The sequence below is a fragment of the Trichoplusia ni genome, chromosome 22, assembly GCF_003590095.1.
Source record: "Trichoplusia ni isolate ovarian cell line Hi5 chromosome 22, tn1, whole genome shotgun sequence".
Lineage (NCBI taxonomy): Eukaryota > Metazoa > Arthropoda > Insecta > Lepidoptera > Noctuidae > Trichoplusia > Trichoplusia ni.
This window is the reverse complement of record NC_039499.1, coordinates 6,207,530-6,270,597: the sequence shown is the minus strand read 5'-3', so window position 1 is coordinate 6,270,597 and position 63,068 is coordinate 6,207,530. Positions and strand designations below refer to the sequence as shown.

Sequence of the window (63,068 nt, the reverse complement as noted above, 5' to 3'; positions counted from 1 at the left end):
AATCACATCCTTAAGTTTCCAGACAAATTGCACCTGAAAAATCTGGATTTTCGAATCGAAATATCTCCGGAACCCTTGGGGCTACAAAGGCGAGCTTTGGCTTGTTGGAAAGGTCTCATCGGAGGCTATTTAACGGTGTCATAAAAACTCAAAATCTGACTGTTTAATTTTTTTTTGAAAAAATATTTTTTTTCTTTTTTTTTTTTGAAAAATTTTTTGTTTTTATTTTATTTGCGTGTTCGTTTTATTTGTACCTGTTATTCAACTGTCAGGATTAAATTGTTATTATAATAGAATTAAGACTTTGTGTTTTCGACACCAGTTAAGACAAACTATTTGGTTTATATGTGAGTGACCCAAAAAATTTATATGGACTTGTGTGACTGTTTACTTCTTTCCTTTTTTCTTTTATTTAAATTTATTGATATTATATTATATTTTACATACTCAGACTTGGTTTATTGACCATTTAGAAATTTATTGCGCCTTTGCAAATTTTAAATATACATTTTACCTTATTTTAATTACTATACAAATAGACACCATGTTCAGGACTCCGAAGAAGATCCTCGCCCCCAAAACCCCCTCACCAAAGGCGGAAACCACGAAGGCCGGACCTTCAAGCTCGGAAGAACTTCCTAAGACAGGAGTTAGGAAGAGCATCGGCGAATGGGAGAACGGAGCGACTAGAAAATCTATTAGCCCGGTAAAAAGACCCGCCGAAATTGACACCAAAAAGCTCAAACCTGTACTCTCTAAAGTAGCGGCAGCAAGGACCAGTACCTCCCCGAAAACAACTGAGGGATATAAAAGCAAAACCTCTGAAGCAAAGGCTTGTCTCCAGAGAGGAAACAACCTCCTAGAAGCCGCACGGAACTTGAAGACCGAGCTAAAAGAAGGGGTCAAAAAGGTGCTGGAGCGAATGTTCCAGCTGACCAAAGAGGCGGAAACCGAACATAGGAAGGAGGCAATAGTCGAGGATAAGGCAGAGACCGCAAAACCCTTTAGTCAACCTGGCGCTGACTGGATGAAAAAGGTCGAGGAAAACACTAAGCTTCTAATCCTTAACACTGAAAGGATGGAGAGGCTTAGCGAAACGCTTGTCACTGAGCTCAAGGAGAGGGCCACTTACGCGACAGTGGCGGCGACCAAAGAAAGACGGGTAGCCCCTAAGACGCTTCACTCTATTGTGGTCACCTCCCAAGATGACCAGGACACTGGCGAACAAGTCCTCGAGAAAATAAGAAAAGCAGTCAATGCTACAGACGGCGGTATTGAAATTGAGAAAATAAGGGAAGGGAAAAGACCGCCGTATTATCATGGGCTGCGGTAGCCTCGAGCAGAGGAAAAAAGCTATCCAGAGACTAGAGGAATCGCAAGCAAACCTCAAAGTGGAGTCCGTGGAAAATAAAAATCCGCTTGCAATCCTTAAAGACGTCATGGCCTATAACACCGACGCCGAAGTAGTGCAGGCGTTAAAAAACCAAAACGGCGAGCTCTTCAGGGGTCTGGAGCAGCCCGTCGTGGAGGTTAAGTACAGGAAGAGGACCAGAAATGCTCTAACTGCTCATATCGTGGTAAGAGTGTCCCCCCAACTGCATCACAGGCTACTGGCCGCCGGGAAGGTCCGTATCGACCTGCAGAGTGGAGTGCAGGTGGCGGACCAATCGCCGCTTGTACAATGCTCGCGGTGTCTTGCTTACGGACACAACCGGCGGTTCTGTAAGCAGAGTGTGGATAAATGCAGTCATTGTGGAGGGCCACACCTCAAACAGGAATGCCCGGATTGGCAAGCAGCCTTGCCCCCGTCATGCTGCAACTGCAGAGCTGCAAAGCTAGACAACACTGAGCACAACGCATTTAGCGATCAGTGTGCGGTTAGACGGAGGTGGGATGCATTAGCCAGGGCTAACATAGCGTACCACTAAGGGCAACAGAGGGCACACCAGAGGATACGCAGTAGCTCAAGCGAACCTCCAACGGAAGGAACTGGCGACCACCGAACTCTTACAAGAGGCCAGTGAGCGAGGAATCGCATGGGCACTGGTCCAGGAGCCGTATGTGGGTGGATCGAGAAGTATGAGGAGCTACCGAGGAGCGAGAGTCTACCAGTGCGAGACTGAAGGAAGTGGGAGGGTGAAGGCAGCGATCGTTGTCCTCGACGATAGCCTAGACGTTATCCCCTACCCAGAACTCACTACGAATAACATCTGCGTGGTGGGGATCCGAACCAAAGCCTGGGAAATCACAGTAGCCTCCTTCTACTTTGAGCCCGATCAACCCATCAGGCCATACTTGGACCAGATAGCCCGAATCAAGGAGGTAGTGAGCACAGGAAGACTGCTGATAGGCGGAGATTCAAACGCCAAGAGTACCTGGTGGGGCAGCACCATAGAGGATCTCAGGGGAGAAGAGATGTCCGGGACCCTGGAAGAATCCGAGCTTCAGGTACTGAATACTGGAAGCGTACCTACCTTCGACACCGTTAGGGGTGGTAGGGTGCTGAAGAGCCATGTTGATGTCACGGCCTGCTCCATAGATCTTTTCGACCTGGTCGACGAATGGCGAGTAGATACCGGGATGACCAGCTCTGACCACAACACCATTTTGTTCCAGATCCATGTAGTCAAACAAAAAGGTACTAACATAATCCGTACAACACGAAAGTACAATACTAAAAAAGCGGACTGGGACAAATTTGGTGAAGTGTTGAACGAAGAGAAGATAGTTAAAAATCTGAACGGCCAGAAAATAGCGCAAATCATAGATAAAACAGAGCTGGAAGAAACAATAAGAGAATATCAAAACTCAATCGCTAGGGCATGTGAAAGTTCAATGCCTAAACTTAAAACAAAAGTGAAACTTACCATCCATGGTGGACTGAAGAACTCGCATCCCTGAAGAAAGACGTCGCCAGGAAGAAGAACCGCATCCGTTGCGCAGCCCCCGTGCGAAGAGCAGCAGTCGTTGACAGGTACCTGAAAGCAAAAGAAGATTATGAGTGCAAAGCCAAGAAAGCCCAAACAACGAGCTGGAAGGAGTTCTGCAAGAAACAGGACCGCGAAGGAATGTGGGAGGGTATCTACAGGATCATCGGAAGAACCTCCAGGAGACAGGAAGACTTGACCCTCGTTAAGGACGGTGCATTCCTAAACCCAAGAGAGTCGGCAGCCCTGCTAGCGGATACATTCTACCCGAAGGACACGGAGGAAGGCGAGGACGCCTACCACGCACAAATAAGAGAAGCAGCAAGTCGGGTAAATGAGCGGAAGCATGATGAATATCATGACCCACCATTTACACCGACAGAGCTAAAGACCGCAGTGGCAGGTTTCAACCCTAAAAAGGCTCCCGGAGTGGATGGCTTCACGGCTGAAATCTGTAGTCGAGCAATCTCCCAGGACCCGGACGCATTCCTTGCCCTGTACAGAAAGTGCCTAGAACTGGCACACTTCCCGGACATATGGAAAGAGGCAATGGTGGTAGTCCTCAGAAAACCGGGCAAGGAAAACTACTTGAGCCCCAAGTCTTATAGACCGATAGGTCTACTGCCTGTCTTGGGCAAGGTCCTGGAGAGGATGGTAGTAGCACGGATCAAATGGCAGCTTGTGCCGCGGCTTAGTACTCGCCAATACGGATTCATGCCCCAGAGGAGCACGGAGGACGCTCTCTATACTCTAATCAGGCACGTACAGGACAAGTTAAGGCTGAAAAAGCTAATTGTCCTGGTGTCCTTAGATATAGAGGGTGCCTTCGATAGCGCTTGGTGGCCGGCCATAAGAATCAGATTGGCTGAGGAAAAGTGCCCGGTAAACACCAGGAGGCTACTAGACAGCTATCTCGATAACAGGAAGGTCAGGGTTAGATATGCCGGGGAGGAATGCACAAGAAACACCAATAAAGGATGCGTCCAAGGGTCAATCGGAGGACCAATCCTGTGGAACCTCCTACTGGATCCTCTCCTGCACGACATCGACAAACAGGACGTCTACATACAGGCGTTCGCAGACGATGTCGTCCTGATCGTCGATGGGGACACTAGCCTGGAAGTATCCATGAAAACCAATGCTATCCTGGGCCGTGTTCATAGCTGGGGTGTCAATAATAAGTTGAGGTTCGCACCGCACAAAACGAGCGCCATGTTAGTGACCAACAAACTAAAATATGACACTCCGGTTCTGAGCATGGCTGGGAGCAGCATAGAAATGGTTAGAAAAATAAAGCTCCTGGGGCTGACCATCGATGACAAGATGACTTTTAATGAGCATACTAAAAACGTCTGCATTAAAGCCGCTGAAATTTATAAACGGCTCTCAAGAGCGGCAAAGGTAGATTGGGGTCTAAACGAGGAAATAATTAGAACAATTTACACGGCAGCAGTAGAACCGGTAATCACATACGCAGCCGCGGCCTGGGCTCCCGCTACCGCTAAGCTCGGAATACGGAAGAAGCTGAACTCAATCCAAAGAGGTTTCGCGCAGAAGCTATGCAAGTCGTACCGTACGGTGTCGCTCAACTCTGCCCTGGTGCTGTCCGGGATACTACCTTTGGACCTGCGCATACAGGAAGCAGCCGCACTGTATGAAGCCAGGAAAGGGTCGTCCCGGCACATCCCCGGAGATAGGGAGATCGAGGCTGCGGCGCGATTTGCAGAAACTCCTCATCCGGCCCTGCAGATGACCTTGGAATTCGAATGCTTGGAAGACCAAGAGCAGGTAGACAGCAGGAATGTGCAGACGGTGCGAATCTTCACCGACGGCAGCAAGATTGAGGGGAAGGTTGGCGCCGCGTTATCCATTTGGGATAATGACGGCGAAACCCGCAACCTCAAGCTTAGCCTCGCCGCATACTGCACAGTCTACCAAGCGGAATTACTGGCCATATGCAGGGCCACGGATCTGATCCTCAAGCGCCCTGAGGGTAGCTTTGGTCTGTATAGTGATTCAATGTCGGCATTGATGACGCTTGCAAACCCTGGCTCTCTCCACCCCCTGGCAGTATCGGCGCGAAAAAACCTGGCTCAGGCTTCGCACCAGGGCAAAGCTATTGCTCTGTTCTGGGTGAAAGCCCACGCTGGACTGCCGGGGAATGAGCGCGCGGATGAGCTGGCGAAGGAGGCAGCACTTTCGTCGCGGAGGAAGCCGGACTACGATCGGTGTCCGATTTCATTCATCAGAAGCCAAATCCGCATGGGATCGCTCGATGAATGGAATCGGAGATATGTATCGGGCGAGACGGCCTCGGTGACGAAGATGTTCCTACCAGATGCCATAGCTGCCTTCCGTATTGTGAAACAGGTCCGGCCCGTAGGAATAGTGACACAGGTACTAACCGGGCATGGTGGGTTCTCATCATACTTGAATCGTTTCAAGTGTAAGGGGAACCCATCGTGCATATGCGATCCAGACAAAGACGAGGACATACCGCACCTGCTGCTGGATTGCCCAGTATATGCGGCGGTGCGTCAGGACCTCGAATTTGAGCTGGACGTAAGATTAACAAACACAACTATTGCCGAATTAATTGGCAGCAAAAAATATCGTGAGAGATTCCTACGGTACTGTGTGGAAGTGGCAAAACACGCAATAAATAGAAATAGAACAGCAACAATGGTTGCATAAATATTGGTACATATTTATTAGCAACCATAAGAAAGGAAAGTAAATAAATCATAGTTAATAGTACTGTAAGTAGTTATAATAAGTAAATAAAAATTAGTAAATAAGAAATATGTAATATTAAAGGGTCCTCAAATATCCCCAGTATACAATAAGTTATAGATTAAGAAAGAAATAAATAAAAACCCCGGTGTACTAATTATTACCTGAGTACTAGTAATATAGGAATAAAAATAAATAGGCCTAGCATATGGGAATCCCACCCATCAGAATGAATGAGGAAGGATGCAAGAAAGATACAGTATGAAGAATAAAAGTGCGAGAGGAATAATTGCGAGAACTTGTATGCAAGTGGATTGTAAAAAATGTCTCCAATCATGTTGGAGGACAAGCTGTACAAAAAAAAAAAAAAAAAAAAAAAAAAAAAAAAAAAAAAAAACCTAGCGTGACCTAACCTAGCGTGACCTAACCTAGCGTGACCTAACCTAGCGCGACCTAACCTAGCGTGACCTAACCTAGCGTGACCTAACCTAGCGTGACCTAACCTAGCGTGACCTAACCTAGCGTGACCTAACCTAGCGTGACCTAACCTAGCGTGACCTAACCTAGCGTGACCTAACCTAGCGTGACCTAACCTAGCGTGACCTAACCTAGCGTGACCTAACCTAGCGTGACCTAACCTAGCGTGACCTAACCTAGCGTGACCTAACCTAGCGTGACCTAACCTAGCGTGACCTAACCTAGCGTGACCTAACCTAGCGTGACCTAACCTAGCGTGACCTAACCTAGCGTGACCTAACCTAGCGTGACCTAACCTAGCGTGACCTAACCTAGCGTGACCTAACTACTAGCGTGACCTAACCTAGCGTGACCTAACCTAGCGTGACCTAACCTAGCGTGACCTAACCTAGCGTGACCTAACCTAGCGTGACCTAACCTAGCGTGACCTAACCTAGCGTGACCTAACCTAGCGTGACCTAACCTAGCGTGACCTAACCTAGCGTGACCTAACCTAGCGTGACCTAACCTAGCGTGACTAACTAGCGTGACCTAACCTAGCGTGACCTAACCTAGCGTGACCTAACCTAGCGTGACCCTAACCTAGCGTGACCTAACCTAGCGTGACCTAACCTAGCGTGACCTAACCTAGCGTGACCTAACCTAGCGTGACCTAACCTAGCGTGACCTAACCTAGCGTGACCTTAACTAGCGTTACCGAACCAAGCGTTGTCCGAGCTATGCTTTGCTAGAAACTACGAAAAACGTTAAAACAACGCGATTTCCGCGATATCGACTTTTTGAGTTTCACTGAGCTACGCCAACCTAAGTCGTGCTACGTGCCTAGGGAAACGAAAAATAACAAAACTCACGGAGCACCTTGATATCGACTATTCCGAGCTATGCTATGCTAGAAACTACGGAAAACGTTAAAACAACGCGATTTCCGCGATATCGACTTTTGGAGTTTTACCGAGCTACGCCGACCTTAGTCGTGCTACGTGCCTAGAGAAACGAAAAATAACAAAACTCACGGATCACCTTGATATTGACTATTCCGAGCTATGCTATGCTAGAAACTACGGAAAACGTTAAAATAACGCGGTTTCCGCGATATCGACTTTTGGAGTTTCACCGAGCTACGCCGACCTAAGTCTTGCTACGCGCCTCGAGAAACGAAAAATATCAAAACTCACGGATCACCTTGATATCGACTATTCCGAGCTATGCTATGCTAGAAACTACGGAAAACGTTAAAACAACGCGATTTCCACGATATCGACTTTTGGAGTTTCACCGAGCTACGCCGACCTAAGTCTTGCTACGCGCCTCGAGAAACGAAAAATAACAAAACTCACGGATCACCTTGATATCGACTATTCCGACCTATGCTATGCTAGAAACTACGGAAAACGTTAAAACAACGCGATTTCCGCGATATCGACTTTTGGAGTTTCACCGAGCTACGCCGACCTAAGTCTTGCTACGCGCCTCGAGAAACGAAAAATAACAAAACTCACGGATCACCTTGATATCGACTATTCCGAGCTATGCTATGCTAGAAACTACGGAAAACGTTAAAACAACGCGATTTCCGCGATATCGACTATTGGAGTTTCGCCGAGCAACGCCGACCTAAGTTTTGCTTAGCGCCTCGAGAAACGAAAAATAACAAAACTCACGGATCACCTTGATATCGACTATTCCGAGCTATGCTATGCTAGAAACTACGGAAAACGTTAAAACAACGCGATTTCCGCGATATCGACTTTTGGAGTTTCACCGAGCTACGCCGACCTAAGTCGTGCTACATACCACGAGAAACGAAAAATAACAAAACTCACGGATCACCTTGATATCGACTATTCCGAGCTATGCTATGCTAGAAACTACAGAAAACGTTAAAACAACGCGATTTCCACGATATCGACTTTTGGAGTTTCACCGAGCTACGCCGACCTAAGTCTTGCTACGCGCCTCGAGAAACGAAAAATAACAAAACTCACGGATCACCTTGATATCGACTATTCCGACCTATGCTATGCTAGAAACTACGGAAAACGTTAAAACAACGCGATTTCCGCGATATCGACTTTTGGAGTTTCACCGAGCTACGCCGACCTAAGTCTTGCTACGCGCCTCGAGAAACGAAAAATAACAAAACTCACGGATCACCTTGATATCGACTATTCCGACCTATGCTATGCTAGAAACTACGGAAAACGTTAAAACAACGCGATTTCCGCGATATCGACTTTTGGAGTTTCACCGAGCTACGCCGACCTAAGTTTTGCTTAGCGCCTCGAGAAACGAAAAATAACAAAACTCACGGATCACCTTGATATCGACTATTCCGAGCTATGCTATGCTAGAAACTACGGAAAACGTTAAAACAACGCGATTTCCACGATATCGACTTTTGGAGTTTCACCGAGCTACGCCGACCTAAGTAGTGCTACGCACCTCGAGAAACGAAAAATAACAAAACTCACGGATCACCTTGATATCGACTATGCCGCGCTATGCTATGCTAGAAACTACGGAAAACGTAAAAACAACGCGATTTCCGCGATATCGACTTTTGGAGTTTCACTGAGCTACGCCGACCTAAGTAGTGCTACGCACCTCAAGAAACGAAAAATAACAAAACTCACGGATCACCTTGATATTGACTATTCCGAGCTTTGCTATGCTAGAAACTACGGAAAACGTTAAAAGAACGCGATTTCCACGATATCGACTTTTGGAGTTTCGCCGAGCTACGCCGACCTAAGTCGTGCTACGCACCTCGAGAAACGAAAAATAACAAAACTCACAGATCACCGCGATATCGACTATTCCGAGCGATGCTTTGTTTGAAACTACGGAAAACGTTAAAAGAACGCGATTTCCGCGATATCCACTTTTTGAGCTACGGTTTGTTAGGCTCTTGGATAACGTGAAAAATATTTCAATTAGTTGTTAATTCAAGTTGTCTTTGTCACTGCCACTTTGACCGTTCAAAGTGTTTATCGGAACTAATAAATCTAGTAATATGTGCAGCGAACCTGATAATCTTAGTCGCTGCCGCAGCTCGTGGTGGTCGTGTCCACGTGGTACTGCGCATTGTGTTTGCAATGTGCATTGGAACCCCGTCATTATGGCTGCCTGTCCGGACCGTTGCATCAGGACTCCGCAGAAGTTCTAGAATGGGCAGTTGATTGATGAATAAACAGAGACATTAAAAAAGAAAAGATTTGTAAAATACCTATTTAATCATTCAAATTAACACATTGCGTTGCGTGGTTGAAGTGTTTGTTTAGCGGAAACTAGAACTTTAAACGTAAAATATAGTGTTTCGTAAAAACGTGTATATTTTGTCCGGGCGCGAAGCAACACGTGATTTTTCCACGGACCGTACTCTCTTAACGCAAATCTTCACCACCCATGGGCGTTGTTTAACCGTTAATGTAAGTTTATTGTGGTTACAGTAAATTGCAAGGTGTCGCGATTGACTTGCTTTATGGAGGTTTGTCTAGTACGCGCTGCAGACCAAGGTATTAGATGGGTAGGCTTTTTGACGACCTCCGAGGTCGAGTGGCGTACACACCGGTTTCAAGGTGTCGCTAGCTCTGAGGTCCCGGGTTCGATCCCCGGTCGGGTAAATGTAAACTTTTCACATTTTCTGCATTGTCTCGGGTCTGGGTGTTTGTGGTTCCTTGAAATTCCTTCGTTGTATATGAATTCCATAACACAACTGCTTTAGCAACTTACTTTGAGTTAAGAGCAATGTATGTGATGTTGTCCGCATTTATTTATTTATTTAAAAAAGGTATCGCACTCACAAAATAATTAAATACAAAACTACTTTACAGCTAAATAGGTACTAATACTATGTCAATAAATTGCCTAAAATAGTCAAATCAGTAAAACACATTTTCTCAACTTTTTCTGGCACCGTTTATTAAACTTAACTACTTTCGTGTTTTATCTTCGTATTTTCTACTGATTTGACTCCAAAAACAAACTTTGTGAAGTCGATGTAAATATCACCATTATAGTACCCAATATCTTGTTGCTAGTCTATCTAAAGAACTAATTAGACATTTAATATTATAAGATATATTATTATACATATGATAACTTAAGGTAGGACTCTAAATTAATAACAAAGACACCCTGTCTGAGAACAAACTAAGTACTCTTTTAAAAAGCCGACTATTTATCCTGCCTCACTTATTTCTACTAACGTAAACGCAATAAGTCTAGTAATATGTGCACCGAACCTGATAATCTTAGTCGCTGCTCCAGAACATCGTAATGTCTCCCACGGCGCGCGATGTCCGGGCGCATCGGGCGTGCCAGAACTCTGAAATAGTCAGCGAGCTTGCTGAATCAACATGAAAGGCTTGTTACTGGATTAAACTTGAATTAGTAGATTAGCGCCAAAATGAAACTAGAACAGTGCGAGCCAGTTTCGCGGCTCAGTGGTGTCAGTATCTACGAATATCATAAAAAAGCAAATAAGTTGGATGCCAAAAAAAATGTTTTTATGCAAGTGTTTTCTGGCACTGGCCGGCCGCTGCCGCGGCACATACGCAGGAGGTCGCAGTTCTAACCTAATCTAATATTAAAATGCGTGCCTACGCGATCAGTTTCACACCACTGCGTTCTGGCCTTGTATACAATGTAAATACACCCCCCGCGGCGCGGCCTCCACTTTGCTTCTATGCAACCAACTACATTCTTCATTCTACAAACAAAAATTATCATATCCCAATACTTAAAATTGGAACCCGTTTTAATTTTTATTTCTCTTGCAAATGACTACCTGAAAGTGTATTGGCAGCCGTTATTTAGTTTTGTTTTGTAGCTCATTATCTATACTCTATCTTCTAATATATTAATCTAATGTATAAAATTCCCTTGTCACGATGTTAGTTACCGTACTCCTCCGAAAAGGGTTAACAAATTGCGTATTGAGTAGGGCTGAGAATAAGTGACAAGGTTAGCTCACACTAAAATAATATTAATATTTTGGACGAAATTGTTTGTTTTTATTTTTTTATAATGTGGCATTAAAAATACATACAACTAGAAAAAAAAATATTTCAGGAACTACAGGTTCAAATTGAAAAATTCATTTTGAACACATTTTTGTGTTGAATAGACCATTCATCGAGGAAGGTTTTAGGCTATTAACCATCACGCTGCGACGAATAGGAGCGAAGATACAATGGAAAAATCAGGGAAAATTATTCATCTTCGAGGGCTTCCGTTCATAAATTCTTAACTTATTTCTTCTAACCACGCGGGCGAAGTAGCGGGCAACAGCTAGTAGGTAATATAATTGTCGCTATAATATTTAACCACCACCAAGTTATTTTTTTGGAACCATGTAGTTAATCGCCTAATAAGTTATTAGCAGCCTCATTATTTTCGTTTTATATTTATATAAAATCTGTAATAGCTGACCTGGAAATGAAAAAAAAAGACTGTTACTGTAGCTATCACGGATCTGTTTCGTCACTTTGCTCAAGGATCCCGAAGACGTGGGAGATAACAAAAACAAAACATTTTGTAACTCGGAACTAACGAGATGTTCAAGATATACAAATAATACAGATTTATGGATTTTTACGAGTTTCTTTGCTTCATCAATCAACTAAGACTGGTTGTTGGCGGTAGTTTCAATCCCAAAACCAAAATGTTAGAAAATTACACACAAATGTGAATACTTACTAATATTATAAATGTGAAAGTGTGTGTGTTTGCATGTTTGTTACTCAATCACGCAAAAACGACTAAACGGATTTGGATGAAAGGCATGACATGGAAAAGAACAAAGGCTACCTTTTGTACCGATGTTTGAAATATTTCCCGAGAAAAAATTGAAAAGGTGTGCAAAAGCTGTAAGATCACTAAGGGGATGTATTACCATGGAAACGGGGACCACCGAACGCCGTAAACTGAAGTCCACGCAGACGGAGCCGCGAGCAACAGCTAGTATCTAATAAAATCTAGTAATTTTAAATGTACTAGTAGTATGTAGCTACCTACTATTAAACACCACCTCTGCAAACACGTTAGGCACTCACAGTAGTCAGTTTAACTAATTGCACAATTCATTATGCCGAATAACTATCGGAACAATGATACTTCTTTACCTGGTGACTATCGCATACTGCCTCCGAACAAACTTACATTTTGTTTAAGTTAACTACCCTCCTCCAGCTATCTTAAATTAATCTGAGTTGCCAGAATATTTATAAAATTACCCGATTTTAATATTTTAGGATACAGCTTAACAATGGAAAAGATAAACTGGAGTGCCACAATAGTATTTTTCAAGTTATGTAGATTATTGAAAAAAATACAGTTACAAAATTACAGTTGGCTTAAGAAGATTTTAATGAATAATAAAAAAAAATAACTAAACTTGGTGCTTGTAATCTATACTCCGGGGCAGGTTATAGGCTACGTAGCCTCACGCTTAGACACATATGAGCTAAGCGGTGACGATGAATTTGAAGCAAGTCAAATAAAAATGCTTATTGCGAGGATAAGAGCTCGAAAGCGCATACAGTTGATGCGGCCTAAGATGACATGCGTGACAATTGCAGTAAAGTTGCCCAACAAAAATTAATCAATTCTTTAAAAATATCGAATAAGTTCGTAAAGGAAATGAAATTAGTTTTATCGATTTTAGATTTGTGAATTCAATTGCCTCGAAAAGAGCAATTTGTACATAAATAATGATGAAGTCGTTTTTGTGGTTTTTGGACATTGTAAGATGCGAAAAAAACAATAACAACAAACAACAGGTTGAACAAAAACGAAAAACTTAACAAAACCTTAACAAAATTTACAAACAACAAAAACTTGAAAACTAAAAACAAACACAAACCGCATGCAAGGCAGATGCACTCCTCCTGACCTTTGACGATTGCGATTTGCAATACGATCACAAGATGCACGCTCCGATTAATCGATTTTATGTCGATGCACTAGAGTCAATCTCTTTTGACAAAAGTTCCGTTACATGCATCTAACAACTTTATGACATCATGTCATCTTTATTTAAATTAACATTCATTAAAATATATTACAGTTAATAAAAGAACATAAATAATACCTGTATAGATCTGGAGCGAAATCATAGCGCGATCATCATTTCTACTTAATATTGTCACGAGTTGTTTCGGCGTTGGCGTCGATTTAGATCGCGCTATGGTTTCGTTACATGCATTTGGTTAGGTAGGATTTTATTTATTTTATCTGTGTGAGCAGCGCACCTATCGGAGTTACGTATAACTAATTATATTTAATAAACGGGTAGTGACGTAATCTCAGTGGTGTTATTTATATCCCTCGGAAGTCGACCTCGGGTTGTACAATACCTGTTGAATTTTTTTTTTTTTTTTTATAATTATTGAGAATATAATTTATTTATTTTGCTTCCTCTATTGTTTACTTAACGAGAAGAAATTTGCGAAGCAAGGAATATGAGATCTGTCACGCATATCATATTACGGCGCATCAACTATAAAATTAAGTATGTTCTACAAAGATGATGGTCCCCAAAAGATCTACAAAAAAGTCCTGATATATATCCCACCAGACGCTGTTTTGACATAAAAATTAGTCCTAGAGATTTTTTTATCTGCCTTGTATCATCGACTATTGGGCGATATTTAGTTTGCCGAGACAGCTAGATTTTAATAATAAGGTTTAGTGATTGCTATAAAAGAAACTGTTTGTTCATTCCAATGAATTGCTTCAATAAAAATAAACAAGTAGGTACACACAACGCAATCGCATTAAGAGGTAGATACCCACACACACACCAACTTGTAGATTTTTTGTCTGCTTCCATTGCCTTATATGGTCATTACACTTTGATCTTAGCCAAAAGGCCTTGGTAGCCTTTTCCCAACTATGTTGGGGTCGGCTACCAGTCTATCCGGTTTCAGCCACTCGCCAACCGCGTCAAGCAAAGCTTAACCTGTGATCGTTTCACTTATGCGGTTATAGCTTAGCCACGAGCTCCTCGCCGAGAAGCGATTATTATACGGTCATAACTTATAAGATTTGAATTCGAGACGTCCACAATCGACCCGCCCTCAGTTATTCGTTTATTCAGAACTCCGATTCAGGATGACCAGACCGGTCGTCACCGCCCACTCTCCCAGCACCTCGCCACGAGAGTCAGTGACCGGAGATCGCCACGCCAATGACTTGGCGTTGAGATCCCCGAGCACTAGAACGGGAGGAGGGTGGTAGCGGTTCACGACGGCGCCCAACTCGACAAAGAAGCCCTCGAAATCGGCGAGACTCTTGTTGGGAGAGAGCGCCCACAACGGCGATGCCGTCCGAGACCGCTCACCTTGCGTGACCTCACATTGCGTGACTTTGCCTTTGAGGTTTCTTATGTGATGTCCTTAATAATTACATTCTTTTACTAGCATCGCACCCGTGCGAATCCGAGGCGACGCACTAGTATTTGTTATAAACCCAATCATTCTATCAATCGCAGCACGTAGGAAGTCAAATGTAGTCTATATAGGTAGTGTTTGACTCCTTTCTCAAGATGACGTATTTTCTCTAATGGCGGTAACCCCAAAACCTCATTTTGTTTTTACTTTGCCCCCGTGGCTAAGAAAATATGAGGTACGATTTATACAAATCAGCACAATGATATGATAATATGAAATTAAATTCAGCTTTTTTTGCAATTTTCGCCTTGTGTCTGTATTTTACTTAAATAGTTCTGATTTGTCTGTCAACAAAGGCGACCAAAGAGGTCTAGTAGTTTTTTTAACTTTTGAAACTTGACATGTGATCTGATTTGATAGGATTCCGTCAAGTATTAGCATATATTAGTATAGTTTATAACATCTATTATAATTACAGCGCTAAAAGTATCGTATATAATGACATTATCTCCTAAAAAATACGTTTCGAATTTCACAACTTGCACGGTGCAAAGGGGAGTTGAGGCTAAAGATATTGAATTAGGAGCAACAAATCTTGGTAACTTGTTTTAAAACAACGTGTGTTCAGTGTTAACTATTTTGTTCCTGACAATGAATGTAACGCCTTCTAGAGAAACATTGCAATTACTTAATTTTAATAAGATTTTTTAGATGGTGGAGCTAGTCTAAAACAAAGACACCAAACACCCCTCTGACACCAGCGCTTTTGTAAGCTTGTAGTGTTGACGTGGCGACTGATACATGTTCCCGACGTGGCGACTACGGTCGCAGCTCTAGTATATAGCAATGCAATAGTCTCCTTGTGATGGCAGAGCTGGACATGTCGAACTCGACGCACTTCCCCGCGGAGAGCAGCGCCGGGTCGGCGGCGTGCGGGGCGGGGGCTGCGGGGAGTGCGGCCGTCGCAGGCGACGAGACCGGCTCCTACCTTCAGGTTCGCTTCATAATATAATTCATATAAATACCCCTACATCAAATATTAAAGTTCTTTGTACCCGTCACGTGTTTTGTTCCTTGCCAGTAAACTCAGAAACTGCATGAATATACATACATATTATGTTCCTTACGTTTGGGCTGACTTGCAATGCTTGTGCATTAGCACCATCACAATGCCCAAGGTAGAATATAGCGCAACTACACAATGTCGACGATGCTATTCCACTTAACTGTCCATAAAAGTGATACCTACCTCTTTTTTGGGCGCCTTCAAGTTTACCGGTAGTTTTTTCTCGTAGTTCGATACTTCGGGCCCGGTAAGACTAACATTGAGATTGATCATTGTGTAGACCAGTTACTTACTTGCCACAAGAATTTTAATTAAAGCAAACTATTTTCACCCCCGCAGCTTGTTGTTTCTCAATTGTCAGTGTTCATCCGCAAACATTGAGTACGGGTAAAGAGCAAATCATATTCTATGCGAATAGTCTGGCAGAACGGACTAAACTATTTTGTATCAGATGTATTTGTCAGTATTATGATCGAGTTTCGTACCTCGGAAATAAAGCTTTGGATGTAATACCCTTGTAAGATATATCCATACTTGCATTTCTTTGCCCGTCTGTCTGTTCGTAAAATCTCTTTTATAACAAGGGTTCATTTTCAGTTAATAAATAACGAGAAATATATTAACATAAAAGAATACGGGGATTAACGCGAATTTTACCTCGAGCCCGACGTTTCGACCAGGTTACACCGGCCATGGTCACGAGCAGACTGGAGCGGACGGTCGCTCTGTTGATGAGGCGGCTTGATCTTCTTCCACCTTCAGATTTTTACACTCACTGTATCCTTATATTTAACCGATTGCAAATAGCAAAGTTTTGTTTTCTTAATCACTGGATTCCAGTTCGTTGATAACTTGAAACCATCTTCCCGATTGAAAGTCTTATGTTTTGTATTTCAATTGCTTCAGGCAAAACTCTTGAATAAAAGTGTTGATCCGTGGAGAGGACTTGAGGACGGTGAGAGGTATGCAGGAACTATCACAGCTGCAGTTTATTACGTTTGCAATGGCAGGACATCCTTCGGTGTGCCTATGATATTGTTAACCTTTGCCCCCGGTGTATATACTGTATATATAGAGTACCTATTTCTTCAACACCGTACCGATCTTATCCGTCACTCCTTTGACGTAGGGTAAATAGGCAGGTTGCCTTTGTACTTGAGGATGTCGGCGTCTGTTGTTGTGATTTTTCAACCGTCATTTTACTTGGCATCCGTTCTCACAAAGTACCTCCTGAATATGTTTTAGCTCTTGCTCCAAATATTCAGGGTCACAGAGATCAAATGCTCTGTTTTTCAATGATGTTATCAGGGATAACAAGTGACATGATAGCATCTATCTGTGTGTGTAGGTTAGCGGTATACAGTGTGACCGCGTTCCATCCGGTTTTACCTTTACCTGGACCTATCCATCGATCCATCTCCATTTCGTATGTGCACCTGATATTCTGATTGATGGAGTTTAGGTGAGACTTCTATTGTTCTACTCCCTGTTTACCTCGTATCAGGATTCAAAAGACGTCATCGACATACCTTTTCCATAACTTGATGGTCTGTGGGCAAAAGCTAAATGCCTTCTCTTCAAAATACTCCATCCAAAGATTAGCCAGTACAGGCGCCACTGATCTGCCCGTTGCGACCTCTCAACCTGGAAGTAGTATTGACCTTGAATAAGGAAGTAATTACCGTCTAGAGATACTTTCAGTAGATAAACATAGTTAAACAGCATTTCATTGTCTGTCAGTTTGTCCTTCACGACATCCAAACACTCCTTAATTGGAACATTGATGAAATGCGATTCCACATCAAAACTCACCATTATGTCGGTAGATTCCTATTTCAGGCTCCTTGTGATTTGTAAGATCCAATTTGACTCACGATTGGCAAACAAAACCTCGCTATTCGCAACCGGTTAAATATAAGGATACAGTGAGTGTGAAAATCTGAAGGTGGAAGAAGATCAAGCCGCCTCATCAACAGAGCGACTCGCCGCTCCAGTCTGCTCGTGACCACGGCCGGTGTAACCTGGTCGAAACGTCGGGCTCGAGGTAAAATTCGCGTTAATCCCTGTATTCTTTTATGTTAATATATAATTACGCAACGCGAAAATTTTAATATAAGTTTAACGAGAAATGTCTTTCCGAGGTGGTCGTGGAAAAGCACCGTCGCAAGCGGTCGCCGGTTCGCACCGCCGCCGCTGCGCAGACCTCGCCGCGTCTTCCTACCGCCTCCAGCCCCCTTGCGCACAACCAGGTCAGGGAGCGTTAATATATTATCATCATCACTATACCATCAGTAAATCAGTTCCGTTATACCTGCGCAGTAGGGGAATCATTTTAAGACTTTTTTACTAAAATTTCAGTTTGTCTTGATAGAAACGAGAACGTGCCACGTAGTAACAACCACTTTGTTAGGTTTTCGAGTGATGGGTAGTCTGAAGAATCCAAAAAGTTGGATTGTTTTTATACATATGTTGAACAACAGCGAGCCGTTTCAAATGCCATTTTTATCGGAGGGGTAATAGTGTTAAAAACAGCGGTTAGGTGTGAAATTATCATATGTGTAATAGTGCGGACAGGGTCAAGTGGGCGGCGGCTCACGCGGCGTGTACGTGTTGCCGCACTCAGTGTTGCTGGCGTGCCCCTCCGGCTCGCCCATGTGCCCCGCACTGCAAGCGCATACATATTACGCGTAAGATTAATTAAAATTCTTATAGATATCTTATAGATGGTTACATCTTATACATGGATGGTCTGTGTCACGCAGCGCTACCCGCACTTTATCATGTAAGCTTAGTAACCCCGAACATTTTATAACAACCTTGATTAAATACAAATTAGTGCACATTACCTAATCGTGCCATCATGTTTACAAAAATAGCTAGTTGATGTTGAAATATTTTTTTTCTCGCAAAGAGAACTTTCCAGTAAGTATCTTCTCTTAGTAGTTACTGACCTAACTGAGATGAGTCGGCAGGCGCGGGGCAGCCGGCGGGCCCGCGCTTACGGACGCGGCCACGGCCGTGCGCAGCTACGCAACGCCGGACCAACGTGAACAGTGCGCCGGCGACGCAGCCTATGTGCCATCCAACCAATTACAGGTTAGCTCTATTTGTACAATTGTGTCCGTATAATATGAATAAATTAGGGTTTTTTATGGCCATTAGTTCCTACACAAATTTATCAAATTACATGCCTAACCTTACAGTTCACACCAAATCGTGGATAAAATAAAACAACCTAGGAATACACAATTACCTTTTCTTCTTCTACTCACAAAATCTCAAAGATTTTGAAGCAGCGATGTAGCAATAATAAATTAAAACTCAGTTATCAATTTAAAACAACCTAGGTCCACTTATTTCATTGCAAACCAGCATGCAACAGAGTGACGACAGGTGAGCTGAGAGTTAGTAGGTATGTGAGATAGTGGGTGTGAGACAATATCCTCTATAAGCCATAGAAGAATTTTTTAGAATTTTTTTTTAGAATTAATCTCTTATTTAATTTGTTTCCAGAAAGAAAATAAGACGTGGAGGATATTTAGAGACATTGGCACGGACAAACTATGTGAAAACGGTAGGACGAAGTTCATACGCGTGGTCTTTTTTATTTGAGAAACCAACGTCAGGGGCCCCCATTTCGATATTTACAAATACGGTCAAAGAATGGCAATTGCATTAATTTTGACACAATATTTTTTTTCGCGTAAGCATTTTGCAAACACAGTCACTTCATTGGACATTTTCAATCCATTCATTCATCGGCCATTGTAAATAGCGGAGTTGGCACCTGGGTCACACCGGGTTTTGCGATGAACTATGGTAATTATTTAGGGTCTCATACTTAATTTCTGAAAGTATGATCCTAGGGCGTATAGTATATGTGACTTTCACTTTTTTCCTGGTTATACTCAGACCGCTGTAACTGATGAACAAGATATAACTCGCACGAAAAACATCGCGAAAAGAAATGCTCCGCTAAATTGAAATTAAGCAAATCAGGTGAAAATAAGCACGAGATTCGAAAAATGCAAATAACATCAAAACAGGCGGGCCATTATGGCCGGACATTATAGGCCGACCTTTACTGAAGTGGTTTAATTCTTATCTCAGAGATAGGTTCTCGAGGGCGGCCGTTAATGGACACTTGTCCGACTCCTTCGAGGCAACATCTGGGGTGCCACAGGGTTCACACTTAGGACCGGTTCTTTTTAACATCTTCATAAACGACATTACCACTTGTTTTAAACACTGCGACTTCTATCTTTATGCGGACAATATAAAAATAATGAAGCCGATACTTACGGAACTCGACACAGAACTCTTGCAGAAGGACCTAGACAGAGTGGCACAGTGGTGTGAAGCAAACAAAATGTCCCTAAATATTTCAAAACGTTACCACATACAGTTTAGTCGTAATAAAAATAATAAAACTACTACCTATAATATAAATAAGCAACCCTTGTCAGAAGTAGAAGAGATTCGCGATTTAGGCGTCTTATTGGACAAGCAACTTAAGTACGACAAACACATCTTAAACTTGTCATCTAAAGGATTTGAAATGCTTGGATTTGTGTTACGTAATAGAAAAGATTTAAAAAAAGCATCCACGAAAATAAAATTGTTCACGACATTAGTCCGCCCCATTATCGAATATTGTAGTGTTGTGTAGAATCCCCATTACGAAGTCCACTCGAAACTCCTAGAGAGCGTCCGAAAACGATTTCTGTATCATCTTTGCTACAAAGACTTTTTAGTGAAAAAGCTAAGTAGCTACAAAGACTGACTGAACAATTATAAAATGAACCCTTTGGCAGATAGGAAAAAGCTGATGGACTTAATATTTCTACATAAAAATTATTTCAAATGTACACTATTTTTTTGTTTGCAAATGTGTTTTTGTGTATTCTTTGTTGGAGATCCAATATTAAATAAATAAATAAAAACTATTTTTTATAAAAGTTCCGTGCTCTTATGTCCAAAGACCAAAGCTACTCGTAGTTACTACCCATCGAATATAATAATTCGTTAACGAGAAATCAGACCTTAGGCTACAAGTAGTATGGGACTGACGATTAAACTTGGCTTCTACTTCACATTTATGTTAATATGGTGACCGGATAGAAGGTATCTGTATTCAATACGATATGCTGTCAATTATTACATTTATTTTAACCACTTGCTTTGGAAACTATAAAAAATGATCTAAGAGTCACCAGGCTTTTATCGTAAGTCCTCCGTCTTAAAGAGCCGGACCGGGTGGAGGTTTACTACTTCGAGCACGGGACGAGTGAGTTCCTGGCGACGTGTTCGGGCGGGCGGCCCACCGCCGTGGAGCGCGTGGCGGGGCGCGGCGCGCGGCTGGCGGGCGCGCTGCTGGGCGAGCTGCTGGCCGCGCCGCAGCTGCTGCTGGCCGCGCCCGTGGCGCTGCTGCTGCACGTGCAGCGCTGCGGGCTCGTGGCGCTGCGCGGCGCGGCCACGGGGCTGCTGCAGACGACGTCGGACTACGCGCTCAAGCCGGCGCTGGCGCTGACGTTCAACGCGCTCCTGCAGCCGCTGCTGGTGTTCTGCGCCAACGTGGGGCGCGGCGTGCGCGAGGCGCTGCGGCCGCTGGCGGCTGCGCTGGGCGACCTGCTGGAGCCGGCCGCGCGCCTGCTGGCCAGCGCGCGCCTGGTGGACGTGCGCCTCGCCTGTCCGCTGCACGCCGCGCACGCGCATCACGCGCAAGTCTAACGCCACACTACTATCCCATTATTAGCAAAGATGTTGATGATGGCCAATTTGCTATAAGTTTACTTCGTTTCTACAAACATTGATATAATTTTATAACTAAAAAAAAATGTAATTAAATGTATTTAATTTCAATGTAGGTTCTTAAAAAACTTCCTCACCAAAATGAAAGGTATTTGCCCAGTAGTCATGTTTTCGAGCTTAAAGAAACGACACAGTACTCTTATATTCTCAGCTGTTACATTGGTGTGGTACGTGGTGGCACGTGGTAGCTACACGCGAATTACTCTAGGAATACTAAGGTTCTCGATATTGTTATCCATGTTTTGTAGAAATGTGTCGCATTTACATGTTTGTAAAAATCTAATAAAATAGCAAAATTTACGTATTCTGCTTTACTCTTTTCCCCTATATATGTTTAAAAAATTCATTTCAAATAGTATAATGTATGTATGTATATTGATCCTGGCCGGTTTCCGCCACAGCGACTTGGATCTGCGCTTAATTTTGAGAGCTTCGCTAGTGTTCTCTTCAGTGACTGACAAACCCAATCTTAGCAGTGAATTACCTTTCAAATAGTATTCGGTGTGCAAATCTGTGGATAATAAGTATAATTAGTCCCTCTGATCCCAAACTAAGCACAATCTTCACAACTGATTTGTCATATTGTCATGATTTTTTAATATATTTCTATAATTTTAATTGAACTAATAATATGTATTACAACTTTAACTTCTAAATACGTCTTTTTTAAGAAAATAACTTTTATTGGTATGTTTATCGATATCCTGCTGCCGCGCGCGCGCCTTTTTTTTGGTTGGACAGCACTTGGCGTTGCGGGAAGCTAGTACTTGCCGGCGCGGGAAAACTTGGTTAATTTAAAAAACGTTAAAGAGACGGATGGTTATAGAGGAAGTAGGTAATATTTTCTATGAATTTATAAGTAATACATATGTATAAAAGGATTTACTAATATATGAAAAACTAAATTGGAGTGAGTTGCTGTTTTATTTCACGATGAACCCAGTTTTACGCGTATCATCATATCAGTCACCCTGGACATGAGTTAAACTCTGCCTAGAAAATATATTTTGGCAGTCGGCATGGAGAAATAAGCGTGAAAAGTGCGTCACGGATAGTCTGTCGTCTGCGCTGCATCTTAAACTAGCTTAATGCGGGAAGGGGGGGAGCGGAGCAGTCAGCAGTTAGATAGATTTCAGGAATAAATCTGTACCAGCTGTTTTCCATTCCGGTCAGTAAATCAAGCCTACTGTACCGCTCTAACATTCAAAATTATTATCATTCATACTGTACATACATTCCACAAATGTCAACGCAGGGCAGCCTGCGTTGGAATTTTTCATCGGTCTTTTCATGAAAACTTTTCCTTTCTTAACATTACCTTTGTAATAAATACTCATCCCGCCGATATTTTTTCGCATTTAACAGTTATGATTTAATAAATTTATTTAATTCTGTATATAACAGTTTATTATTGGTTAGAAATAACTCTGTTACATAGAAACAATTTCGTCAGGGCTAAGGGCACATTGAAATTGCCAGCTCAATTCAGTAACAATTAAAAGTTCTGAATTGAAGTTCTTTTTGTAGTAGCATAATTTTTATTGTGACATTTGTTTTTGTATTGTTTAGAATAAAGAAAGGTTACGTAAAACATTACATAATGTGTTCGGATGGCACAATGAAGTGAAATAAAACATGTGCGGTATGCGGTGGTAGTATTTATTATTGTCTGTTGTCGGGCGCGCGCGGGCGCTCGGCGGGCGGCGCCAGGTGCGCCACCACCACGTGCGAGTGCGGCAGCCGCGCGCCCGCCGCCAGCAGGCGGGGCCCCGCGCCCCCCGCGCCCCCCGCGCCCCCGCCGGCCGGCGCCCCCGCGGGGCCCGCCGCGCGCCGCACGCCCAGCTGCTGCAGCTGCAGCTTGCGCAGCGCCGGCGCGCCCTCCGCGCCCGAGCCGCTCGCCTGCGCACCGCTCTACAACAACATACATTGTAAATATTGTTCTTCATTCTTATATATTTTTATGTTATATATAGGGCAAAAATACATTCAAACCGAGTAGTTTTATTAATAATTTTCACGAAAAGCTTATTTCCCGTAGTATACTCAATAGGGATGATGACTGGGTATAAAAAGAAAAAACTCATTAGTCCCTCAGTTAGATAATTGAAAAGTATGAGACACGTATTTTTTCCTTTTTCAGAAAAACTAGAATTGACAAAGATTAAAGATTCTGCCTTAAAGATTAGGAGAGGGGGCTTGTGACGTAACGATAGAGCAAAATTTATACTCAGTTGTGACGTCACGCGTAAGTTTCATTCACTGTAATTTGGTCAATTTATGTTTGCGGGACAATTTAAAAAATGCGTATGCATTATTATACAAAAAACAACAAGACGGACACTGCAAAAAAAATTGTCATCATCCCTATTAGTGAGGTATGAAAAACAATTACCTGAGCATGAGTGGTGGCCGTCTGATGTAGGATTTTGAGATGGCGGGCGGGAAACGTCTGCTGGCGGTAGAGCAGTTGCTGCGGCGCCTGCGAGGTGGCAGGCGCGGGCGGGGCGGAGGCGCGCAGGTCGGGCGCGGGAGGGCGCGCCCTCCGCGCCTCGGGCTTGGCTTGCGGCGCCGCCACCACGATGCGCTGCGGCGCGGGCGCGGGCGCGGCGGGCGCGGCCGCCAAGCTCGCGCCCGCCTTCAGCTTCTCCTTGGCGATGCGGTCGGCGCGCCGCGACGCCACGTCCATGGGCGAGGGCGGCGCGTCATAGTCCAGGCCGAGCTCGACGAGCAGCGCGGCCTGCTTGGTGTTGTGGTGCTTGGAGTCGTCGTGGCGGCGGCGCGGCTGCGCGCGGCGGCGCTCGGCGGCCTCGCGCATGGCGTCGAGGCGCGCGAGCGGCGGGCGCGGCGCGTCGTCGTCCAGGCGGCGGCGCGCGGCGGGCGGGCGGCGGTGGCGGCGGCGCGCGCGCTCGGGGTCGGCCAGCGCGTCGTGGCGGTCGCGGCAGGCGCGCGGCGAGCGGTAGGCGCGCGCGGCGCCGGCCACCAGCTCGGCGGCCCAGTCCCAGTTGGGCTGCAGCGCGGCGGGCGGCTCGGGCGGCAGCCGCTGCAGGCGCAGGGCGCGGCGCAGCGCGGCGTCCTCGCCGGGCGCCCAGTCGGGCTGCGGCGCGTGCGGGTGCGGGTGCGGCGCGTGCGGGGGCGCGCGCGGGCGGGGGCGCGGCCGGGCGCCGGCGCGCTCGAACAGCGAGAGGGGCGCGTGGGGCGCGCGCGGCAGGGCGCGGGCGCGGCGGGGCTCGCGCGCCTGGCGGGGCTCGCGGCTGCGCACGGCGGGCAGCAGGCAGTCGGCGGCGGGTCCGCGCCGGTAGAGGGCGCGCGCCCAGCTGTCGCAGTACACGTCGCCGTCGCCGGAGGGCGGCGTCGGTGGGCACCACATCTACGAACACGCGGACGTCAGGACCTGTCTCAGCTCCCACTTAGATAGATCAGTCCATTGGAAACTTAAACAAATCTTCCATTGGCCGACACACTACAATGGCCGACAGAAAAGAATTATCACATCGTTGCGCAATGGACAGCTAATTTTATAATTACGCAAAAAGGAATGCCCATAAATTCGTGACTTTAATAAAAGGAAGGTCCATGTAAATTTCAAATGGATTGGATCTTATCATCTTTATCTTACCGGCATACGCTCGATGGAACCATTTGTGCTGACCCATATCTGAAAATGATTAATCCAGTTGTTGATTTAATTTTCTTTGCATTTATTAAATACATCTCAGAAAACTTAAATAATTTTAATAAATTTACATTACCTACCTTTCATTTTATTTATACCAAATTTGGAAAGAAGGCAATGCAAGCCATGTCATAGACTAGACGAGATTTGTCTACGTGTTTTGGATACTAAATTGTGTACATACATTTAGTAGGTATGTATTCATATTACCTTCACCAGATTTATTGCAAACAAAACTTTAAATTGTTAATATGATCTTGTATATTAGTTTAATTATTGTTATTTAGGTGTATTAGTGCACAAATGGAACTTTAGCTTTACAAGTGTTTCAATGCAAGCGGCACTGACAGCAGAAAATGTATGTGTACATTTTATTGACTGTTATCCAAAAAACCAGTCGCGGTATTGACGTCACCGTTGCACCCGCTGGTGGGGTTCGAACAGGTGCGAATCTCACTTCTGTTAATGATGCTTTCAAGCAAATATCTAGTATTTATTGATTTATTTGTTGCCGCTTGCTTTTAGCGAATGTATCTATACGCCAGAAGCAAGGCGGCGAGGGGGCAGGGCGGGACGCGTGGCGCGCCGGGCCGACTCGGTTCGCCCGTAAATGCTTGCACGCGTACATCCCTGACGTTCGGATCGGTGCCGCAGTTTCGCCGATCTCGCGGAAACACCGCTATCCCGGGACAGTTCAAGCATTTACGGACGAACTTCGAGCGGCACCGATACGTCGAACGTCAGAAATATAAAACGCACGAGCGGTATCTCAAAATCATTTATTGTGTGGAGTCGCGTTTGCGGTCGGGGTCGCCGGCGCTGGCGAGCCACGCGTCCAGCGTGCCGTTGTGCGGCGCGCGCCGCCGCGAGCCGGGCGCGCGCTCGTCCAGCGTCCACAGGTTGATGTGCACCGTGCCGCGCGAGCGCGTGCGCGCCGGCGGCGGCGGCGCGCGGCGGCGCCGGGCCCGCACCTGCGCGCGCGCGTCCTCGCGGCTGTACGTGAGGCTGGGCGCGGGCGACGCGGGCGACGGCGAGCGCGGCGCGGGCTGGCTGCGCAGCTGGCGGCGCGCCTCCTCCCACTCGCGCAGCTGGCGCCGCATCTCGCCCAGCGCGGCGCGCTCCGCCGACGTGGCGGCCTCGCTGCTCTCCACGAGCCGCATGGCGTACTTCTCTATGGGAGTGAGCTGCGGACAGAGAGCGCGCGTGAGTGAGCGGCGGGAGCCAGACGCCGCAGGTGAAGGCGGGCGCGGCTCCCACCTGGCTCATGAGCGCGGCCAGGTCGTCGGCGTCGGCTCGCGGCGCTGCAGCCTCTTCGTCGAGCGGCAGCGTCTCGTCGAACTCGGCGAGGTCTCCCTGGGCCTCCGCTCTCGCGGCTTGCGCGGCAGCGGCATCAGCTTCGTCTTCGGCGGCGGCCAACGCAGACTCGAGCTCACCACCGGCGGTACACTCGGCTTCGTCGGGACTCACTTTAGCCTCATTGCTCTCTGCATCCGAACCGAATAACTCCTTGATATTGGCCTGCAACGTAAATAACAATCGTATGAACCCCCCATCTTTATTAGACAATAATTAACAAAACAAAGTTTTAGGAGACTCACCCCACGCAAGTAAGAAGTCGTGAAGTGACCGTCTTCGATGGCGAGGTGGCCTAAAGCACGCTTCTGCTCCGCTTTGCGCAGGATGTTCTCCTCGACGGTGGCGGCGGTGACGAGGCGGTAGACGTGCACGTCTCGCGTCTGTCCGATACGGTGGCAGCGATCTTGCGCCTGAGCGTCCATGGTTGGGTTCCAATCAGAGTCGTAGAACACTACGGAGTCGGCACCCGTAAGATTAAGGCCGACGCCTCCGCTACGTGTGGACAGAATGAATGCGAACACGCGTGGGTCCGCGTTGAAACGATCCACTAGCGGCTGACGCCGGTCCACACGCGTAGCACCGTCTAACCGTAGGTAAGCGTAACCGTGCATGGACAGGAACGCCTCCAGGACGTCCAGCACGCGCGTCATCTGCGTGAAAATGAGAACACGGTGTCCTCCCGCCTTCAGCCGTCGCAAGAGGCCGTCCAGCGTCTGTAGTTTGCCTGCGAGTAAAGAATCATAAGTCGCGTTCAGAGTAGGAGGGCGCGAGTGTGGACTGAAGGCAGCGGAGGCTCACCGCAGTCGTACTGCAGCAGCGACGGGTGCGGGAAGGCCACGGCCTGGCGGCTGGCGGGCGCGTGCAGCAGCGCCAGCAGGCGGCGCGCGGCCGGAGCGGCGCCCGCCTCCAGCCGCGCCGCGCCGCGCCGCCAGCCGCGCGCCGCGCCGCCGCCGCCCAGCACCAGCTGCGGGGACGCGGCGCGGGCTGCTTGCCAACACACGCAAAACCTGCAACATATCCATATTATTATAGTTGATGCGTCATAAGATGATATGCGTCAGTTAGTATTCCCGATGAATACGCGTGAGTGAAACATTCTTTAAAAATATTCATATTAGAAGTTTAAATATGATTGTACCACAGACAGACTGGCGACTAAGCCTAGTGAAGTTACCTGTCGATGAGATCTCGCAGGTCGTGCAGCACGTCGGCGAGGTCGCGCGGCGGCAGCGGCGGGCCGCCCGCGTGCACGGCGGCGCGCAGGTCCGCGCCCAGCAGCGGCAGCCGCCAGCAGCGCCGCTCGTTGACGTTGGCCAGGCGCCGCAGGCAGGCGCGCCGCCGGGCCTCCAGGCGCGCCGCCGCGCCGGGCGGGGCGCGCGCGGGCGCGGGCGCGGCGGCGGGGGCGCGCGGCGGGGGCGCGGGCGCGGGCGCGGCGCCGGGGGGCGCGGGCGCGGCGCGCGGCACCAGGCGCAGGTGCAGGCGCAGCGAGGCGGGCGGGGCGCGCGGCGCGGGGCGGCGGCGCTCGCCCAGCTCCTCCACGAGGCGGCGCGGCGGCGCCAGGTGTCGCGCGCGGTGAGCGGCGAAGGCGCCGGCGCCGCTGAGCTCGAGCGAGGCGAGGTCTCCGCCGAGGCGCGCGGCCAGCTCCACGCGATCGCCGATCCCGGCGCCCATCACGAGCGCAGGCGCCACCAGGCGCAGTCCCGCCAGCTGCAGCGGGGAAGAGACCGGCCGCGGCTCGAACAAATCGGGATGGTTGCAAACTTTACGCAGTTGCATGAGAACATTTATGACGCTCAACAGGTGACCAGACGCGAGGCTCTCCTTAGTCCTAATAGTAAATAAGGATTAAGTTTAAGTTGACGAGAGTAAGAAAAACAAACGAGGGAGAGGAAAAGTCAAACTCACTTGGCCCGCGACATGAAATCGTCGTAAAGAAAGCGCTGGCGCTTAGAGAGGCGGCACAGCAACACGTGCTCGTACTTGCGCGGCATCTGGCGCTCGACGTCGGCCTTGAGGCGGCGCAGCAGGAAGGGCCGCAGCACCTCGTGCAGGCGCCGCACCAGCGCCTCGTTGTAGCGGTTGGAGCCGTCGGCGATGCCCGCCACTTCGCTGAACCACTCGCGGAACTCCGAATGAGAAGCGAACACGTCCGGCATTAAGAAATGCATCAACGACCACAGCTCTAGCAAACTGTTCTGAAGCGGTGTACCTGTCAGCAGCAACCGCCTGGAGAAACAATATAAACAAATCTTAGAAGCGCAATAAAATCAGATGCTCTCTACAAGGCGTTCGCAGGACGTGGGCCTCTTGTCAACATAAAAGAAAAAAAAATTGGAAATCAAAAGAAGGACAAAATCAGCTCACCTTTCAGTTTGAAAATTTAAAAGCATTTGCCATCTTTGAGATTTGAAGTTTTTAATATTTTGTGCCTCATCCAGGATAAGATATTTCCATCGTTTTCTTCGAAAACTTTGATGATCCTGCACTACGAGTTTATACGAAGTTATACACACATGAAAAGAGTTAGCTTTAGTCCACCCGACACGTTTCAATTTACGTTCTTTAATAGTGCCGTAATAAGTGAGAATCTTGAAAGCGGGACACCACTTTTTGAATTCCATCTCCCAGTTGAGCACGACGGAGGTGGGCGCCACGACCAGATGCGGCCCCCAGTCGCGGCGCTCCAGCGCCAGGTGCGCCAGCAGCGCGATGGTCTGCACCGTCTTGCCCAGCCCCATCTCGTCCGCCAGGATGCCGTTGAGGCCGCGCGCGTACATGGTGGCCAGCCAGTGCAGCCCCACGTGCTGGTACTCGCGCAGCACGTGGCGCAGCAGGCGCGGCACGGGCGTGGCCACGGCCGTCTCGGACAGCGTGGTGCCGGTGGGCTGCAGCGACGCCGCCAGCACGGCCGCCGCCTCCACGCGCCGCTCCTGGCCCGCGCCCGCGTCCGCGCCCTCGCCCGCGTCCGTCGCCGCTCCTGCCTGCGCAGCCGCGCCCGCGCCCGCCTCCGGCTCCGCGGTTGCGACGCTGTCTTCCATGAGCGCTTCGAGCGCCTCCGATGACGCCGTCGATTCACTAGCGTCGGACTGCGTGGCCGCAGATTCCGAATCTGCATCCGTGTCGGATTCGTCATCAGCATCGACTTCGTTGTCGGAGGGCGAAGGTGGTCGTGGTGGAGGCGGATCAGCGTAGCGACGCCGCAGCTCTTCCAGGCCGAGGTCTGCGTCGTGACGCAGCTCGGCCAGCTCGGCGGCCGCGTCGTGGTCCTGGATGCGCTCCTCCGCGGCGATGGTTCGCTCGTCGTCCGTCTCGTCGCGCTCGGGCCCGTAGTCGGAGTGCGGCGGCGAGGGCGCGGGCGGCGCGTGCAGGTAGCCGGGCGGCAGCAGGTCGCCCAGGTCGCAGTGGCCCTCGCGCGTCAGCGTCTCGATCTCGTCGGGGAAGTGGTCGACCTCCTGGGCGTCCTCGCGGTCGGCCACGGCGATGGTCTCCTCGTCGTCCGTGGAACAGTCGCGCGGCGTGAAGTCATCGTCGGAAGGAGGTGCGAGTGGCGCAGGCGCGTGCAGGTTGGCGGCTAACTGGCGCGAGTAGCGCTCGGTCTTATCTACGATGTAGCTGAGTTGTTCGTCTAAAGCCTCCTTACGTGCCCGCTCTACTCGCCGTACACGTTTCCACTCGACCAACTGCCATTCGTAAACAAAAAGAGAACCTATATTAGTTTTTGTCGGTATGTTTAAGACGAAATAATTGATTGATTGAAATTAATAATTCAAAAACCGCCTACAATAACCCGCATGACAAATCATGGTTCCAAAACTAGTCGGGCCGATAAATACCTGAGTAAACGTTTCTTCAAATAATTCCATGACAAGTCATCTTTAGCAGAATTGCACGATGCAATTTGCCATTTTGTTTTGGGGGGTCAAAATGTAGTAGATGTAATTTTTTTACTATTAGATATTAATATTTTTCCGAATGTGGAAAAAGCGACATAAAAACAGAAACTCTGCACTCAGTAACAATAATTACCTTTTCTACATTAGACCAAAATGTTCGTATTTCTTTAGCTGCGAAAGCAGCAATTTTTTTCAGCTGTAACTCTTGAGCTTTTTCTGCTTTTTGAGCTGCCAAAGCCTTGTCTTGAAAATATTTTTGAACTGCACGGGCACACTATAAAAAAATGGTTTCTATTAATTTCACAATGCATGCTTGTAATGATAATAACAGCCTGATCTTTCTACTGCATCATCATCATTTACTGACTGCCGGAAATAGGCTTAACCAACTGCGCGCCATCTTTCTACAGCTGCTGCATAAGGCTCTTATAGAGGAGAATTCACTGACAATAAATGCCTGGTGTTTAAGCCAATACATCTAAGAAGAGAATGGTAAATTAAAATAGCTTTTTCAGCTTTGTCAGCTTTGTTGTTGTTTGTAAATGCAGGTAACCTTTTTGGCGGCTTGTTTCTTCCACTTGCGCTCGTGCGCGAAGTCCTGCGCGAGCCAGGCCATCTCCTCCAGCAGGTAGTCCCAGTGCGACTTGGCGCGCGGCGGCTCCAGCACGCGCGGCAGACGGCGCTCGGGCCACAGGCCGGCGCGCGCCAGCTCGGCCACGCGCGCCGCCACGTAGGCCTCCTGCTTGGCCTTCTCCACCATCTCGTCGGCGGGCGAGGCGGCGGGCGCGGGCGGCGGCGCGGGCGGCGGCGCGGGCGGCGGCGAGGCGGGCGCGGCCACGGCGGCCGGCCGCCGCGCCTCCAGGAACGCCACTAGCTGCGGCGCGGGCGGCCGCTTGCGCCACACCGCATAGTCCATCATATTGCCGCCCGCCTGCAGGAAGTACAGCTCGCTCAGCTGCTCTGTGAACCTGCAACAGACCGGATCGTGTGAGCGCTGACGACAATGACACGCGATGATGCTATGAAAAGATCGATCCTCTGTAAAGATATAGTATCTTATATCTTTATCTTAGACTAGCTGTTGCCCGCGACTTCGTCCACGTGGTTAGAAGATTTTGAACCGTTTTCGCAGCGCACGCAACGGAATCCCTCGAAGATGAATAGTTTTCATGGTTTTTTCACATTTTCCATTGTATCTTTGCTCCTATTAGTCGCAGCGTAATGTTATATAGCCTATAGCCGTCCTTGATAAATGGTCTATTCGACACAAAAATAATTTTTCAATTCGAACCAGTAGTTCCTGAAATTAGCTCGTTCAAACAAACAAATAAACAAACTCTTCAGCTTTATACATTAGTATAGATATAGATAAGACATAGTATATCTATCCCAAAATGAGACCGAGCATTCCTTTGAGAACATACACACAATATGTATATGACAAGTGTTACCTCTCGCGCAGGTTCCTCAGGCGCTGCAGCTCGCACTCGAGGATCCGGCGGCGCAGCGCAGGCGCGTCGTCGGGCGCGGGCAGCTTGGCACGCTTGCGCGGCGGCTCCTCGGGCCGCTCGGCGCGCTCGGGCGGCGCGGCGGACGCGGGCGGCGTGCCTCCATTGAGCGCGCTCGCTCCGGCGCCGCCCAGGGCACCGACGCGCTCCACACCCTGCAAAATAACATTATCATGTAACTATCAACAAATACATTATAATCACTTTTTAGTATCATACTCATATACATTCAACATCTCATAAATTTAGTTACCAAACAGAATAAACATTAACAATTGCATGATAAAAAAATACAATTTCTTCTATTGTAATGAAAATAATTATAAGAAAATAGTATATTATAACAAATTATATGTGGGAAAATAGTTTATTGTATAAATATTTTTAAATTGATGTTATTATAATTATTGTCTTTAGTTTTTATATAAATTAAATTCTGTATATGAGAACTAACAAATTCAGACCTTAATGAATTTCAGGACTGACCATTGAACTCGGCATACATTTAGTTGGCATACACTGTCATGATGAGATTTAAAATAAGGCTGCAAATGAACACCAAACACTTCTTAAATACCAAAATTTTACTGGACTACTAATATTATAAAGAGGTAAGATTTGTTTGTATGTTTGTATATATATTATTGTAATCAACAAAATGCCAGCTCATCGGAGGAGCTTGGGAGCCTCTGGCATTTTTTTCTCAGACTTTCAATCCAATAATATTATTTTACCAACAAAAATGAATACCACCGACATAAAATAAATGACTACTCTGCCAAACTTTACAAAATTTTAATGGGACCAAAGTATGGCTTTTTCAGATGCAATGGAATAAGGACAAAAAAAATCGGTTTATGCAGTCTGAAGTTAAGAAGCTAAATATAAAAAAAAAACAAAATACAGACAAATTGAGAATCTCCTCCTTTTTACGATTGGTTCAAAAACAGGTTTGAAACAAAAAAAAACATCAAAATATTTTACACTTGTTTAAATATTTATTTATTAATTATATTCAAGTATAACTTATGCTCCTTTTTAAGTTCCAAACCCAAGCAAGACTATAGTATGATTTTTAATTCCAGTGTGGCAGGTTTTTTGTGTTAGATGTGTTAGAATCGACTTTTTACAGTCATAAGTTGGTGGAGATTACATTTATATATTAAGTATTAAATTACATTTATATACAAATTACTATGCTGTTGGCGACTGAATACGGTGTTACAGTCTGTGCTCCCTTATCAGTGTGAGCTCAACCCCATAGAGTTAGTTTAGGCTCAAGCAAAGGGGTACATTACCAGGAAAAATAAATGTTTTAAATACAAGAAGTAAAAAGTTATTTGCCTTCTTGCCTGAGCGAAGTGATGCCTAGAAATTGGAGACAGTGCATCAACCATGCCATAAAAGTCAAAGACAAAATGTGCCACTTAATAGATGAATGTGTGGATTGACTTGTTCTAAATTTAACTGATTATTATAGCAACCGTAATTAATAAAAACATATAAAATTACTTGTATTTTCTTATACTTGTGAACCTCTGAAAATCTTTTGTAATAATGTTGTAGTTAGAAATTTTAAGATGCTGGTAAGGATTTCCAAAATCATATTATCTAATACGGTATGTATTCAATATTATTAAACAATATTAACGCTTTGATACCTAATATTATAAAGCATGACTAAATAAATGACGTAGTCGTTGTTAGATTTCCGAATATCACTATTGTAGCAGGTCACTTTTTTTGAAGAAGTGACAGTTGCACTTGTCATTTACTGACTCAAATTATTAATTGTACTATACACTTACTGTTGATCTCAACTAAGTTCAGCAAAGCAGTTAAGCTTGCACTCAGTCTAACTGAAGAGATCACTTTTGAAAACCATAACTGTTGACCAGGGTGTTATCTTGTGAACTGTAATAGTTCACACAGTAAGAAATTTTACCCTCATTATCTTGGAAAATGGTACAGAAAACTTTATAGGCAACTCTGGCTAACCCCTCTACATAAAAACATTAGATCTTTGAGTATGCCATACATGTTATTAATAAGCTTACAATGTATAGTAATAATTTAAGCCTCAGAATAAATATCACAACATTGAGATATAATTATGAAAAATGTACAATTGGCTCTTTTTATTTATTTATTTTACATCGTTATCAAACTACCTACCATCAATATTTTGATTGGTTATGTAGGTAGCAAGAAAGAATCGTTTAAATAAGTAAATTTTTGGAACTACTAATAGCAGTAATGTATTTAACAAGAGCAATCTCTTGAAAAATTTACTTTACGACATCATGAAAAGGTTTATTTACTATTGTAATTGTAGTGTATTGCTTTCTTCTACAGTATAATGAACATTGAAAAAAAAACAAAGTCACACATTATAGGTACTCGAATCTGGTTTCTTACGGCGAATTGACGCGATTAACGCGATCGCATATTACAAGTATTGAATGAAGCATTAAAATTATGTAGTTTTGCTTACCATGAGTTGTAGAGCAGAGCCGAGGGCGGGCGGCGCGGTGGGCTCATCGCGGCAGCTCATATTGTGACATCGCGAGTAAGTACGCCACTAACGTAGTGTCTTTACCACGAAACATATAGTCATACGCTGCACTGAATTCCACTGTCTCCACACCAAAAACACTTCAAATAACAAGTGTAATTTTCTGAAATTTAAGGTTTTCATTTGATGTTTCACAAATTTCACTTAACATGACCTTTTGCCGGTTAATACTAAGTAAACATTATTATCTTTAACCATTTCCAGACATAAAGCATCACCGTCGCTTTCACCACAGTAAACAACATTTGAAAAATATAATGAAGCCGCCATATTGGAAAAATCAATTCGTACCTAACGCGTCCCTTAAATTGTCAAAATTTAATCGCTTTATATTCACACACTACAACAACATCGTACCACATTTAATTAATTTTATCTATAACAATCACTAAAGCAGCTCTGTAATAGCAATATTTCTTTAAAATCATTTTACATCACAATATCTTGGATAAAAGTACAGTTTTGGATGTTGCCATCATAATTTATTATTTGGAATACGCTGTTTAATTTTCGGCGCCGTGTCTATTGGCATTTTTCAAGATGCAACACAGCATAGACGGTTTCCGCCTTCTATAGATTGTGAATTAGATTCACAACTAGGAAAAACCTCTCTATTTATCGCGACTCCTAGCTTCTTGCGGCCTACATATCCGAATATATTTTTACGCAACTTTCACCGCTTTCCTATAACTCAGTTCGCACTAAGATGAGCATCTTGGCAGATGACATACAAGGCAAGCAATATGTAAAACTTGTATTTCATTTAAAAAAAATGAAATCAGTTATTTATACAAAAAAAATTACCCACTATATAATTTTTTAGTTTTAAACGTGGGAATGTCATAAAAGAATGGTCATAATAATTTATTATTTAAATCTATCACACACAGTGATGTGTCCAAATACTTTTACAAAATTATTGTAACATTAGAAACCTATTTGATTGTACATTCAAATTGTAGTAATTGCTAATATTTTTAAATTAAAATTTATGTCTAAACTCCGAGTAAAAGATACCAAAGAAAAACCAAATATTACGTCGAAAGACAAGTGAACCAGAGCCAGGAAAATAGTCTCATTCTACACCGTGATTTAGGTTTTTAGTAAAAAAAAGGAGTACTTTATTAAAAAAAAAATATTCAGATGCGTTTCAAAAAAAGGCCAACACTCAATAGATCGGAGTGGACATAGCGTTTTATAAAGTTTTGATTGCACTGATAGCAGAGTGGTTGAGGTCTCCACGTCGACTCACTGTGCGCGCCGTGTCGCGGGTTTGATCCCCGCGTAGGTTAAGCATTTGTGTGATCCAGGAATGCTTGTTCTAAGTCTGGGTATTGTCGTGTACGTGATTTCAATGTTTGTGAAACCAGCAACGACACAAGGATTAAAATCCTTACTGCGGGAATATCTCTCAAAGTTAAATGACGCTTTGTACAATATTGGTAGCATTTCAAACGAATTAAAACTAACAGGAAAATAATAAATAAGTCGCTGTGTAAAAACTGGTTTTAGTCGATTACACTATTTTATTTTATGAAACATATTTAAAAAGTTATTTTGTGAACAATGACTTTTTTATTTTACGATATTTTGTTTATATAATCGGATGAAGACCTTGTGTGGCGTCTTCCAAGTTTTGGTGTGTTTGTTCCTCATTAATTTCAGAGGGCTGCATTTCATCACGCCTAATCCACATTAGCAGCACACCAAATAGCACAACAGCTCCAATGAGCCACAGCCTAAATGCCTGTAAAGAAAACAGATTTAAATAAAACAATTATGTTTTTTGCAAGTATACAGTTCAGTACATGGTTTCAGGTTTGGGTATAGAAAAATCTTAATAGAAAGTACTTATTGTAAATTTTAAATTGAACAAAAACTATTTATTTATAAAACTAATTATTTTGTCCACTTACTGTTTAACAAATTGATTCTTTCTTTAATAATTAAACTTGTTCATCTCTTTTTACAAAGATTTTTTGTATCCACAAATGTTGTAGTAGGTATGATGAAAAATACATAAGTATTATAAATAGAATTGTCACAACGCAGGTGATTGACTTATTCTTGACGATGATAATATTATCTTTCTATGTTCTTATTTTTGTTTCTTCGTTGCCAGTAGATTACTTTTATCGTTAAAATGGTGGTCATTTATCTGTATTATAAACAGATAAAAAGGAACATACTCAAACAGATTTTAGATGCCTATTTTTCACAAAGACATTATACTCTAATAAAATCTAAAATCTAATATCTTTGATATTTCATGGCTCAATCTACTAGTACTCTAAATTGTTTATCTTTTTGACGGTTGACGTATGTCTTTATCCGTCGGCTCTATCGCTGTCCTCCTGTCTACTAAACGTCACAGAGACAGAGAAGTTCACATATTGTTGCTGAACTCCGAATTTACTCATTAGGAACATTAGAAACTAAAATCATCACCTTACATACTAGTCAGACTATTATTTTTTACGATAATAGATTAAATCTGTTTCTAAACAGCAACGTTGACAAAGCGTACAGTGATCTAGTATTTGTATATTATATTAGACAGTTGTCGACGTTCTTAGGTGTAGTGCTTGCTTATCGTATCGGCTGTTTAAAATTATTTATATTTTGTGCAAACAGATGTGTTGGCACGAAAGAAGCTATTTGTCCTGTTCTTAAACATTCATTGATGTAGGTGAGTTTTCAATATGTCATTGCCGCTAAGCTAGTTATAACACAGGTAAGTATGATAATACCGTCTCACATACTTTTTCGTGAGAGATGCAGTAGTAACTGTTACTTCTCCATATAAATTCCAGTAAATAGACAGTTGTCGAACTCAACTTTTCTTCTAAGTTATTTCTTTTTATATTGCTTAGGTCTTGGTAGCTGTTTGTAGTAAATAGTAAATATCACATACTTGGTGCTTGTACATGCGATAAACACGTTTTGATAAGGGTGTTTTACGATTGCACAGTGTTTTATGGCTGGCATCATCACAGTAGTTTTTCCCACCAACAACATGTTACTCCGTTATGAACTATTCGGTTGAAAGTGCAGCTCTGTATAATGAAGTGAACTATGAAGCACTTTTTCTTGATGTTATGGGATGACAAAGAAAAATATAAATTGTTCCAGGATCTGTTTAAAAATCATAACAGGAACTGCTAAAAACAATCGTAAGTCAACATTGCCATATAATAGATCTTGAAAGAATATTATTTTTTATTAATGTATAATTTTATCTCATGCTTTGATTTATAATAGTCCATGGAACTGGCTTGAAATGTCCGTGAGCCAGTGACAGTAGGTGGGCCATTGGAGTATTGCCTAAGAAATGACAGTAAGTGGGATGGAAAGAGTATGTGTATGCTCAGGTGTGGTGTCCGCAGGCTCGGGTCGCGCGATATGGGGCGCGGCGCGCGCTGGCGCGTGGCGGGCGCGCTGCTGGCGGGCGCGCTGCTGGTGTGGCTGTGGCGCGGCGGCGCGCGGCCCGCGGGCGCGCAGCGGCGCCGCGAGCTGGACGCGCCCGTGGAGGGCCGCGAGCTGCCGCTCATCTTCATCGGCGGAGTGCCTCGCTCGGGCACTACGCTCATGCGCGCCATGCTCGACGCGCACCCCGACGTGCGCTGCGGACAGGAGACGCGCGTCGTGCCGCGCATCCTGCAGATGCGCCAGCATTGGATGCGCTCTCAAAAGGAAAGTGTGCGGCTGGAGCAGGCGGGGGTATCGAAGGCCGTACTCGATAACGCCATCGCTGCATTCTGCTTGGAAGTGATCGTCCGGCACGGGGACACGGCACCACGACTGTGCAACAAAGACCCTCTCGTGCTCAAAATGGGCACGTATGTGCTGGAGCTGTTTCCCAACGCCAAGTTCCTGTTCATGGTGCGCGACGGCCGCGCCACCGTGCACTCCATCATCACTCGTAAGGTAGGTATGACAGCCGCCGAATGATTGAGGTAGACCTTAACTTAACCTTGGCTATGATTAGAGGAAAACAAGGTAGCAAAACTATTCATTTAGATTACTCCTTTACAATGCGAGATACTGACATGGATGGTGACAGTGGTGCAGGTCCAAATCTCCCTTGCCAAGAATTGGGTGCCCTTAGAGGATATTAAAACTTATCGTCAATTTGTGCTCCATATTCCATAGTCATTGAGCCATCCGAACTAGCTGTAACAGATGTAAAAAAAAAAATTTCGCGGAGTTAAGTTACACTTTTGCTTATGTCATTCGCGCGCGGAACATCGAACATCAAACATCATCTTTACAATGTCCCGCTTCTGACGGAAGAATCCCGCTATTTTCACTCAAAAAGTACCAAAGTCCCGACTTGCCAAAAAAAAATTCTGGCAACGCTGGTTGGCACCCTCGTCAAAACTCAATAGATTGCTCAAAATCGTCGACGTAATCATATCTGAAAAAAATACCTGTTTCTATTTCATGAATCTAATAATTAACCGTTACCTAAAGATAAATGAGCGCCAATAATACTGAAATGCACACTTACGATATTTGAGTGCAAGAGCGAGCCAACTTATTTATGAGTTAGAGTACTACGTGTAAGTACGTAATATTGTCGTTGGCGTGTCGAAGGATTTCAATCTCGGCTTATATTACTCATGTTCAATTAAATTAATAAATTCTCACACTTTCGTCTAGCTAAAATGAAAACAATCGGCGACAATTCCGTATGAGCGACGCGATTACGCATTGACATTGTAGGTACAATAGGCGGTGAGCGTGTAGTTGCTAAATCTTGAGTTTAAGTGTGCTGGCGGGCTGTACTGTCGCATACGTAACCTGACGAGGCTGAGGCCATGACTATTCTACACAGACTGAACTCTTTCAAAGTGTTATTTCCACTTCTTTTTCTTCTTCTAACAATATAGTATGTGGATAGATTTTATGAGAAATTTGTTGCGTACTAAGCACGGCTTCATTTAGTCAAAAAAGAAGGAAAGTGGAAAGTATGAAAAAGAGTCAATTCCTTTTAGCATTGTGGGTATCCCAACGAAAATAGTGCTTGTTTGAAAATAGACGCTCATTATATCACTTTGTCGCCAACCGCTGTCATATAAATTGACTTACAATTAGATTAAATTTGCAACTACTCATATTCTCTCAATCATTTTGCCAACATAATAATTGGAAATTCATTGTATTGACCGTGAGTTCCACCCCGTGCTGAATTTCCAATTATTGTTTTGGAAAAATGCTTAGCGAATAGTGCTAATTTAATCCACTTTCCATTTATTGATCGGCCAATGTAAATACCAGAGTCGGGTCAGTAACTATACATATAAATTGTATTCATAAACTGCTATCTTTATTTTGGTGCAGCAGGTGCTGTAAATACAAATGCATTATTTTATTCGTACGTCTATGTATCCTCAGGTTCACAATATAAATATTATGAAGGTGTGTATGTATGTTTTGTACTTCACAAAACATACATACACACCTTCATAATATTTATTTAATACACCTTTTGTTGCTAAAAATTATTGACCGTTTTGTAATAAAATTTGGACATCCTATTTAAGCCCTAGTTTAGAAGGCTACCTAAAGTAAATGCTAAGTGTCTTGCTTCCAGATATGATTAATTTATTTTCTAAACTCATGAGCAGTCTACTGCTTTAATGCAGTATTTTTCGACCAAGATTTATTTACTTTATTTTTTCGATACGAAATATATTACATAACCCATTCACCAGGTATGTGGGGATTGTCCCGCACCGGATCTTCCACTAGTGTTTACAATGTGGTCCAAGATAAACAATCTAGAGCTAGAAAAAAACTTTTTTTTTTTTTTTTTTTTTTCAGCCATTACTTTCCCACTGCAGGGCAAAGGCCTCCCTTAGGTTCTTCCACTCTGTCCGGTCTATTGCTTTTGCCATCCACTGTTTGTGGTACGCATCCAGTTCGTCGCGCCATCTCATTCGAGGCCGTCCTCGTCGCCGTTTTATGTTTGATGGGACCCAGAGGGTACAGACTTTGGCGAAAAAAACTTAGTAACTAAATAAACAAGGACACCAAATAACAATTGTATTAGAATAGAAACTTATCGACGTATGAAGGAAAACAACTCCACACAATGCTCAGTCACACACTTGGCTGATATTTACTTTTTTTTCTTTAAACACTCACTGGGTGATGCAATTACTGAATTTGATCGGAGAAATTTAAGATCTTGTGTCTGCTAATAAATGAATAAATAGTACGAGAGAAATGTGCCTATGCCTAATCTAGCCAGAACTACAGCTACGGTCTCAGACACGTCAAGAAAATTGCCGTATCCAATTTATATTCGTAGTTATCTTTTCAGTTTATCTTTACAATTCACAGGGTTAACAACGGGTGACATCAGCCGCGTTTTGTATTAAACGTGAATTATGTGCGAGTGTTCTTAGAAATATATGACGAAAAATCAGACGATCCTTTTTTAATTTTTAGCTGATGGTTTTAAACTAAAATGTAATGGCATACACCAGTACTATGAGTCTAATATGCCATTATTAGGATAACTATCACATTTAACAAAATAGCTGTGTAATGTTTAAAAATAAACGACCTGAGAAACTTGTGTCGTGGGGGTTTCAGCATTCGTGGAAAACACAAACGCTTGTTCTACGCACCCGCGACACGAATCTATGCACCTCTTTAATATACATATGTAAAAATATCTAGTATTTTAGCTGCGACGAGTAGTTATCTTGAATCCTTATTTCAGTTAGTACGTTTAGTTTACCACGCTTATCACTGTTTTTTATTCATTTCTTGACAGTTTTTCTTAAACACATATTTGGTACAAGCAGCATAACTCTATTTATCCAGCACAACGCACGTAAATCGTTATCGTATTGTTTATAGGAAATGTTTAATTTTGTATGAACTCCACATCTGCTAACGATAAATTTAATAACAGCATGTATATTTAGTAACAGCTCTTCCCGGAGTAGAATTAGGAGGAAACTTGTCAATTGTCATACCTAGTAAGTAGCCTTGAACGTTTAAACTGTTGAATTAATAACAAGTTTTAGTTCGATTAGGTAATTTAAGGTATTTTTCCAACGGCTTTATTCCTAGATACCTTTATCTATTTTATAACTCTTTTATTTTTACAGGAAATAATTATTTATCTATCAGTGTAGCTTGTTGTAGTCTAAAGGTAATCATTTTCATATTTGTCTCCAGGTGACCATAACGGGTTTCGACCTGACGAGCTATCGGCAATGCCTGACGAAGTGGAACCACGCGGTGGAGCTGATGTACCAGCAGTGCAAGTCCATGGGCGCGGACAAGTGCCTGGTGGTGCGGTACGAGGCGCTGGTGCTGCGGCCGCGCGAGACGCTGCGGCGCGTGCTGGCCTTCCTGCAGCTGCCGTGGGACGACGCCGTGCTGCACCACGAGCGCTACATCAACCAGCCCAACGGCGTCGCGCTCTCCAAGTACGTGCTCCTCCACAACATTACTTACAACAGTCCTCCGCCGAGTCTCTTATTCACATTAATGGTCTGTCTAAGATATAATATGAAGACGGTTATGAATTTTACATTTATTTAAAAAAAATATTATAAGCTCTTAAGACTTGTGTGCCGATCTTCACTTTCACTCTTTTCTTAAATTATAATCCATCCCTAAATGTTAATTTTAAGGTAATTTTGGACTATTTTCTTCATTTTTCTTTTATTTAATATACAAAAGTCTGTTTGTAAAATAAAAATAAATATTTGGTCCATCAGACAGATTTACAAAATATGTTCGATAAGTACGTTTTCGTTTTTATCTCTTAAGCTAAAATGAAGCTGAGACGTCACTTATAAAATGATGTAACGGTTTACTCACGCGTATTTATCGGTGTAGCCCGACTAGTTTCGGACCCAACCGGAGTCCTTAATCATGAGCAGACGCGGCGGGATCGCGAGTCGAACTGCTTACTAGCAAGTGATGTCTCTAGCCCCCGCTACCATGTCATCGTCTTAAGTGCTTTATTTATAATGGCGGACTAAACAGCTATTATGAAATTAAGTACCCTATTTCTTATGTGCTAATTATTTAATGAATTAGCACTTTTTCTAAATCTATCCTGCAAATTATGCATACAAGTATGTATGTTATAAAAAAAAGATTATCGACAAAATTGTTTTTCTAATATTATATATTTTTAAATGTTTAATATTTTTTTTCAATATTTTTATCATATACTATAGCGCTGTGGAATGTCAACGCTTATTATTATGTAATATTGCGAATGTGGTTTTCGCCTATAAGTAATTGTTATACTGTGATTCTGCTTCAAGAATGTTAATTGTTTTTCCATTATGTTTAAGCGGTTGTTGGTAATTCTAATAAAAATGACTGTAACTACCGGCATATGAACGAACTATTAAACTTTAATATTCTACGTTTGCAAAATATGAGTTAGTTTTAAAGGGTATGGAGAGGAGACGCAAAACGTTAACAAGTAGTGTGTGGGCTGTTGCAGCGTGGAGCGGTCGTCGGACCAGGTGGTGCGGCCCGTGAACCTGGACGCGCTGGACAAGTGGGTGGGGCAGATCCCGGCCGACGTGCGCGCCGACATGGCGGAGCTGGCGCCCATGCTGTCCGTGCTGGGCTACGACCCGTGGGCCAACCCGCCGCGCTACGAGGCCACGGCCGACGCCGCCGTCACCGAGCGCCGCCCGCCCTAGCCGCCCGCCGCGCCAGCCCTCGCCCTACAATAAACTTTACTCCTTCCATTGTATTTTATTGAGCTGCACAAACCTGGAGAAATGATCTCGTCCTGTGTCGCGTGTGCTGTACTTATTGTTTTAGAACGTAGACACATCTGAACGTTTTTGGGTAATAGATAGAAATTGAATCTCTATTTAAATTGATATCGTAAAAATCTTCTATTTTTACGAAACAGGGGCTTAGATTAATGACTATTAGGTATTATTAACTAAATTAATATAGCAGTCAATTCTGTTCACCGTAGTTCCATATATTTTTTTTTTTTGCCTTATTTAAACTATAAATTGAATCACAACGTTTCTTTTGAACCTGCGCAGCTGTGGCGCAGGCCAAACTGAATATATCCAAAGGCGGACTTGGAGCGTCTTGTAAATGGACTCATTCGCTCCTTCTGCGATAACGTAAGCAAGAATTTGTAAAAATAAGCATTGTATAGCTGATTTGTTGTAGGTAAAATCTTACAAAGGTCTTTTATGAAGTAGATAATATAAAGCAATCCGCGAGTCATATTATGATCCGCTGACTGCTTTTGTGTACATTTGAGATGTTGCACTAAACGAAATAGTTATATGCGCAACGCGTTTATGGCAGAAGAACCTACCGGCAGAAAACTGCGTGAAGATCGAACGATTCTAAAATTAATATTTACGTAATCTGTTTTATTTGTTATATTTAGATAGCCTTTTGAATTGACTACTGTAATAATAACATGCCATCGTAATTTCAATGTATGAGAGTGGTGTTGGCATGGGGTTACCTATGTAGGGTGTGTATAGTAGCATGCGGATTTCATCACGTATGCACCCGTATGTAACATACTATACATAAATCCACACTTATGAAAAAAATACATATGTGCCTATTTTCTGCGTGCACAATCTAAGCAAAATAAAGATTTGCCTGAAATGGACATTTGCGAGAATTGGATTTGGAATTAGATGCAATCCGCAATGTTAACACACCCTAAATAGAGGTAAGTAATAATGACAGTGCTTACCTCTAACTAAAGAAAATTAGATCTAATTCAATTATAATTTATAGATTTATGTTTGGTTACGACTGATGTCTTCTGACTTTAGCCCTTTACTGTGCCAGTTGAAATATTTGTAACCAGTGCCGGTGTTAAGGAGGGCCGGGGGTGGATACACGTTTATTTACACAAGTTATATAACTACGTTAGTACAGCAAAACATTAAGGGTCTGTAATCAGGAGCCCTAACGCCGGCACTGTTTGTAACAACCAATGTTATATTAAATCGTTCATTATCATAATATGACATTCTATTGAAATCAGCGTACTTTATTAAACACTTGCTTAACCCTTATTGCGCTATAATGTAAATATATTGTTCATATACAATCTGAGCCAACTGCTGGTTCGAGCCCAAACAATTTAATAGTACTAATCAGAATCAATGTACATATCATATACTCAGTAAACGCTCTCTTTCGGATTAGAAACGTGCTAGAAGAAATTTAGTCTTCGACTTCCGTAAAGTGGATGGAGTGGATAGAAAGATGGAGATGAGAGATAGCTTTAGATAGAGATAATATTATCCGTCTACTTCCAACACGTGAAGTAGAAAATAATGTTCTTATCCGTAATGAATAAGAGAAAGATTTTGCCTTAACCTACGTACACTTTTGAAATACAAGATATAACTTCTCAAAGATTTCGAAGATCTCAATTCCTTTTGGTTTCTTTTTATGATTTTCAATGTTGAAGTTATTATTTCAATAACTCGTTTACAGCTTTAGATTTTTCTGTTACTACAAATTATTAGTAAATTATTTCAAATTGGGTTCATCAGAACCATCCAACATTCCAACTTTAATGTTAAGCGTTGAGCTAGACGGGCCTCTCTGTAGGAACTGAATGCAGCCGTCCTTTGCCACGATATAAATGAGTGCTAAGTTACCCACCTAACTAGTTTTACATTTGAAGGCTCACATAGATTCTTAGATAATAATCGTGCGATTTGCAATGCATTTCCAACGGTTATATATCTAGCTAGTCCCCGTCGGTCTACTACATGTGATACTAAAGCAAATTTCGTCTCACCGGTTAACGCCCTCTGTTGATTGGTGATGTACAACAAGTTCAGTATTACACATTATAAAGAATTCTTCAAATAAGCAATAGGTGGCGCTACTTGTATGAAATTCATACACTCCATTAAAGTTGCTAGAAGTAATAAGGGCAGGATAGAAGAAAAAACTTTGGTCATATAGAGGACAGGTGAAGAAAATAAGGTAAAGATCACTCACGTAACATAGCCTCCGCACTTACAAGTAGTGTTAAGCAGTGGCGGTCTTAGAGGGTGGCGAACCGGGCAATCGCCCGGGGCCTCGCTCTTGCAGGGCCTCGCGCCCTAACATAACGGCAAATTAAAATAAAGTTAGTTAGTTTACTAATTCATAACTAAGACTATCTAAAAAAACATCGATAGATTTTTCACGAACGAGTAGTAGCAAGTACGCAGCTGCCCAGAGCCTCGCAATGGGTAAAGCCGCCGCTGGTGTTAAGCAGAGTTTTATACCAGATGTAGCTATATTATCATAATTATCTCTTTTCAGTCACGGGATCACTTCATGTGAAGTGACCCGGTCCTTTTTAAAGGCGTGCACGGGGACACAGGTCTGACATGTAGAGGCCTTGTTGAGAATTTTAATCTAAAATGTTATGGGGTATCTACCAGGGGCCATCCACGCCTGCTCTATTAAAGAACAAACATGGACGGCCCAAGGTAGCTACTATGATGTATATTTCGCACCAACCTAGTAGCATCCTAGCAGTTTTTGGGTATTATTTATAAAAGCTAAAATATTAAATCAAAAACTTCAGCTTAGTACTTACAGTTGCTTCTTCTTTTCTGCCGTCAATCGGCTTCTGACGTGAATTGAGAAGACTGAAAAATTACCGCTTTATTCCCCGACAAGGGATTCCTCCGCCTTCCCCGTTTTTAGCTACTAATATTATAAATGCGAAAGTAACTCTGTCTGTCTGTCTGTTACGCTTTCACGTCTAAACCACTGAACTGATTTTAATGAAATTTGGTACAGAGATAGGGCTGACCTTGAAAAAGAACATAGGATAGGACCGGACTTTTGAAGAGTTCTCTTGGAAACGCGATATAACCGAACTCGACGCGGGCGAAGCCGCGGGCGAAAAGCTGGTTACCTATAAAAGTAACTATACCTACTATAAAACGAACTGGAAGCTTACAAAAAAATTACCTTGTACTGACAACAGTGACAACACGTATATTATATTGTCTATTGACGACAAACTTAATTGGAAACTAAATATTGTACATATGTACCTAAAGCTAGAACAATTCTCATACGCGCTTTACAGATTAGGTCGAATTGTAAATCAGGCTACTTTATTAAGAGCCTACCAGCTACATTAGCTCTATTCTCAGATTCTAGGGCATCAGCGCTTTCATTGCTCAAACCTGTCGCATTCGAGCCCTGTTTAATCGATGAGAACCTGACTTCTGAATGTATTTTTTTTAAGATAAACGTACGCACAATGCGGTGTGTTTACTGTTTGATCTGTACCTAACGTAACCTCCTAGCCTAATGCGTTTTGTCATTGCTATTGTTTGTAAATACGAATCATTTACCTGTTTCTATTGGGTGCCCAAAAGGAAAAAGCTGATCTATCTAATAAATTAAGACCTGAAGATATTGAATTGAATTGTTATGCTCACATTCGATAATACATTGGTGCGTGCCGGCTTCGAAGGACCAAGCACGTAGTAAATGGTAGAACTAGTAAATAAACAAATTGTTTAAATGCATATCCGGAATAATATCCGTTTCCTCGCTTGCTCTAATTTAGGCCAAAGCCAAGAAAAATATAAAGTAATTAAACAAAAATTTTGTAAAATAATGTAGATTTTGGATGGTTTGGCCTGACTCAACATAAATTATATTGCAGCATGTCAGCTCTTTTTACGTCAGCCTTCCGCCATACCTTAGTTTTCGGACAGAATAGTAAACTTAAAAAATAATTGTTCTTATGAGAGAAAAGTAAAGTGAATAACTAAATCGAACACCTGGCGGCGTGAATGCTTGACGGCTATTAAAACTAGTTAACGTATCGTTTTACAATACTTAGGATATGATAAATATACGACTTATTAAAAAAAATAGCGATAGAGTAGCATTAAGAATAATAAATTTATAATAGTGTGTGGCGAAATGAGAAGTTCACGACAGTCGTGAAAGTAGGTAGGAACGCGGTGTGTGAGGGCTGGAGGAGGCGCGCGGCTCGTCCGGGGAGGGGGCAGTCAGCTGGCCGCGACCCGCTACTCACTACACAAACATTCAAACTCTACGTACGACCGGCGTGTTAGTATCGCGCCAGCTGCCGAAGCGGGAGGTTATGTCTGTTGTGACTCAAACATATTTACACGTGTTTCATCACGTTCGAAATTTTTGTTGACAAAATACTATGTTATCAATTTTACAAATAACTAAACTTTGAACAGTGCTTTTTGAGTAAACTACGCTCGGGTTGACTAAGTGAAAAGTACAAGAATCGTGTAGGGTGCGATGCGGGCCCATCGGCCGTCACGTTGGAGTGATCGGTGAACCTGCTGTGAGATGTCTCGTATTATCAGTTTGTTGACAACATGGAGCTTCATGTGGGTTGCGGCGGACGGTGTAAAGCCGCCGCTTCTCTCGGTGCCACACTGTTGCCCCGAAGGCCAGGCGCTTACCACCGAGGCGCTGCGGGCTGTTGTGCTGGGGCCCGCGGCCGTGGCCACAGCCTGTGGCCCTGTCGAAGGTCACTCGGTGCCGTGGCAGCCGAGGATATATGCGCCTGCCCGCGGCAGTTTCCTGGGGCCGGGCCGGCTACCAGCCCATTGGCGCGTTGTTAACGGCACGTTGCCGGCTTGCGAACCTCTACGAGTGCTGCCCGAGCATGCCGCGCCCTATGCGCTACTCGCTAATAACGGATCTATGCTACTGCGTGGGGCGTCTCTCCCGCTCCCTCTAGAACGGTACTGTGTGGATGCAACTGCAGCGCTTGTATGTGCCGAGGATGCGGCGTTGCCGCCTCCCAAGTGTTGTGCCGAGGGCCGCGCCTTTGACGGGGCTCGTTGCGTAGTGGACGCGGACCACGCAGCCGAGTCGCTGGCGGAGCTACAGGCGCTCGCCAACGGCAGTGCCGTGGGTGCGGGCTGGCCGGCGTGTGCGGAGGGTTCGCGGTACGCGGTGGCGGGCGCGCTGCGAGGCGCTCGCCTGGCGCCGGGCGGCGCGCTGGAGCTGCGAGCGGCGGGAGAGGGCGGCGCGCGGCTGGAGGCGGGCGCGTGGTGCGCGGAGGCCGTGCTGGGCGAGGCGGGCGCGCGCGTGCTTGCGTGCGAGGCGGCGGCGCGCTCGCTGCGCCCGCCCGCGCAGAGCACGCGCCACGCGCTGTACGGCGCGGGGCTGGCGGTGGGCGCGGCCTTCCTGGCGGCCACGCTGGCGGCGGGCTTCGCGTTGCCGGCGGCTCATCACGCGCTGCACTGGCGCTGCCAGACTCACTACGTGGCGGCGCTCATGCTGGGCGACGTGCTGCTGGCCGCCACGCAGCTGGCCGGGGACCGCGTGCCGCCCACGCTGTGTCGCGCGCTCGGTGAGCTGGGCTGCTTGGCCGCTGCTGCTGATAAGACTTCACGTGTGTGACTGTGTCATGACCGTCGTTCGTTTGTTTCATGTGCCGTGACCCAGCCGTGTGTATGCACTTCCTGTTCCTGTCGGCGTTCTTTTGGCTCAACACGATGTGTTTTAACATCTGGTGGACTTTCCGGTAAGTACACATTCACACCAAACTTCTTCAAAAGCAGTTTTTTTTAATTATATCCCCTGCCTTGTACCTGTCCCTTTCGTTCTTATGAAACTTTACAATAGTATAGTTAATAAATTAGAATAACACAGGCCGCAATTTATAAAGGCAATAGCTGTTAATAATATATACCTAATGTTAAAGTCAAAATAGCTTTACCCTTTTAAAATATTTTCTGAACTCATCAAGCATACATTATTAGATATACCTACATTATATGTCGGCGGGCTCTGGTGTCCGGATAGCCGACATCTGGATAGGGTATTCAATGAAACACATTCAAGCATCATTATTTCAGTATCGTTTAATCCTTGCCCTATCTGGACATATTCCCAACAACGCCCGTCCGTCACCGCTTCCTAAGCGCGCTGGAGAAAACAAACGGCGCAATACTCCCTAGTAGTAGTAGTAGTCCCTAGCATAGCGCTGTCAAACTTAAAATATTATTTAGTTTCTTTACACAATCTATATTCACGATATTAACACCACAATCGCTAATTACGTCTCAATAAATACTAACATTGTAAAAAAATATCTGCGAAAGCTATTCAGGATAGAACAAAACAATATAATTATACTTACTTATACACCAAAATTAAGGAACGCGTTAAAATCTGTCAAAATGTCTGCGATGGCATTTATGATAATATATCTAAGGATAACTCACAATATAACTACTTTTCGAATGTTGAGTTGAAATTGTTAATTAAAAATAATACTTTTTGTGATGCTTATTTTTAGCCCATATGGTATTAATCTAAATCTTTATAATCTTTAAAATATCTCTGTTAGAACGAAAATTTAATGTATAATATTTGAGCCCTTACTCTATGCTGTTTTAACAAATATCTTCAAAAAATTAGCAGAATAACGCGGCCGCTCCGTAGCGATATAGGCGGTAGTAGGTACTAGGTATTACGCGGGACAAACGCTTAAATTGGTGAGCTAGGTTAGGCACAATCATGAGTACAATGCTAAGTATGTTTTACAAGCGTGGGTACAGGTTTTTTTCAATTAAACAAAGAAAATTATGGTACAGCCATAGTTTGCAAATATCTTCCGCACAAGGAAATTTAATTTCTATATCGCGTGGAGGTTCCACAAACATTCAAATCACATGCTCAAGACTGTGCAATGATTAGAAACTCATGTCGTGTTTGTAAGGTAAATACCATAATTATTTCACTTCACTTCGCATAAACCTCAATGTAAACTGCCTTACTTATTCGCATCTACTCACTGATGAACTCATTAATGAGATATTAAAAAGAACAAAGCGGTTTTCTTTGAACATAATAGCTTCCTCGCTCCTTCTATCGTATATGTACCTATGCCGCGCCCGACAGGGTTCATAATTGTGACGTTATGGTGCGCAATAAATAATTGAGAAATTGAGAACTTAGTAATTCGCATTTGGATTGCTAAACTAACTTGTCCACAAAATAATAAGCGTGAAGCGCATGCCCTTTGTCTTGTCTCTCTTCTAGTTTCTACAGAAAATATTATATGTAGGTACCTATATTAAAAAGAACAATTTATTACACTATTTTTACATTATGGTCTTCTCGTGTCTTTTGTTTTTAATCATTTTGGTCTCAATAAGAAAAATCTACCCATATGTTTTTTTTTATCTTTTGTCTCAAAAACGACTAGCCGTAGGTATTGGCTTACAATATAATGAAAATATACTACCATTAATATGAGTAAAATATTTTGGAATAAGCCAAAGTACCTCTGAACAGGGCTTAAGTGTAAGCATGAGTGTTTGTTTGTGTGCAGGGACTTCAGGCCGACGTCCCTGGAGCGCGGGCAGGAGCTGTGGCGGCTGCGCGTGTACATGGTGTACGCGTGGGGGGGCCCGCTGCTGCTGGCCGGCGCCGCCGCCGTGCTGGACACGCTGCCTCCCGCCGCCGCCGCGCCCTTCCTGCGCCCGCGCTTCGCTGTGCAGCGCTGCTGGTTCTACGGGGACATGGAAATCTTAGTGTACTTCTTTGGCCCGGTGGGCGTGCTGCTGCTCGTCAACCTGGCGCTCTTCATATCTACCACGCGGCAGCTCACCTGCGGCCTCTGGCGCCGTGACGAGGTCAAGTCTACTTCGGAACGGTAAGTTTCCGTCCCTACACAATGTACAAACAGTTTAACTACTGTAAGTTACCAGAGTAAATGATTCCGGTGTTATCCTCAGGGCGGCTCTAGGTCGCGTGTGCGCCAAACTGGTTGTGGTGATGGGCGTGACTTGGGGTGCTGACGTACTATCTTGGGCGGCGGGCGGCCCCGACTACGTGTGGTACGCCACGGACCTACTGAACGCGCTGCAGGGCGTGTTCATCTTTCTGGTGGTGGGCTGCCAGCCGCACGCGTGGGCGGCGCTGAAGCGCGCAGCGGCGGCCTGCTGTGCGCGCGGACGGGATGCGACGGGCGCGCGCAACACGCACTCCTCCACGCACCTGCCGTCGTGCGGCGAGTCGCTGACGCACACCACGCCCGCGCCGCCCGCGCCGCCCGCTCAGCCCGCGCCGGCCGCGCAGACCGCGCCCCGCATCCCCATGGAGACTGTGTGCTAGGACCCTTGTGCTGACTATAGTGATGTGAACACTGCCCACTCAGGCTCGAGCTTTAATGTACTTTAACGTACTTAGTCATAGTGAATATTTATTGTTCAGTATTATTTTGTATTCCTGTAACGATTACGATCGGTGTTGTCGTATGATTGGCTGTTGCCGGACCGAACACTGTGTGCCTGACGAGTATACGCGTTTATAATATAGAGGTACATGTAACGACATAGGTTGCGTATGATCAGTGTATAGTCTCAAGCTATGTGGGCTCCCACTCCGGGAGCCCTGGTATAATGTCTTGCCCTGTTAGATTGGCTGTTGAACAAAAATAAATTGTAAACCTTATCAGTTGTTTACTTCTAGTTTACTGCTTCGCAGTGTGCTGCATGGAGAGCGAGTGCGGCGCGTTGATATCTTTTCTACGGCGCAGGTTCACCTAAAGTATCAAGTAGACTATCCAAGTGGTGACGGAGATATCGGTGCCGGTGGAAGTTTCCGGCTTCTGTGTTATGTAATTAAATTACATAATAGTCGACCTGGAAACATCTTTTTACAAAATCAAGGCCAAGTTGTTGTTTCGTAAAAAATACTTAAGTGATAGTTAGTTAGATAGAAGGTAAGTACCTAGCATACACATTATGCATTTAGATATCACTAAAGTATGCCAGTCGCCGGAGACATTGTCCACAGCGCTGTAGATAAGAACACACTGGCTCTGGCGGGTGGCGATACGCTTGAGAGGTAATAAGTGTGCGTGTGTGCGTATTTGTGTAAACACTGGATTATTTTCCTTTGCACTCTTCGATTCTTCGCTTGTAAGTCTATAGAGACTATAGAAGTACTTGTCCCAGCGCTCGGAAAACAGTCATCAGGGTTGTGGGTTAAACTTTACTGGTACTAAGCGGTTTCCATATAAATATACATAGTATTAACGCCAGTTTCTCGATGACGTTGCGCCGGCGCAAGGCCGAGCCTAAGAATGCAACTATGCGTCGCGCACGCAGCGGCGGCAGGTCGCATTCCGTGTTTGTATTGTTTTCTGATAATTCCGAGAACGACCGTATTGCAGCGCATCGAGCCGCACACTCGTTCGCGGAACAGAAACAGTATTACATGTAGTGAGTACACTAGAGGGACGCTCACACCTCTCAGTGCTCGGCAATCAGTTCAAAATGACCCCTTAGGTCAAAGTTATTCATATCGCACCCTCCGCTTTCACTATTTTAGGAATACAAAACTGTCCAAAGGCGGGCTGACATCTGCACGTCTGTAAGTACTGTGTCTCGTGTGTACTACAACTACTACAAGTGACCTTGCTCAGTGTCCGCTATTCGAAGGGTGCAACCTGACAGTGTAGCATTAATGAATAACTCACGTGATGGCACTTGACTTGCCACCCTTAACCTGAGGAATGACAAACGCGTCGTCTCGGAATAATGGTGATTGTTACACAAGTCACACAATACGCTTTGTTTATGATTGTGAGATCACTCGCATCACGTAATCGGTTTCACTTAATTTGTGCGTTAAAGAAAAAATATTTATGTAATTTGTATTGCAATGACGTATGAACGCCACATGTGACTGAAAATATTAACAAGTTGCGTATATGCTTATTATGGGTTACTGGCTAAATTCGCCGCGAGCAGAACATTTGGCGACTAACGGCAACATCGTCAGCCTCCAGAGATATATTCGTGATCGAGGTCGAAGACTGACGTGTGCTGTTTGCTTATAGGTAGTTATTTTACACTTAGTCATGATTACCTACAATAATAGCTGGAGCACTGAATCAGTACTTGTTCTATTCCGGACGGCGCACATTAAAGTTACGAAATTTTGTCATCATAATTAGTATCGAGTCGTAATGGCGCTCGCCGGACTTTCGCCCGAATACAGCGGTAGAGAGAAGCCGGGGGCATTTGAATGGCACCTCGACTGACGATAATCTCAGAAGCTACTTTTCTGAGGTACCTATTCAATACTGACCTGTTAATGTTGACGGATAGACTCGGTCTATGGTAAAATGATCATGAGTAGCTCCATCTATTTAGGTAATCTTCACTGCGTGGTAATGCAAAAGGACATGAGATGTGGCGTGTTCCAGGACAGCACGTGACGTCGCGAGCACGCGCACTCACACTGTACCAGTAGTACCAGTACACGCGCTCCGGCCCCAGAACCGGTTGTGTTTGCTGCTATAAAGCACAACGTAGGTTCTCGTAGTCAACTTCATTACAATAAGTACATATCTAGTCTCATGACACACTCATCTCACTATTGAGTGCAATCTGTAGGTCACTGACCCTTATTATTTGCGTTACATTACTTTGTAAGTTTTAAATCAATTTGAATGTAAAAGTTGCATGCGCTTGCTAACTAAGCCACAGAATATAGAATATACTAAACCAAATTAAGTAAAGAAGTAGGTACTTGCGTTGCATACAAATACAACAATGAACCATTTAAAACCGATTGTGATAACATCATTATCTAACGTCAAACATACTTAGGTACGTAGTTCTCATTCATAATACACAATAAAGTGTTACGCTTATAATAATAACACAACTCGTAACATATCGACAATTTTGAATATCTTAGTTGTCTGTAATACACAGGCACGGAGTGTACAATAGGACTAAGCAATAAAGGAACCAAAATGGTTTTAGGGCCCAGAAGCAGTTTCTTCTTCCAGAAGAATACGAATAGTGTCAAATTTATTCCAATTTCCATTCATTCATCGTACATTGTAAATTAAACGGATTGACAGAGGCCTGCATCGTAGGATTGGTCGAAATAATGATAGAAGAGTGAGTGGCCAGCGATAGCGGCTGTGGCTCCGTGAGTCGGTCAAGCGGCAGCGCGGGCTGCGTGACTCTGTAACGGTCACGAGCCGCTTGACTCCGGCCCTGTCCTCCCCCCCCCGTCCCGCGCCCCCGCACCACCCTCGATCCCTCACTCTCAAACACGATAACATTACAATTTCTTTTCCGTTACGACACTATAAAGTCAGTTTCGTCTGGTAAATGCCTCATTGTAGACAGGACAAAGCGCAGTCAAACGCTATCAGCTAATGGTAGCTAAACTGATAAAGTGCGTGCGTAAGCGACTCACTAGTATACGTACTACATAACACACATGATGTTGTGTTGTGTATGGTTTGACGAAGTTCTCTTCCAGGCGGGGTTATTTTGACCGCGACTGGTGCCATAAGTTGAGAGGGTCCTGTACTCGGCTACACGATTGCGAACGCTGTCGTCGCTCTATATTATTATGTTCCAAGTCTCAATCAGGGACATATAGTCGAACGAAGGAAAGCTAGTATAATAGTATCTTCTAGACAACTGATAAATATACCTTATTTATTATTTTTTTAACGCGTTTTCTGGTTCAATGCTCGTTCTGAATCAGTGTGTTTTTGTGCATGTGACTTAAAAGTTTGTTAAATTTTTTAGTTTAAAGTTACAGTTATTAAAATAACAAACATTTAGAAACTGAGCACGTGTCTCGCGGGTGCACTGTTCTGCAGGTACAAGGCGCGCCCACTAAAGTCAATAAAAAATGTCGCCAGAACCGACCCTGGTGGTGTCAGCTTACAGTCGCCGGAACACATGCGCCCTCACACAATGAGCTCGTAATGAAATACGGGGATATTCTGGATATTACGATTATTCTATAGTAAATAATATTACAGCGAATTTTACTTTAAAAATGTAGATAAACATTTTCCATTCTGATTTTCGGTAACAGTTCTATGTCATACCAGCGCGGCAGCGTGTTGACTAATGTCTTCGTCTCATCCTTTGTTTTGTGGTCTCTGTTTCCTTAACTTCTACCGACACGCGGCCTGCCTTGTGTAAGGCACCTACCTACTCCGCCTCTCCTAACCTCTGTTCGAATTTCGAAATCTACAACAGCTTGTAAAATGGAATCGCTATGAAACTTCAATTAAATCGAGTCTCCTGTGCAGTCACTCGACAGGGCGCGGCAAGTGGCAGGAAATTAAATTGTCCTGCGAGCGCAGAAGCCTCCCCCCCGCGGCGGCCGGCAGCACCCCGTCGCCTCGCATGGCTCGTCACTTTTGTCCAGCTTGACATCATTTACCTCTCGATTGTGCATATGCGTGTCACCGCACGGCATTATTTACTCTGAAATGATAGTGACGAGCTCGTTGTCAAGTACATTGACCAGTTAAATGGAATTATTTTTTAATTTATATTGGGGAGAACATAATGTACGTTAATACTTACGTTCTAAAAAACTTAAGTAATTAACAAGTAGTTCCAGGATTAAAGCATCTAAAACAAACGCGATATCTTTTCTAGGGATCTAAATCATTTATACTTTATTGCACACTAGCTGACTGTTTAACGAGACGAGCACGCGACAGCAAGCCGAGTGCTGAGCTGTGTAAGTGTGCCACTGAGTGGTGGCCACTCACTGACACTAAACTATGTTTTACTTATCTGCACCTTATCAATATACTGTTTCGGCACAGTGGTAAATTACTATACTGCGGTTTCAAGTAGGTGAGCGAGGTGGACTCTGGAAGCTTTCCCGAGAATAACTGAACATCGGGAGTGTTGATTTGTTAGTATTCTCGTAGTGGCGAATCCCTGGCACATTGATTACTTTCCGTTTTGGATCGCGTATTGTTTCCCTTAATTGCATACCGTCCTGATCACTGGTATTTATTCTAGTGTAACCCCCCCTCCTGCCAGACGTCCCGGGTACTGGCGAGTCGCGTCACGCGTGCCGTCAATTAGTGGCTCGTTACAGTTTATTGAGTGACCCTCATTAAGCCCACATCGTTATATTGTAACGATGCTCACTAAATATGTAGCGTGGGTGAAACAACACATAAAACTATTTTATATCTCATAATATTAGTCATAGCTGTCATAGTTTAACTATTTTTAACCCGAAAGTGTTGCGGGAGTTTTAAAAATTGGCATTTTTATAGATTTTTCCATTCCTATTTTGTCGCCCGAGCCGCGTCACCGTTTCGGAAAATGGCTCCCAGTGTTAATTTGTCGGTAAAATATTTTTCCAATATTTAGATACAAAAATTACATGCAAAATTCAACTTGAGACAATTTACCATTTGGGTCAATACACTACCTATGCACTAATTAATGAAGTACAAGGCGCTGCGCTCTATCAAATTTTATGTTTAACAAATTTTCAATGAATATTGTTCGAGGTCTATTAATAGGAAGACGCGAGTGCTCTATTAACAAACACCAAAAACTTGTGTCGAGACACCAGACAGTGACTTTTGATAACAATGTTCCGCCGCCGTCACCTCCCTTGTACTTAGGCCATAGTATTAGTAACAAAGATAAGCGATTGAACCCGTTTGCTGTACTAAATGTTTTCCTAGATAACATATAAATCAAATGCGTGTTGGAACGTTATGCGTGTGCGCAGGCAGGGCACAGGCGCAGCGCGCCCCTGTCTTCTTTGAAATTTTAAATGACCGACGGCGACGTACGAATTCATTTGGCACGTTTTACTCAGATCCGAGGTGTATCTTCTTAAATTAGAAAATAAAAGGATCTCTGATTATTTCCCGTACACTGGCACAGGTAACCAGAAGGTGCAGATAAGTATCTTGCTTTCGATACAGCCCCCTAACCATTGAGGGCTCCTTATTCTAAACAGAATCCTGTCACTAATGCTCTGCTGTCCGTCGCCAGATCTTCTCTCAGAGAGCACCGTTACGGTAAACTCAGTATCAGCCTCATATGCAGCACACTCAATACTATTCGGCTTCAAACCCTTTAAGAAGAAGTAATCAGTATAATTTTATCAGTTTATCAATAAGGCAGTTCTGCGAACGCGGCGCAGAATTAACTTTCTAGGTAATTGGAGTTAGCAGTGAGCGCCGGCCGCGCCGGGTTCGGAGAGCAGTCATTATGTTTATTGTTTCGCGCGATTACACATGAGAGCCACCAATTAAAGATAATGAAATGAAAATAATAGCGCTGATTGGACGTCAACGTCCGCGACCAGCGCGCAGTGACGCTGTCCTTCTCTGAATGATGTTCAGTTTTTCTGCTGGTCAGTACGTACATTCAAGGCATATAGGACAAACAAAATAAATTACAGATTATTTAAATAATTTTATATTAGAGATAAGAATAAGATATCTATATTTCTAGAAACCATGCCTCAAAAAAGAATACATGACAGAGAAGTGAGAGCAGTACCACATAATATAAAATATTTCTAATAGTTCATTCTCGGAACTATATTCCTTGGGTGCGTAGGTAGTGCGTAGCCTCGTTAACCAAGAAGCGGGACACGTCGGATAAGTCGCGGCTCGGCCGGCCGCCGCCAGCTCACCAGCGTCAGCGCCGGCCACCAGCAGCGAGGCGCGCGCTGCTCACATAATTGCGCGCACAGGCCAGGACTGGAATTAAACTGGACACCGAGTGATTAAAAATCTTTCGAAACATAAACTGAATATTGATAACGGTTCTAACACACGTGTGTTTGGTGCACGTAAGTAGTTTCGCCGAAGGGATTTAGTAGAGTCGAAAACATTAACTATTATCCAATAGCATAACATCATAAGGAGCTAGCTCCACATACATGTGTGGCACATTATTTATAATAGCTCCTCAGACTAGGTACTATAGTGAGCTAAAAAGACGCACTGCTACCAATAACGAGGTTTGCCGGTACCACACATAAAGGATTCAGATCTAAAACACTGGTTAAAATTCTCGAGTGTTTGAGAAAATAACACATTTAACTTTGTGAAAAGGACAGGAAGACGAAGAAAAAGGATAAGTTTCCAGCTGAAGTAGCGAGCCGCCTGCCGTGTCTGCTCTCCTCTGCTCGGAGTCGTTTCTGACAATGTAGCGCGTTTCCTGTTACATTCGCTGTTTACTTGGCTTTCAGTGTTAAGTGGGGGTTCAGTTGCAGAGCGCTTTCATTGTTTTGTAAGTGCTTGACGATTATGCTCGACACTCTACTGCCGATGACACTCACACACGTACGAGATGCACGCTACAGTACGTTTAGCTGGTATTTAGCTATGCAACAAAGTCATTAAACACTGACATTAAACGTCATTAAACACTGACACTCACACTGGCGCGGCCACATGCGCGTGACTCACGCGTCAGCAAGAGGTTTACTGCTGCGAGTGCGAGCCAGGCCGCCGCCGAACTTCGAACAACTTTGCTTCGAAATCATTACGAAACAATACGCCAAACGATGATTCTATAATTCTATTGTTCGCAGAAGCCAAACCAGTTCCGAAAACTCGAGACATTGGACCCACGTCCCAAGAATTTTATAACTTCTCTATTCTTATCGGTCAGATTACCTGTTGGTCAATGTGCAATACTATGATAATATTTTAAAAATAACTCATAGTATTTAACAGCCCCTACGGAACCATTCATATTTTCTGACAGCCGACTTGGATTTCATGTGTCGAGAACGTCTCCAATCGAGAATTAGTACTCCTTCCGATTACGTAGATGCCTATTGTGTACTTTATATCATAGAAAAACAAAGCCCTTTATCAATTGTCAATGTCATGAACCATTAATTATTTAACGAAGACAATAAGTTTTGTTGAGATATGGAGATAATATCACTATAGTTTACATAAGTCTACTTATTTTTATTTCAACATTATGTGTTTTGCAAACGTATAAATACATATGTCAAACATAAAGGTGCTCGTGACTCTACACGGGACACAAGACACACAGCTCGTGTGAGAGCTCCACATGCTGTTGTATCACCCGCTGCGACACTAATATTATTTTTTTATGATTTTCGCGGCGCGCTCCGATTTATTATCATCTCGCAAGCATTCCTCACGCCGCCGCGCGCCGCCCTTGACCACCATGTCGTGGTATACATACAGACGCATCTATTTCTATCTGTCGACCTTTGACGACAAGTTCTTTGCCGTGAACACGGCAATAAAAATAAATAAAAAATATCCTATGTTTAGAACATCAATGCTATTCAATAAACGCGGATCTGTAAACGTATTATATGAGTTTTAACATATCGCAGCTTTCTATTGTTTGAAGCCAGTGGCAAGGAGTAGCAGGCTAGGCAGAGGAAGTAGTAGTTTTATTAGAGTCTGTATGAGCAGTGTAAGTGGCCAGCCGCCGACCCGCACCGTGGTGTGACGAGTGTAGAGGACCCTCGCCTGAAGTGGTCGCGGTTCATTAGACGCCGCTCCCGCGACCCGGCAGTTGGTCACTTGTATGGCACTTGTAGAGTCATGCGGGGCGAGATCACTAGTGCAGCTTGTATAAACATGTAATCACTTTAGTTTGGTTTATAAGACTGATGTAATTGCGTTATTGGTTTGTAAACCATTTGGAAGTTTAGTGTGAAATCTCTATAAAGAACTTTTGCTTAATTCGTGGAACATAAGCTGACAACATGCAGGTACAGGTCCACTTGTGGCACTTGTCACAACATGTTCACAGCATCACCTTTTCTTTTCTTGTAAAAAAAACGACTCCCACACTAAGGAATTTAATCTTTTTGTCGCGGGGGGTTTTACAAACTCAGAACAAGCATTTGTGGATCTGATCTGATGTAACGTTAGTTACGGATTGAAGTTCTGCTGCCTGGCGCGCGGCTCCTCGTCCCTTATGCAGTGTGTTTCCTGCAGGTAGCCCCCCCCCCTGCCGGCGTCGCATTGTGCGCACGGGGCGGTGAGGACGTGCCTCAAGCCCGCCCGGCTACATCCGCAGGACTCCGCTAATAACACCACGATTTCATACTTTCCTAACACTGGATTTAAATAAAGTTTTATTACATACTAGCTGTTGCTCTCATCTCAAGTTTGATCGAACTGCACATGGTGTGCGAATTTTATTATAAACGGTTAAGTGGTTTAGGAGTCCATTGAGGACAAACATTGTGACACGAGATTTATATATATTAAAGATGAGCAATGTAATGTTAGAATTTACTTACCTACAGAATTAATTAATTCTGAGGAGGAAGAAAAAGAAGCAAAAACCGGTCAATCACTAGTTCGATTTGCAACACCAATCCATACAAATTTATTAATTTAACCGATTTGTTTTCTCCTACACTATTGTGTAGGAGAAAACAAATCGGTTGGGTGACATAAAGATTTGAGGGTTGACCCATCAATTTAATTATTTAACAGTTTAAGTATAAAGGCAATCTTTATTTGAGTATTAATTGTTAAAATCTTAATCATTAATTGTTTAAAACATCTGTAAAATGTCAACTGTCTGACTCTAGCGGTCTCCTAGTGAGTGCCTCAACTATAAAAAGAAAAAGCTTTATTCAAATGAGTAGTTTAGCAGCCAAACTCAAAGACAGTTGCATTTCATTTACCTTTCTTTTGATTTTAAATATAAATTAAACTCAAGTCCTTGATTTCGGTTTCGGGAATGGTTACCTGAATGAACGCAGTGCGGCAAGTTTCAGTAAATGCGGAAAAAGGACAATGCATTAAGCGGCGGCGCTTCGGGAGTCGTGATGCATGTGGACTGCAACAGAAGGAGCCGGGAACACGGCGTTATGAATCGCGACGTATTGCGGCATATTACAGGAATAACTAACATACTTATATACAGTAACAACTATTAAATGTAGATGGAATTCTTTCTGTAAAGACTCCGTCTCGTGCTGGTTGTAATCAGCACCAGTTTGCTGCGAGGTATACTCGCTATAATATTTGTCACTGAAAATATTTCTCAGTAGAATGTTCGAAACGAACTGACGCGAAATTATAAATAATACAGCAGCTTGTTAACACTTCGAATAATGAATGATTTATCTTTATCGCGATCCGTGACGTATCGAGTGTATGAGCCGGGTCGGCGAGTGCGGCGGCTCTGTGCAGTCTGCGGACAGTAAATCACTCGGTAGCGTGTTTAATGTTTATTGTCAAGCACGGACAGTAAAAGTGCTCATTTACTGAATGCGTATAAGCCGTTCTGTATATTTACGAGGCGGCCATAAACACGAGGGTATTGATAGCACGGCGGCGGCGCGCGCCGGTTATTGTACACGTTATTGTGTTGGCTGAAGTGGTCGCCGTTGCGGGGTAGGCAGGCAAGCAACTTCGACTCACATCAGGATATGATACGTGTGGTCAAAGTTAAATCATTTTAATGTTTTAGATTTATGACATCCAGGTCAAATAACAATCTACTCATGATTATATATTATCTTATGTAATTTATAGTACCTTTACAATGTTTGTGTATCTTTAAGTTACAGTTTAAGTAGCAGCTAATTTAGCGATGAAAGGCACCATAGACTCGGACCCACGGCGGGCGCCAGTTACACACCACACAGTCTAATGAACAATAATAGGTATACAACTGTCTAGTTATAACCTACTTAAAGTTAACAACGCGAGGACCAGAGCTTTTCACATACCTCACTATTTCTTTAAGAATTAGAAGATATGCGATAACACGAACTGAAATGCCAGCTCAAACTCACAATATCGTTACACAAGTAACAGGGACAGTGCATCAAGACTGACGTTATCGAATCGTAAACGAACAATATCGCCAATCGTCCGCCGGCGGGCGCGCCGCCGCGGCCGCCCGGTGCGCTGGTGCCGCGCGCGGCCGCTCGCCGCCGGCGAACTTTCCTCAAAGCGAGTCGAGAAAGTCTCGCACTCCCTAACTTGGTTAGCTTTGAGCCACCCTGCAGGGACATACAGAAGACTCATGCGATATTTCAGGTATAAAAACTATTTTTTGATCCCCGATACAAAAATAGGGATGCTATGAGTTTTTTCTGTTGGGTTTTCTTTAATGTTTTATTCCGTTGCATAAATATAGGCTTACTACCTATTATAGATAACGTGAATCTTTAAAGCACATTTGCGCTTGCGTCATAAATATAAAATAATCTTAAATATTTATATTTTGAAAAAAGCTGAACGCATTTATAAAGGCTATATAGTGTTAGCTTCAGATATTTTTACTTCAGGCAGCTAGCAGATGAAACTGCAATATTGACTATTTCCTCTACAAACCTGAAGTAACAGTAGTATTTCTGCGACAGTCCGGGCTATCGGCCAGTCGTATAGCTATGTAAGCGATTTTGTTTGACGTCGTGCCACCGGCTAGCGGCTGCGGCACTAGTTCCGCCTCTCACAAAGCCGCTCTCACCCAATTACTGCACAAAAGTGGCCATTCTATTTCATAAAGGACCAATTGACATCGGTTTAAAATGTTCTGCTCTGCTCCACTATGTGTGGGTATGTAGGTACGATGTTTGGCTAGTTTATATGGATGTGGTGAACATAATTTTGCTTCATTATTCGGCGTAGTGTCTGCCTTCGGCAATTGAATGATCTCAGTTTTCCCGTATAGTGTTGATTGCATGCTGAGTGCCGACCAGTGGCGAAGGGTGAATTTTCTTAGAAGGGAAGCCGGACCAAAAAAAAACCTTACCTTGCTTGTGATGTGTGAATTCTAGTTATTATGGCTTGTATCTTATATCTTGTACGATGAATTTTATTTAGCATTC

General features: G+C 44.1%; 4 protein-coding genes and 3 long non-coding RNA genes across 7 annotated transcripts; 5 read left to right on the top strand and 2 right to left on the bottom strand.

The window, feature by feature from the left end:
- The first annotated feature begins 14,947 nt into the window (after positions 1-14,947).
- LOC113504684 lies at positions 14,948-22,317 on the top strand. The gene is made up of 7 exons (XM_026887100.1): positions 14,948-15,128; positions 15,403-15,524; positions 17,738-17,845; positions 18,162-18,283; positions 18,569-18,692; positions 19,110-19,170; positions 20,842-22,317. Exons 1-7 carry the CDS (start codon positions 15,029-15,031, stop codon positions 21,324-21,326), a joined length of 1,122 nt encoding a protein of 373 aa, XP_026742901.1. The 5' UTR covers positions 14,948-15,028; the 3' UTR covers positions 21,327-22,317.
- Positions 22,318-23,069: 752 nt separating this feature from the next.
- On the bottom strand, positions 23,070-34,915 carry LOC113504683 (helicase domino). Its single transcript, XM_026887099.1, has 16 exons — positions 34,332-34,915; positions 31,781-31,992; positions 30,883-31,297; positions 30,463-30,603; positions 28,801-30,116; positions 28,342-28,662; positions 27,901-28,264; positions 27,611-27,807; positions 27,235-27,443; positions 26,679-27,160; positions 26,338-26,598; positions 26,052-26,264; positions 25,024-25,062; positions 24,310-24,774; positions 23,800-24,261; positions 23,070-23,318 (listed from the first exon to the last, which is right to left on the bottom strand). The coding sequence occupies exons 1-16, from the start codon at positions 34,389-34,391 to the stop codon at positions 23,070-23,072; spliced, it is 5,406 nt and encodes a 1,801-aa protein (XP_026742900.1). The 5' UTR covers positions 34,392-34,915.
- LOC113504688 lies at positions 32,227-33,348 on the top strand. The gene is made up of 2 exons (XR_003401586.1): positions 32,227-32,448; positions 32,662-33,348. It is a non-coding gene; the product is annotated as an uncharacterized LOC113504688 (long non-coding RNA).
- A 989-nt stretch (positions 34,916-35,904) lies between the features above and the next one.
- Positions 35,905-36,672, bottom strand: LOC113504687. Its single transcript, XR_003401585.1, has 2 exons — positions 36,329-36,672; positions 35,905-36,159 (listed from the first exon to the last, which is right to left on the bottom strand). It is a non-coding gene; the product is annotated as an uncharacterized LOC113504687 (long non-coding RNA).
- Positions 36,673-36,854: 182 nt separating this feature from the next.
- On the top strand, positions 36,855-37,839 carry LOC113504686. Its single transcript, XR_003401584.1, has 3 exons — positions 36,855-37,101; positions 37,545-37,585; positions 37,799-37,839. It is a non-coding gene; the product is annotated as an uncharacterized LOC113504686 (long non-coding RNA).
- Positions 37,840-37,847: 8 nt separating this feature from the next.
- Positions 37,848-43,151, top strand: LOC113504681 (protein-tyrosine sulfotransferase; the record flags this gene model as incomplete). The annotated part of the gene is made up of 3 exons (XM_026887098.1): positions 37,848-38,339; positions 41,610-41,863; positions 42,901-43,151. Coding segments are annotated over 3 exons (951 nt in total), but the record flags the coding sequence as incomplete, so codon positions are not given.
- Positions 43,152-46,294: 3,143 nt separating this feature from the next.
- On the top strand, positions 46,295-51,890 carry LOC113504513 (probable G-protein coupled receptor Mth-like 1). Its single transcript, XM_026886846.1, has 4 exons — positions 46,295-48,777; positions 48,873-48,951; positions 50,767-51,090; positions 51,173-51,890. Exons 1-4 carry the CDS (start codon positions 47,763-47,765, stop codon positions 51,549-51,551), a joined length of 1,797 nt encoding a protein of 598 aa, XP_026742647.1. The 5' UTR covers positions 46,295-47,762; the 3' UTR covers positions 51,552-51,890.
- The last annotated feature ends 11,178 nt before the right edge of the window (positions 51,891-63,068 follow it).

Coding starts and splice junctions, on each gene's coding strand:
- LOC113504513 (XM_026886846.1), top strand. CDS start 47,763: ATGTCTCGTATTATCAGTTTGTTGACAACATGGAGCTTCATGTGGGTT. Junction 48,778..48,872: donor CACGCTGTGTCGCGCGCTCG/GTGAGCTGGGCT, acceptor GCCGTGACCCAG/CCGTGTGTATGCACTTCCTG. Junction 51,091..51,172: donor GTCAAGTCTACTTCGGAACG/GTAAGTTTCCGT, acceptor TGTTATCCTCAG/GGCGGCTCTAGGTCGCGTGT.
- LOC113504684 (XM_026887100.1), top strand. CDS start 15,029: ATGACATTATCTCCTAAAAAATACGTTTCGAATTTCACAACTTGCACG. Junction 15,129..15,402: donor ATTAGGAGCAACAAATCTTG/GTAACTTGTTTT, acceptor TTGTGATGGCAG/AGCTGGACATGTCGAACTCG. Junction 19,171..20,841: donor GGACAAACTATGTGAAAACG/GTAGGACGAAGT, acceptor TCCGTCTTAAAG/AGCCGGACCGGGTGGAGGTT.
- LOC113504683 (XM_026887099.1), bottom strand. CDS start 34,391: ATGAGCTGCCGCGATGAGCCCACCGCGCCGCCCGCCCTCGGCTCTGCT. Junction 30,117..30,462: donor TTTGGTCTAATGTAGAAAAG/GTAATTATTGTT, acceptor TACGAATGGCAG/TTGGTCGAGTGGAAACGTGT. Junction 26,599..26,678: donor CGACTTCTTACTTGCGTGGG/GTGAGTCTCCTA, acceptor TTTACGTTGCAG/GCCAATATCAAGGAGTTATT.